The 72,089-nt window shown below is 36.7% G+C and overlaps 1 non-coding gene across 1 annotated transcript; it reads left to right on the top strand.

Moving 5' to 3' along the window:
• The first annotated feature begins 39,148 nt into the window (after nt 1-39,148).
• LOC135277264 (U5 spliceosomal RNA) lies at nt 39,149-39,265 on the top strand. The gene has a single exon (XR_010344882.1). It is a non-coding gene; the product is annotated as a U5 spliceosomal RNA (small nuclear RNA).
• Nucleotides 39,266-72,089: the final 32,824 nt, after the last annotated feature.

The raw sequence follows: 72,089 nt of genomic DNA, 5'->3' as shown, positions 1-72,089 counted from the left end.
CAACAGGAATCACTTTTTGTATATCATTACACTTGAAAATGACAAGGGAAGTAGAAAGAAGAGGGTTAAGAAGAATTAAGACAGAAAATGAGATCAAACGATGATAAGGGATCACTCTTATAGGCAAGACACAGGACAGTATAGAATATAAGAAGGGAATTTGAGCAAGAAGAACTGGGTGCAACTCCCTGTGTTAATACCTATTAGTTGTGTCTCATTGAACCTATTAGTTCACCTCTCAATATCAGTTCTAACCTCAGAAAGAGGGAATGAAAATATTGAAGAATTGTTAGAATTGAACAAAATTTCCCTCATCCTCTGTGGGGAAAGTTGACATTTTTCACCAACATTCATTATCCTTTTCTTCCATAGCAACTTAGTTGTAACTGGAGTGTAGCTATCCAGCTAAAAATTACATTTCTAATCCTCCTACCTCTTACGGTGTGGTATGGCCATGTTATTGAGTTCTTACCAGTGGAATGTGAATGAAAATGGTATGTGCTTCTTCCCAGCTTGATCAATTGAAACTTGCACACATATTCTCTATACTGTTTCATTCTTTCTGCTGGCTGGAATGGCCATACCCAAAGTAACCCTAAGGACAATAAAGTTGCATTAGCCTATATCCCAGAAATATGGCCTAGTGATGAGAGCTGCTGCTGAACTGTAACACCTTCCCAAGGCTATTTGGAGGCCAAAAAAGTGTATATTCTTGAAGGTGTTAAATTATCATTGAGTTTGTTTTTATAGTAGTTTAGACTACCTGGGCAATTTAAGGATTCCAATTAGTACCATATAAAGCATAACTCCTACATTTAGGAGCTTGCAATCTAGTTGAAGATTTGAGGTGAACACACAGGAAATTGTACCCCAAGGCAGTATGTGGACAAGGGTGAGTTAATAGCATTGGAAAAGATCATTATATGTGTTCAACATATAATTTTATTTTCCTTTTGGTCACCAAAGAATTCTACATTTCCTTTTTCTCTTTGTATCTGCATGGGCCAATATGTCTAATGATGACCAATAGGATGTGGAAGAAAGTAAAATATGTCAGTTCTAAGCCTGGCTCTTCAAATGCCCAGTGAAATCTTCACACTGTCACTTCTTGTTCTATTGACTACAGAGTCTCCATCAGAGGCCTCTGAGTGGGCCTACGGGATGCCAAGGTAGAAGGATCCAAGTTCCTCATTGAGAAAAGCAGCCAACAGAGCCACCAGGCCAAGAATATTGGCTCTGAAACTTGCCTAAAAAAGAAATCATCTTTATAATGTGATAAGCCACTGAGACGAGTTGCTTGTTATAGCCATCAACCTAGCTTGTCCAATGTAATGATGTTTCCATCAGTGATCAGAAAAAGAAGCAAGAAAAATTCTTATGTGTTGGAATGATCACAGGTGGTCTCTTCAGGGGTTAGTATTTGAGCTCATTTAGTTAGAAATGACAGAGAAGGACAGATGGTGAATGTCATTACTAGTTTCAGATTTTATTGTGGTAATTTCTCCATCTTCTTCAGACCAAATATTTACTGGATAAATCATTTTCCACTTAACTTCTCAGATGTTGTTAAGCCAAGAATTCCTCCTTTTCAAAGGAAATCTCATATGAAATCCTGTTATTTAAACAGATACTAGTTTAGTTACTCGTATTGAAGTAAAAAGAGGGGTAGTTCTGATGTCTTGGCCACTTTCTTACTAATCACATCCCCCTAGATCACTCCTGTGAAACTCTCAAAAGCTGAGAAATAGAACTTGAGCACCAATGCTTCAGAATACACTCAGATGTAATATGATAGGCTTGCTCTATCTCTTCAAGGGGGATCCACAACATGCAATGGATTACAGAAGACACAGCAGCAAACTGTGGGGTGAGCAGGAAGCCAGTCTAATTACCCAGGAGAAACCACCCTTAAATGGTCTCATCAACAGAAGCAATTTGCCCAATATGTCTGTTTCTCTACTATATACATTCACTTTTTAAAGCTAAAGTTCTGCATGTTTCTTTCCTGTAAGAATGATCATTTAAAAATGAAGCTAAGATTTTCCCAAAAGTAGCCACTCTGGAGAGGATTCTGGGACAATGGTGGAATAGGAAACACCAGGAATCTGTCTCCCCACATAGACAACAATTGCACTGGCAGAATCTGTTAATGTAATTATTTTGGAATTATGGAGTCTTGCAACTTTTAGGGGAAAGCTTGGGTAATCAGCTGCTTAATTACCGATTAATTCAGCTTTTAGCACAGCACCTCTCCACTCTCACCACCAGCCCTGTAACAGGCAACTGTGCATATGATCCTGGAACAACTTGCATACATCTTAAGGAAGCTCGGGTGGGCAAAAAATTCTATCCTTCAACTAGTAAGGATTTGTGCTCTCATTGCTGACTACTGCTTTTGATCACAGAAGTACAGATGAAGGGGAGGGAGTCTACATTGTTTTACCACCCCCACAATCTCTTATTGCAAGTCCCACTCTTTTTGGCTGAAGTGACTCCAAAGAATTTAAAGGATAACTGCCCCTCTTTTGTTTCCCTGCTTCATTTTTCTTTTTCTCATTTGGAAGCCAGACACTGAATTGTAGGACATTCAAAAGCAACTGCATATATGGGGAAAATTAGAAAATGAACATGCATGACTAGGGAAAGGCACAGGATCAGAAAGAGCTGACAAAACCTTAGGTTTATACTTTAGACTAATCTTTGCCACAGAGGCAGACGACAACAATAAAAATAAAACCAATAAAAAAATCAAACTCTGGGTAAGGAGAAGCTGATTTGGAGTGTTACTATATTATTAGATTCTAATGTCTAGTTCTCAAAAAAAACAATTAGAAGCACACAAATAGGCAAGTACAGCTCATTCAAAGGGACAAAAAAATAAATAAACAGGAACTGTCCATAAAAAAGACCTGTAGTAGTTCTGCTAGATTAAAGGTGCTCAAAAAACTATAGGAAAATATGTAGGATATCAAGAAAATGACGTATGAACAAAATAGAAATAGCAATAAAGATAAAACCTAAAAAGAAACCAAAAAGAAGTTCTGGAGGTAAAAAGCACCATAACTGAAATGAAAGACTTAATAGATAAATTCAAAGGCAGATTAGAGTAAGCAAAAGAAAGAATCAACAAATCAATAAGATAAGACAACAGAAATTATCAGGTGTGAGGAACAGAAAGAAAAAGATTGACGTGAACAGAACCTTAAGAGCCTGTGGGACACGATGAAGTAAACTAACATATGCATTGTGGGAGTCCCAGAAAGAAATGAGAAAGAGAAAAGAGAATATTTTCAGAAATGATGACTGAAAATGTCTCAAATTTGATAAAAGACATCAATATAAACATCCAACAAGCTCAACAATCTCCAAGATGAACTCAAAGATATTCACACTAAGACACAATATAATTAAGTTTTCAAAATCCAAAGACAAAGAGAGCATCTTAAAAGTGACAAGAGAGAAAGAACTCTTCACATACAAGGGACCCTCAATAAGATTATTATCAAATTTCTTATCTGAAATTTTTGAGATCAGAAGGCAGTAAGCCATATATTTAAAGTCCTAAAAGCAAAACAAAACAAACAACAACAACAACAACAATCAACCAAGAATTCAGCAACATCCAACAAAACTGTTTTTAAATGTGAGGAGAAAATTAAGGCATTCCTAGATACACAAAGCTAAGGGAGTTCATTACCATTAAACCTGCCCTGCAAGAAATACTCAAAGAAGTTCTGTAGAGTAAAATGTAAAAAATCAAGATGTGATTCAAAGCCATGTGAAGAAATAAGATATCAATAAAAATCAATACAAGGACAATTATAAAAGCTAATATTACCTTAACCTGACTTAAAACTTCACTTTTTTATATGATTTAAGAGGCTAATATGTTAAAAAAAATTATTAGTCTAAGAGCAAGTAGTATTATAACCTTTTGTTGTAACTGGACATTTTGTTTTACACATAGTTGAAGAGATTAGTACATTTAAAATTATTATTAGTTTATGTTTTGTGGTACATGATGTATGCACATATAATTTTGTGATTACATGTATGCACATATAATTTTGTGCAAACAACTAAAATGGCTGAATGGAGCTATTAAAGAATCATCATATGTTATTGAGGTTAAGCTGGTATAAAATCAAATTAAAGTGCTATAGCTTTAGGATGTTAAATGTAATCTCCAAGGTAACCACAAACAACAATACCAATAAAATATCCACAAAAGGAATAAAAAAGGAATTTAAACATTTTACTATCAAAAAATTAACTAAACACAAAAGAAGACATTAATGTGAGACGTGACAGACAAAAGGCTATAAGGCATATAGAAAGCAAACAACAAAATGAAAGAGGTCCCTTTTTACCAGATATTAATTGACGTGTAAATAGATTTAACTCTCCAATAAAAAGGCAGATTGGCAGAATGAATAAAAACATATTATCCAACTATATGCTATCCAAAAGAAAATCAATTAAGATCTAAAGGCATACATAGATTGAAAGTGAAAGGATGGAAAAATATACTGTATAGAGAAAGGAACTAAGAGATAGGAGTAGTGGCTATGCTCATATCAGACAAAATAGACTTTAAATCAAAAAGTTTATGAGACAAAAAAATATTAAAAGTTTCAATAAGCAAAAAGATACCATAAACATTTACCCTTCTAGTAACAAAAAAGATGAAGCAAAATCTGACAGAACTACAGGGAGAAATAGATGCTTCTAACTATAATACTTTAAAATTTTAAAATTTCAATACCCTTCTCTCAATAACAAATAAACAATCAGACAGAAGAAGGAATAGAGTATTTAAAGAACACAATAAATCAACTAGATCTAAAATTATGTGCAGAATGCTCTACTCAAAAACAACATTCTTCTCAAGTGCACATAGTATATTTGCCTGTATAAATCATATATTAGGCCAGAAATTGTCTCAATAAATTTAAAAAGATGAATATACAATTATCTTCTCTGACTCCAGCAGTATAAAGTTGGAAATCATAACAGAAAAAAAATTAGAAATTTCAAAAACTTGTGAAAATTAAATGATACAGTCTGAAACAACCAATGAATCAAAGAAGAAATCATGAGGAAAGTTACAAAATACTTAGAGACAAATGGAACTGAAAGCACACAAACCAAAACTTATGAGACGCAGTGAAGGATACACTAAGGAGGAAATGTATAGCTACAAATGCTTACATTAAAAAACAAGAAGATTCCTAGGTATTTTATTCTCTTTGTAGCAATTGTGAATGGCAGTTCGTTCTTGATTTGGCTCTCTTTAAGTCTGTTATTGGTGTATAGGAATGCTTGTGATTTTTGCACATTGATTTTGTATCCTGAGACTTTGCTGAACGTAAAGGACCTCTTCAAGGAGAACTACAAACCACTGCTCAACAAAATAAGAGAGGACACAAACAGATGGAGAAACATTCCATGTTCATGGTTAGGAAGAATCAATATCATGAAAATGGCCATACTGCCCAAAGTAATTTACAGATTCAACACTATCCCCATCAAGCTACCAATGACCTTCTTCACAGAACTGGAAAAAACCACCTTAAACTTCATATGGAACCAAAAGAGAGCCCGCATCGCCAAGCCAATTCTAAGCAAAAAAGAACAAAGCAGGAGGCATCACACTACCAGACATCAAACTATACTACAAGGCTACAGTAATCAAAACAGCATGGTACTGGTACCAAAACAGAGATATAGATCAATGGAACAGAACAGAGGCCTCAGAGGCAACACAACATATCTACAACCACCTGATCTTTGACAAACCTGATAAAAACAAGCAATGGGGAAAGGATTCCCTATTTAATAAATGGTGTTGGGAAAACTGGCTAGCCATATGCAGAAAGCAGAAACTCGACCCCTTCCTGACACCTTACACTAAAATTAACTCCAGATGGATTAAAGACTTAAACATAAGACCTAACACCATAAAAACACTAGAAGAAAACCTAGGCAAAACCATTCAAGACATAGGCATAGGCAAGGACTTCATGACCAAAACACCAAAAGCATTGGCAACAAAAGCCAAAATAGACAAATGGGACCTAATCAAACTCCACAGCTTCTGCACAGCAAAAGAAACAGTCATTAGAGTGAATCAGCAACCAACAGAATGGGAAAAAATTTTTGCAGCTTACCCATCTGACAAAGGGCTGATATCCAGAATTTACAACAAACTAAAACAGAGTTACAAGAAAAAAACAAACAAGCCCATTCAAAAGTGGGCGAAGGATATGAACAGATACTATACAAAAGAAGACATACATGAGGCCAACAAACATATGAAAAAATGCTCATCATCACTGGTCATTAGAGAAATGCAAATCAAAACTACATTGAGATACCATCTCATGCCAGTTAGAACGGCGATCATTAAAAAATCTGGAGACAACAGATGCTGTAGAGGATGTGGAGAAATAGGAACACTTTTACACTGTTGGTGGGAGTGTAAATTAGTTCAACCATTGTGGAAGACAGTGTGGCAATTCCTCAAGGACCTAGTAATAGAAATTCCATTTGACCCAGTGATCCCATTACTGGGTATATATCCAAAGGATTATAAATTTTTCTACTATAAGGACACATGCACACGAATGTTCATTGCAGCACAGTTTACAATAGCAAAGACCTGGAACCAACCCAAATGCCCATCGATGATAGACTGGACAGGGAAAATGTGGCACATATACACCATGGAATATTATGCAGCCATCAAAAACGATGAGTTCGCGTCCTTTGTAGGGACATGGATGAACCTGGAAACCATCATTCTCAGCAAACTGACACAAGAACACAAAATCAAACATCGCATGTTCTCACTCATAGACGGGTGTTGAACAATGGGAACACATGGACACAGGGAGGGGAGCACTATACACTGGGGTCTGTTGGGGGGCAGTAGGGGGGACAGTGGGTGGTGGGGAGTTGGGGAGAGGTAGCATGGGGAGAAATGCCACATATAAGTGAAGGGGAGGAAGGCAGCAAATCACACTGCCACGTATGCACCTATGCAACAATCTTGCATGTTTTTCACATGTACCCCAAAACCTAAAATGCAATAAAAAAAAAAAGAATAAAAAAAAACCAAGAAGATTTTAAATCAACTTTATAACTTATGGAAGTAAAAAAAGAACAAACTAAACCTAAAGGTAGAAGGAAGGAGATAATAAGGATCACTGCAGGGATCAGTGAAATGTATAATAGAAAAATAATGTATAATCAATAAAATCAAATGTTGGTTCTTTGAAAAGATCAACAAAATTAAAAAACGTTTAGCTAGATGGACTAAGAAAAAAAGAGAAAATGTTTTAACTCCTAAGATCTGAGGCAAAATGAAGACATTACTAGTGATTCTATAGTAATAAAAAGGACTGTTAAACAGTATTATGAACAACTGCGTGCCTATAAATTAGATAACTTAGATAAAATGGACAGTTTCCTAGAAACACAAAACCTACCAGGACTAAATCACAAGAAATAAAAAATCTGAATAGTCTTATAACTATAACTAGGAAGGAGATAGAATTAGTAACCAAAAATCTCCAGTAAGTAAAGCCCTGGACCTGATGGCTTTACTGGTTAATTCTACCAAATATTTAAAGATGAATGAACACAAGCTATTCTCAAAATATTTCAATAAAAATGAAGAGGGTGGAACACTTCTTGACCCATTTTATGAGGCCAGCATTACCCTGATACCAAAGCAAAAAACACTACAAAAAAAGAAAAATACTAATATCTTTTATGAATATTAATGCAAAAGTCTTTACCAAAACACTGGTAGACCAAATTTAGCAACATATTAAAAAGATTATACACCATGTCCAAGTGGGATTTATGCCTGAAATGCAAAAATGGTTCAGCATATGAAAATCAAGTCATCTACTACATTAACAGAATAAGGGAGAAAAAAACATATGATCATCTGAATAGATGCAGAAAAAGCACTTGACAAAATTCAACACCATTTCATGATTGAAAAAAAACAATCAACAAACTAGAAATAGAAAGAACTACCTCAACATAATAAAAGCCATATATGGAGAATTCATAGGGAATGTCATACTCAGAACACTGTTTCTCTAAGATCAGGAACAAGACAAAGATACACACATTTGCCTTTTCTATTCAACATAGTACTGGAAATTTTAGCCACAGCAACTAGATAAGAAAAAGAAGTAAAAGATATTCAATTTGGAAAGATAGGAGTAAAATTACCTCTATTTGCTGATGATGTGATCTTATATAGAAACCCTCAAAATTTCACACACAAAAGAACTGTCAGAACTATTAAACAAATTCAGTAAAGTAGCAGAATCCGAAGTCAATACTCACAAATTAGTTGCTTTTCTATACACCAACAATTAACGATTTGAAAAGGAAATAATTTTTTTAAATTCCATTTACAATAGCATCAAGAAATACTTAGGAAATTACTTAGCCAAGGAAATGAAAGACTAGTACAATGAAAACCACAAGATACTGTTGAAAGAAATTAAAGAAGATACAAATAAATGGAAACATAGCCTATGTTCATGAATTAGAAGACTCAATATGTTAAGATGTCAATACTACCCGAAGCAATGTGCAGATTCAATGCAATCCCCATTAAAATCTCAATGATGTATTTTGCAGAAATAGAAAAATCCATCTTAAATTTCATATAGAATCTCAAAGAACCCCAAATAGCCACAATAATCCTGAAAAGCTAGAACAAAGCTGGAAAACATGCACTGATTTCAAAATTTATTATGAAACTACAGTAATCAAAACAGTGTGGCATTAGCATAAAGACAGATGTATAAACCATTGAAATAGAATATATGGTCAAGTGATTTTGACAAGAGTGTTAAGACCATTAATGGAGAAATAACAGTCTTTTCAACAAATGGTACTGGGAAAACTGGATATTCACATGCAAAAGAATGAAGTTGGACCCTTAGCTAACACCATAAATAAAAACTAACTCAAATGGATTAAAAATCTAAACATAAAACCTAAAACTATAAAACTTTTAGAAGGAAATATGGAGTCAAAGCTTCACAACATTAAATTTGGCAATAATTTATTGGATATGATACCAACAGCACAGGAAACCAAAGAAAAAAATAGACAAATTGAACTTTATAAAGATTTTTAAAATTTGTACATTAAAAAGCAATATTGAGAGTAAAAAGACAATCTGAAGAATCAGAGAAAATATTTGGAAATTATATATCTCATAAAAGAAATTAATATCCAGAATATATATAGAACTCCTAAAATAACACGGAAACAACTTGATTCAAAATAGACCAAAGATCTGAACAGATATTTCTCCAAAGAATAAATACAAATGGCAACGGCATATAAAATGATGCTCAGCATCACTAATCATTAGGGAATTGAAAAAAACAAAACCACAGTGAGGACTGGGTGAAGTGGTTCATGCCTATAATTACAGCATTTTGGGAGCTGAGGCAGGAGGATCACTTAAGCCCAAGAGTTTGAGACCAGCCTGGGCAAGATGGCAAGACCTGTTTCTACAAAAATAAATAATAATTTATTTATTTACATTTTTAATAAAACTACAGTGAGATTCTACCTTACCTCTATTAGACAACTAAAAATTAAAAGCTTAGCATTTCAGGAGGAAAGCTTCTATTCCTTGAAATTCACTTACATGAATCACTTTATTGCCTAACATCATATAAATAAATTATATTAATTCTGTATTACTAATGATAATAGTTACCATTTATTAGTTGCCTACTACTCATGAAGCTAGACATTAACCTCTAAGCCTTATAGGAACCCCAGAATTAAGCACTAACAACCCTAATTTACAGGTAGAGAAATTGAGGCTCAAGCAATAAAGTTGATATTCAAACCAAGCCTTCTCATTTCAAAGGTTGTCTACCTTCCATTGAACCACAGTTGCCATATTTCTTTCCACTTAGAAATATATTTTGTGGGTGCTCACAAAGCTCATTTTCAAAACACATAGTAGCATTTTCTATAAGACAAGTCTGACATAGACCTGTGCTATATCTGTGAAAATTGTCTGAATGAAGTACAGCTTCTGTCATCTGTCAATGTCAGAGGGATGACCAGAGGCCCAAATATGACAGCTGAAAAATATAAAGTTTATTTCCATTGCCATTTGCTGATGTGCTATTGCCATAAGTTTCCCCATCCCAACCTAATAGCTTTTAATACCCTCAAGTTTCTTACTAGTGTATTACATTTTTAAAGGAAGAGTTCTTGGCTGTGTCTCCAGAAGAGACTGCACAGAGTCACTGACCCACAAATGTCCTTCTTAAGTTGATACTGGTTGTTTGTCTCATCAATCCAAAAGACACATTTGGTTTGTTCTAGTTCCAACATTTCCTTCTCACCAAAATTTGGTTTATTTTAAACTCCACCCCATATTACATCTAATTCATACCAAAACCTCTCAGTGCAAGCTGGGATGTAACAATTAGCTATGAGCCATATTTCAAAAATATGTAAGTTGATAGAATAATACAGTAGCCTCCCAGACCTGAAATTTAAATCTGAGCAGTTGAACTAGACAATCATTGACTGGAGTCTTTTGAATGTCGATGGAATTAGGGGACTCTACTTGTACATGCCCTCAAATGAATGGTTTATAAATTCAAAGGTGACAATTTAAAGGTTGTTGGGTCCCTTAAGAATAGGATATAAACTGGCTAGGCATGGTGGATCATGCCTATAATTCCAGCACTTTGGGAGACCGAGGTGGGTGGATCACCTGAGGTCAGGAATTGGAGACCAGCCTGGTCAACATGGCAAAACCCTGTCTCTACCAAAAATACAAAAATTAACTAGGTGTGGTGACACATGCCTGTGATCCCAGCTACTCAAGAGGCTGAGGTAGGAGAATCGCTCAAACCTGGGAGGTGGAGGTTGCAGTGAGAAGAGATCACATCACTGCACTCTAGCCTGGGAGATAGGGCAAGACTCCATCATAAAAGAAAAAAAGAAAGAAAAGAAAAGCTATGATTTATTTCCCCAGAAAATTTGCATATGCACCCAAATTTTTGGCAATAATTTCATGCAACTCATAGAACCGCTGAAGTTTCTAATCCCCGGTTAAGATCCCCTGCTTAAAAGAGAAACTAAGACAAAACAATTTGTTCCTATTTTTTTTCTTATGATGACATCGAGTCAGGAGATTCCAATTTTTAGTGGCATATAAAATGAGAATTCTATGAGAATGACTCTGCTATTGTTCTGTCGCAACAGCCACATTGAAGACTTGGGTATATACTCGTCTACACTAGAAGCTATACAGACCAATGCAGAGGACAATGGTCTCTAGTTGGCAAGAAGTTACCTAGCATACCTGGTAGAATATTTATTCATTCATTCATTTCACAGATCAACTGATACTTACTGAGCATCTTAAGCACCTGGTCTTTGACAATATATTGAGCATTCAAAAATGAATAAGACAAGCCCTGAATAAACTCTGCTGTCACTCCTTCCTCTCCTCCACATTTTTGCCCTGTCTTCTTGCCCTCTCCTACAAATTTCAAAACAAGAAATTTGTCAAATTTATGTCAGATGAAACAACAAAATCTTGAAGGTAAAAAGAAAAAATCTCAGGTGTGGATAAAAGCAAGGAAGAGTTCTTATTCATTTTCATATAGCCCCTTGCATTTAGCAAAGTACCATGAAGAGAGCTGAAAAGTTTGATTGAGCTGGACTTGTGGAGTGAGAAGTATATAAGGAACTCAGGAAGGATAATAGCTCCTATAAGCCTTGATATTTCAATGAGGAGGAGGCAAATAATCTGACTTGTCACTCCTAGATGAAGATCTGATTATATGAGGGTAACTTATTCTTCTTCAATAACAGCAGAAACAACTGTTCTAAATTTCATGGGACACTGTGTGGATGACACCGTGCTAAGTAAATGCTTTATATGAATTATCTAATTTGTTGTTTATAATGCTAAGTAGACATGACTTTTTAAAAGTTTTTTCTGAATTTACAGAAAAGAAACTGAGGCTTAGAGAATTTAAATTGGTTTTGCCAAAGTACAATACAAATATTAGAATAGGGGTCAAAGTAGTGAAACCCAAAGCAGTCTAACTCAAAGTGAATGCTCTTAACTTCATCAATACAATAGTTTCCTACCCTTAGTCAAGCCCAGAGAGAACATCAAACAGATAAATTTTTAAACTAGGAATTAAGCATGGAGGAAGAAACTTTAGTCATATAAAGGTTACCTATACAGTGCATGCATACATACGTTTGTCTGTGTGTGTACACACTGGCATATGTGTAAGTAGGAGGGAGGGGAAGTTTATGGTGATCTGAACACAAGTACTACCAACATCTAGTAACATAGGAAATGAATAGAGCCAGAGAGAAGTGAGAAAAAGCAGCACAGGAATACTACCTACACAAACACACACTTCATCATTTTCACACCTGTGCCGAATGCTACCCCTTCAAGAGAATTAAAGCTGTAGCCAGACTAACATCCATGAGAAACATCATTTGAGACTCCCCTGAAGTTTATGGTCAACTGTAAGATCAAGGCTGGCCAAGTGGCATGGCTCACACCTGTAATCTCAACACTTTGGGGTGTTGAGGCAAGAGGATAGTTCGAGGCCAGGAGTTCAGGACAAGCCTGGGAGCACAGTGAGACTCTACCCCTACAATTTTTTTCATTAGTTGGGTGTGATGGCACATGCCTGTAGTCCTTGCTACTCAGAAGGCTGAGGCAGGAGGATCACTTAAGCCCAGGAGATCAATGTTACAGTGAATTATTATTGCACCACTGTACTCCAGCCCAGGCCACAGAGCAAGATCTTGTATCTTCAAAAAAAATAAAAATCAAGGCCATCCTATCCATATCATCAAAGTATAGCATAAATATTGCACAGATCTACATCTTAAAAGACACAACTTCTAAATGAAATTGTTTCTCCAAATGTCCTCTAGAACACAAAAATACACATAAGCTCACGTACAGTTTATCTTCACTATTGGATATAAGCCAACTCTTTTATAGTCTTCAGAAAAACAAAATCAGTAAACAATATTTAAGAACAAGATACAGAGGCTTGTTTTAGGAAATGATCCAGAAATCGCATAATTTTGGAGGACAGTGTTAACAACTGGATTTGAGAGGACAAAGGAAACATTTTGCTTGAGGACACAAATTGTTGTACACCTTGAAAAATACTTATCAATAGTAGGTTCTAATGCACCAAAATATACTGAAAGCTGTCTTCAGACACCAAAAGCAATTGCAACAAAAGCAACAATTTACAAATGGGGCCTAATTAAACTAAAGATCTTCTCCACTGCAAAAGAATCAATAGAGTAAACAGGTAATCTACAGAATGGGAGAAAACAGTTGCAAACTATGCATCCAACAAAGGTCTAATATCCAGAATCTATAAGAAATTTAAAATATGTACAAGCAAAAGCAAACAACCCCATCAAAAAGTAGACAAAAGACATGAACAGATACTTTTCTAAAGAAGACATATATGCAGCCAGCAACCATATAAAAAAATGCCCAACATCACTAATCACCAGAGAAATGCAAATCAAACCACAATGAGATACCATCTCACACCAGTCAGAATAGCTCTAAGTACAAAGTAAAAATAACAGATGCTGGTGAGGTTGCAGAGAAAAGGGAACATTTATACACTGCTGGCAGGGCTGTAAATTAGATCACCCATTGTGGAAAGCAGTGTAGTGATTCCTCAAAGAACTTGAAATGAAATTACCATTTGACTCAGCAATCCCATTATTGGGTACATACCGAAAAGAAAGTAAATCATTCTACCATAAAGACACATGCATACATTTGTTTACGGCAGCACTATTCACAATCACATAAACATAAATGCCTATCAATGGTAGAGTAAATAAAGAAAATGCAGTGCATATACACCATGCAATACTATGCAGCTATAAAGAAGAATGAGATCATGTCCTTTATAGCAACATGGTTGGAGCCGGAGGTCATTATCCTGAGCAAGCTAACACAGGAACAGAAAAATAAATACTACATGTTCTCACTTATAAGTGGGAGCTAAACAATGAGAATACACGGACACGAAGAGGCGGGCAAGAGACCCAGGTCCTACTTGAGGGTGGAGGGTATGAGGAAGACTGAATCAGAAAAAAATACCTCTTGGGGACTATGCTTATTACCTGGGTGATGAAATAATCTGTACACCAAACCCCCATGACACAGTTTAGCTATATAACAATCCTGCATATTTACCCCTGAACCTAAAATAAAGGTTATAATAGTATTAAAAAAAAAAAAAAAAAAACTGTCTTCAGCATATTCTGTCCTTCCTTGCTCCAATTCCCATCTCTGGGATCCCCTAAGCCCTGGAAAAGGGCTTAATTCTATCCACACTATTCTAACTTCATAACATATTCCTAATTTCCATAGCCTAAAACTGAGGTCATAAATGACTGATTGTGCCTCTTTAAGCCTCACCCCCCCCTTCCCAGTACCACGGAGCATATCACATTACTGTGGAAACTAAGGAGCCATAGAGAAGTTAGGGGAAAATATCCATTTTAATGCCAGAATCAAAACAAAGCTACTAATTCCCGGTAAACCCCCTTGGGGTAACAATGGTAATGAAATTATTTCTTAGGGAATTCCTTAGGAAAGAGCAAGTGACTAAAATTCAAATGGCAGTCTTTAGTCCTCTCTGTGGAAATTGAGTGGCCACTGTCAGTATGTAAGGATCCTCATTTGTCAGAAAGTTGGCAGAAGGTGCCAATCAAAGACCTTGGTTTTTTACTTCTATTTTCTAAAATAAAATACAATTGGTAACACTTAATTAACATTCTTTGTCTATGTCCTTCCTCAATCCTAAGGGTAAAGCTATAAACTTCTCAACTCCCCTAAGCACTCTTAAGGCAACATGTACCAAGTTGGAAAGTAACCCTTTGTTTGGATGTAATAAATAAGTTATCGCACGTTAAATAATGATCAAAATGTTTATTAAAGCCTACATAAGAAACAGCAAGTAATATCAATTGCATAGGTCTTAACCTTCAGTAATTATGTCATTTGTAATCAATTGCCTTTTTCATTAGTCATATTATTATATTTTGTAGCTGGTTTCTATTACATAATTGTTTATCTTCAATAAATATGTTTTAATAAGCAGTTGTATTTATACTCCATGAAATAACAATCTTAATTAATCTATGTTGAATACTCATTTGGGAACTTAAATTCAAAGACCTGCCAAACATTCTAAAAGCATGATTCATATCAAGATGAATAACAAAAGTTATACAATGTGCTAAAAAAATACATATTGCAGTGACTCCATTTTACAGGAAGGCTGTGTAGAAGCGATTTTTTAAAAAATCTTGTGAAATTTTAGAGAAGAAAGATACATTTCCTAAGACTTTATGACAACATCCTTGAAGGTTTCCTATATGCTACTTAGCAGGGCTGTGTCACTAAAACAAGAGCCCTTTTGTTTATTATTTTTGGTTTTTCTACAACCAAACTAGACAAAGATACTTTATAATAGCACAAAAAGAGGATGACTTTTACCATATGATAGTTTTAGACAGCATCATTTTAACAGAGTTAGAGGTACAATATCAAATTTCATTTAACAGAGAAATGTTAACCAAAGGCAAAAGTACATGGTTCACTTTTCATTTCTCAAAATGATTAGACTGAATTGTCTTACTGGCAAAATAGATTAATAAAAAAAAACACTTTTTCTAGTAACTGGACTGACTTTTCTCAGACAATCCTTGAATAGTAAAAACTAACTCTAAAAGAATAAGAAACTTAAAAGAAACCAAAAATACAGTATCTAGTCTTCATTTTTGCATAGATAAATCTTTTTTGCTTCACTCTGAAGAAGTTCAGGACATCATGAGATCAGGAATGTTCTAGAATTACTGAACCAAAAAATAAATGTCAGAGATATTCCCATGGGGAACATACTTTAAGTTCATTTGATACATATCATGCATACATTGACTTAGACCAATTACATGCAGTTGATGGCAAAATTAGCCTATAGAAGACATTGAAAAAAGTGGGTGCAAGTCATCAAGGAGCATGACATGACTAGAAAAAGGTGTGTCCAGGTGTGAAAACAGGCTATGTCCCAGGTACACTGCGGTCTAGGCAGAGCAGAAGTCCTTAGGTAGATCTTTCAGCCTTTGGAAACTCCTTCTTAAAACATGGCATTTCTGAAATCTCTGAGTTCATAGGACCATTGCCTTTCAATACGTATTTTTAAATTCTCTCTAGAACCATCAAATAACTTTCAGTGATTTCTGTGAGGTCATGTTAAGGTTAGCATAGAAAGAGGACCACCCACATAGCAAAACTGGCATGTCTTTTTTCAATTTTCATTGTCAAAAGGACAAAGGAACTGTTTTAATGAACTGTTTTTCAGTTGTCTTTTGTTTCATATTTTACACAGGAAAAAGGAAAATGTTTCTTCAGTTCAGGGCATCTGAATCATATTTCCAAGGGGACAGGCATTTTCAGGACAGTAAGTACTAAATTATAAATAACTTTCAATAAATTAAACTGTAGTCTGGCTTTTTTTTCTTCCTTGGAAACATTTAGCCTTCAGAAGACTTAATTGTTCTTCAAGATAAAATGACAGTTGCTTCTAAAGTATATAAGGCAATTGGGCATATGTCAGTTATAAAGCAGTGATGAGATAATGTGGCACAACATACTTCAGCAAGAAACTCCACCGAACCAATGAATGCAAATGTATTCTAGCTTTCTGCCTCATGTCAACTGATCCAACTCGCAAAACTGGGTAAGCTCTCTATTAGTGGTTTGAAGACCATAACAATCTTTGTTATAATTCAATGCCATCTCCTCACATGTACAGTGAAAGGAACAAATAAGGCAGCTATCCTGATAATCAGAAGCCAGAAAATAAACTGTATCTCATTCATGTAGATATTTCTGGTGAACATGTTTAGGCTCCGTATTCTTTAGTTAAATGTTTCTTTTTCTGTTTACTTTTCATCACAGACATGGTCCAGAGTTCCACAAAAAGAAGTAAAATGAATCCAACAGTCTGTACTTTCCTACTTATACAAAGTCTAATGAATGGAGTTAGATGATATTTACAAAAAAAACAAAACTCTGATTTGCCCATCTTTCCCAATTCTACAAAAAAGTGATTTTAAGAGACAGTTTTCTCAAGAGTTGATGATTTCTCATATAATCCTGCATTTGAAAAAAATAATAGGACCGAAGAGGGCAGTAATTGAGACAAACAAATCACTTATCTGAAGATTTCTGGAATCAAAGAAGGAAATGTTTTTGGCCTAGGGCCTCTCTCTCACTCTTAAAATCCTCTCAAAACAAATAGCAGCCCCTCCATAAAATGAGTCATGATTAGATGCTTTTGGAAATAGAGAACAGTGGGGGAAAATGAATTTGTTCTTCCCATCTATAACCCAACCAAAATTTACTTCTATGTTATTTCAGAATATGTTTCCAACCAGTTTTTCCCAACTCTGCCATCATTCCCCTTTCATGCCTATAACTCGACCTAATAAGAGAGGAATCTTTATATACATATACTCAAATTTTAAAATGCTTTTATATATAGGCTAAGCTGCTTACTTGTGAAAAAAAGCTGGAAGCGTGAAGTAGCATATGAAATCAAAGAGGTGGGCCAACTGAGAAAAACACACCAAAACAGAAGAAACAGGGGAAAGCCAGCCTCTCCAGCATTTCAGCAAGACTCCACTCCCTGTATTCTGGATTATAACTCTTCCCGAGTATTGCTGGCCTTTCTTAATAAGGGTGATCAGAACAAGGAACCTTGCTGTATTCATCTTCTTCCCCTTACAGCAGCATTTAAGTTCCAAGACTAGAAACTTAATGAATGTTTGATAAATGAATGAACAAAGGAGTGAATAGAATGGCAAATAACATGAAAGAAAATAGCAGGAGAGTTAGAGCAGGAGAGGAAAAAAAGACGACGACAAAAGTTTCCATTGTTTCCACCAAGAGCAAGACAACCTTGCCTGAAAGCCCAAGCAAGTTTTCTTGACACCTGGCCGTCATGCAGAGTTTTTACAGACAAAAGATCAGCACTGCTTCCCTCTTTTTTCTTCCTCTCCTCTCTCCCCTTCTTTTCAAACTAGGGGAGTTTGTGTAAGTATGTTACTGCACAGACCACTGGGCAAATGGCCAACTGTCCTCTGGGGAAAAGCCAAACCTGATTCTCATTTTAAAGGGATACTGATTTTTATGGCCTGAGGTTACTGTAATCAGAGAATATACATTGAACTTGAACTCTCTCAGACATGTCCAGATCTTTATACTATAGAATGTAGATCTTTCCAGTCTGAAATTTTCAAGTCAGTAGAATTATATGAACCCTGTTGTCAAAATATAAGAATAAAGAGATGTTCATCACAGGACCTTCATCTGCAAAGTCTTCTTTGACTTCCCTTAACTAGATTAGAATCCCTTCAACTGAAGTCCGGTAGCACTTTGTCTGCATTCTCTTATAGCTTGCCACTTTCTACTTGGTATTATTGTTATGCAGATGCATGTCTAATCAACTCAACTCAGTCATGCTACTTGAGGGCAATGGCCCCTGCAAAAGCTTGAGTGCTTTACTTCTTGTCTATAAAGGCCCTCAATTTTTGTTTGTTTATATATAAGTAAGTCTATTCTGATTGTAGTTCAGTTAAACTGTTGATCAAAAGAACCTCTACCAATATCTTATATCCTAAGATGTTTTGAGTTAACCATCATAGTTAACTCTCCTTGAGGGCTCATTTTATGCCCTGTAATGTACTAAGCGCTTCTTTATTTGCATTTCTCCATTTTAACCCTCACTGGAACTCTCTTAGGTAGTCTTATCCCCTTTACAATTAAGGCAGCTGAAGCTTAAAGAATGAAGTAACTTTGCCAAGCTCCCTGCTAGGGAGTTGGCAAAACTGGGATTGAACCCAGGACATTTGTGTCCAAATTCCACATTCATGGCATTGTACAATCCTACTTCCCGGTCAGCTGAGAAAGGGCTTCTGGGTCCTTATTCCAAAAATCACTTCTTAGAAGAAAACCATGCTCAGCTTATACAACAGGCAGCCAGATGCAATTTTCAGAAAAAGCAAGATATTTCCTCACAAAAAGAAACACATTCTTCCAAGACTTTAAGTGCTGTTTCTCACCAGAAGTACCAGGACCCTTGAAGGGAGAGTGACAGTAAGTCAGGCTTAAACCCAGGGTGACCTGGAAGCCCAGATAGATTGCAAGCTCCTGTGATACCCGAAAGGCTATTGTGTTGGCAATTTATCATCTAGGAAGCCGAGTTTTTGTTTTTGCACAGGAAAAGCACTTCAAAGCTCCTGCTCCTACTGAAATACATCTTTCATAACTTAATTTACTCAGATTTATTTTTCATGAGCTATGTACTTTTTTCCAGGCAATTATTTTTCAACATTTCCTTATAAGTAATTTTCTTAAATATTCAAGGCCTTGAGCTATTGAGTAAAAAAAAAAAAAAAGTCATGCTTAAGAGAGGTTAGAGTCTACATTTAGGCTCACAGTTAACATTGAAACACAACAGGTATGAATTATTACCCAATCTTTCATGCTCTAACGTGTCTTCTTGCTTAATTGGAGCAATAAGTCCTAGGATTCACTGGGGATTTTTTCCTGATTGACGTCACCCATCATTCTTGAAGCAAGATACTTACAAAGAGATCCTCAAAACAATGGAATATTCATTCATGTGCACTAACATATCCCCAGGTGTTAGGAAATCTGCAGCCCTGGGAATGAATCTTCTTTGTCCCGAAAAATGCCCTGTGGGCTGTGTTACTTTCTTGCTTTTTATTCAAAGCTTTGGATGAATGAAATGTTGGTGAAGTTTTGAGGAGGCTCAGATTTGTTTTGGTACAGTGGGATATGGCTTTATTTTTTAAAAAAACAAACACCTTTTTTCTCTCTTTCTTTTTACCTTTGCTCTCACTTCCAAGGAACACCTGAGACTCTCTGACCTTATCAGTGTCAAAAATTACTTTTTTAAAATGTCTTTTTTGGACTCAAACCAGACTTGCCTCTTAAGCATTTGAAGAGTGAGAGGTTTTGTGTCCTGTTAAAGGCCTTTTGAGCATTGCTGAGCACATGGAGTGAGGCTTTGGGGTTTGGCGTTTCTTGGTAGAACCTCCAAAAGAACATTACCCAGGGAGCAACACAGTCAGCCTGGGTATGAGACAAGAACAGGAACAGCACAGACATCATCAAAGAAAAACATTTTTGTATAATACATTGAATAATAAGATAATTTTGAATATTTACTATGTGTTGGTCACTGTTCCAGAGGCCTTATTTGTGTTACCATGTTCAATCCCAGTAATAACGCCCTGAGAGGAGGACTGTTATTCTCATTTTACAAATAGTTTAAGTAATCACTCAAGGTTACACAAGTAGCAACTGCTGGAGCCAGGATTACAAAACAAAAATAAAGCAGATGCTGTGTGAGATGTATTATCTGTTTGATCCCTTTCATTCACTGTTAAATTGACTCACTGAAGAAAGAAGAAAATATGTGAAGTGTAACATGAAGCTTTCTCAGTTACTTATGTCCCTGTATTTTTCTTCTCTTTAAAATTTAAAAATAGACTCTCTTGCCTGCCCCTCACCAAGCCCCACTTAAGCCTAGAATGTCTTGGATAAGTTTTATTGAGGTGATTTACATTTTGTTTTTAGGAAGATTAGAAATTGTCCAACTGCCAAGAAATATGAGAGGTTGTATTTGCCTAGGATCTTCCTTGATGAGGTGCAGAGGTAATTGTCAGATAACACTAACTGGCTTTTCATAACATCAGTGTAAGAAGTGCTGCACTATGGTGTTCCATTCCTTTTGCTATGAAGGAAGATGAAAACTTGAAGCCTAGAAGGGTACTTTTTTTGGAAGATTAGCCAACTACTCGCTCACTTCTTTCAAAAACAAATAATCCATTAGCAAGTACAGTAGTCCCCCTCATCCATGATTTCAACTGCCTGTGTCCAACTGCAGTCCAAAAATAGGTGAGTACAGTGCATATTTTGAGAGAGACCATATTCATATAACCTTTATTAAAGCATATTGTTATAATTATTCCATTTCATTAATATTGTTGTGAATTTCTTATGGTGCCTAATGTATAAATTAAATGTTATCATAGGTATGTATATTTAGGAAAAATACATAGTCTGTATATAGTTAGGTATTATGCACAATTTCAGACATCTACTGGGAGGGTCTTGGAACATATCCCCTGCTGATAAGGGGGAACTACTGTATTCTTGGAATCCTTGTAACTCCAAAGTCCAGTGCTAGATTTTAGGAAAGAAAGAGGAGGAAAAAATCAAAAAAGGCAGAAAGGAAGAAAGAATGGAGCAGGGAGAGAGAGAGAGAGAGAAAAGAAGGAAGGAAGGAAGGAAGGAATGAGGGAAGGGAGAGAAAGGGAGGGAGGGGAGGGGAGGGAACAGAAGGGAAAGAAGGAGAAAGGAAGAAAGAAAGAGGGCAGAGTGCAGAGAAGGGAGCAGAGAAAAGAAAAACTCTTTAGAAACATCTATAAGCATTTGAAATACCTTTTCAGCTCATTACTGCTCCCCTCCTTGGAAGTAATTCTAAAGAAAAATGTCATTAGACCTATAAATTCTCTTGTGATTGGATAGATTTTGCATATTTGTTTGGCCTGTTATCAATGAATGTAGATAGAAAACAGAAGACAAAAGATGCAGTCAGCATTTAATCTTTAAAAATCACTTTATGTTCTCTGGAACCTTGTGCATTCGTTAAATAATCCCAGGCTGCCTCAAAAATCCTGTTTAGTAAAATTATTATATAAAGTCTTTCAATATGTTTCTTAGTCATCTTGTTAACATGCAATGGCTCTTTCCTTTGGTGGGCATTTTCAGAATTGACCCAAATTGCATCTCAGGGAATGCATCTGAGGAGTAAAGGACAAGTTCTTCCTATACAAGGAGATAGAGTGCAATTAGAAAATCAAAAATTATCTTGTGTTCTTTTGCCTTGTGTCAAAAAGTCAGTATTTTTAAATTTATATTTCCTTTCTGGAAAATTTTAAGGTTCACTTTTTAAATAATACTTTTATCTGTCAGAGGAGGTCTAAAAAATGACACTGGTTGAGAAACCTCATATAGATCGTCAGTAGCATAAAACTTGGATTATATCAAGAGGGATTTTACCAATATATTCCTATTTTCCCAAGACAGTCACAGTTTACCTCTATGATCCTGGCATAATTATTTATGTCATCTCCTTTCACCCCCTAAAATGTCCCAACTTGGATGATGAATTTCATGGTTACCTGAATTTTATATTGGAATATATACACACAGCAAACATATCGCAGTAGAAAATATGAGTGCCTTGGACTTGGTAGTAGTTATACTGTCTTACACAAGTTATTACCACTTTGGGCCTCAGTGTTCACGTTATAAACTGGGAAATATAATTATCCCTTAAAGGGCTGAATGAGGATCCAAAAAGACAAGGTCTATGAAAGTGCTTTATAGACTGTAAAGCTCTCACAACTATTGGTAATCATTATTGTTCTAATTCAGTTTTCAATAAATTATGTGGAAGAAAGGACCAGGAAACTACAAAAACTGCACATCTGGGGAAATATGACTTTATAAGAAAGCTGAATTTGTCTTCAGACTGGACAAGAACTAAAACCTTTACGTTCAACTTCTAGGTCACCAATCTGGCCATTCAGAGATTAACAACCATTAATAAATGTATAAAATTGTGTTGAATGTTGTGCAGGCTATCTTTATTTACAGTATCTTTATTCTTAAGAGTGCAAAGCCTTAATTTTACAGATTAGAAATGGGTGCTGAGTAGTCAAGAGACTTTTCCAAGGTCACATCTCTGAAAGAAGTAGTTGTACCTTGATCCTCTCCTAAATGAATATCTGAAATGAGCTCATTCATCCAAACCATGTTTCTATGATGTGCTAACATGTAATTTCCTGATTTCCCGTGATTAGAGACCTAAATTATGGGCACATTTTGATTAATCTGAAAGGATAAAGTGAAAGAGTTCTCATAACTACCTTCTTAGGTATCTGAACTAGGTCACATTTTGATAATAGGTTTAATCAATGGTGCTGTTTGGGGTACTTCACAGAAGCTTATAATAACAGATTTCTATTGCTTCTCAGGTGCCGCAAAGATTTAACAGTATGTGACGTTTTTTCTACTGACCCTAGGAGTTGATTTTACTACAGTTCACGACATAAGCCCATCGACTTAATTTAGCATTAAGAAAACAGTGTGTTAGTGTTTCTTCACCAGTTCAAACAGGTTAACAAATATGTGGCTTGTCAGTTTTCTGAGAGTTGCATATTTTTTACAATCCAGCACCACAAGTCATTGTGATCCTCTTTTTAACGAATCGATGTTTTTAGAGAACCTCTCAGCAACAAGTAAACCAAAATAATAAGGATCTAACTTGCTTTATTTTGGTCAGTAGGCCAAACTTAAGCCAACTATCAAACTTGTTTTAAAAATAAAAAGCAAACAAACAAAACAAAACAAAAATATTAAGATCATGAAAAGAGTCTCCTTTCCATACTTCTAAAATTATTTATTTTGAAACCTAAAGGGTTTTTTTTTTTTTTTTGTTATTTTATTTTGACTATAAATTCTTTCTGCTCAAGAACAGAGCAGTAAATTTAGCTCACTGTCCTAGAAAAGAGGAGAATTTCTGGCAGGGAATCATTATAACAACACAATTTTTCCAGCTCATGCCTACCCATTCTCTAGATTAGAGTGACATTTGTTTTTAAAGCAAATCTAGGCTCCTTTTAGTGAGAGATGGTAATACTGAGTGATAAATAATCAACTTAAGGATTAACCTTCCAAGCAAGTAGCTTATGGTGAGTAAACTGCCAGCCTAGAAATAGATTAGAATCTTAAAATTTATATTTAGTGAGTTTTTCTATCATTATTTGTGTTGACAGGAGTTATGAAGTGGAAAAGACACGCAAACATAGATTCTGGAGACCTGAACCATTTGTGCTACTGGGAATAAACCTAGACTCCTTCTGTAAGGCTAGATCTTTCAAAATCTGACCCCCATCTACATGTGAAAGTCTTCTGAGCACACCTTCACTGACACAGATTTGTCATTCTTCCTTGAGCACAACCTGCTTTTTCACATCTTGGTTCCTTTATACATTAATTCTTCACTACCTTGAATTATTTTTCCTCCTAGGATATTCCTACAGCTCTTTTAGGCTAAGTGTAGGTATCATCCTCTCTACAAACCCTTCTCTGATTTCTCTACTTCCAGAGGTAATTAAGCACTTCATCTTCTGTGATATTAAACTTATGGTAGCCCTTATCACTTTGTAAAAAATATGGAATCGATCTATAAGTTTATCTTCTTTTCTAGACTATGGGATCTTTGAAGCCAAAGATATCATTTTAATAATCTGCATTTCCAGAGCACAGCAAACATTTTGGCACATGGCTAGAAAACAACAAATAATTGCCAAATTAGGAAAGTCATGATCTGTATCATATGGTAGCATAGTACATACAGCACTGGACATGAGATCAGAAGACTTGGGTTGCTTTACTCTTTGCCACTTACAAGTTTATGAACACAAGAAAACAACTTTATGCCAATAAATTTGACAACTTAGATAAAATTTAAAAATTTTTCTAAGAATTACAATATTCCAGAACTGATCCAAGAAGAAGTAGGGGGGAATTACATATTTATATATTCATATATATGAAAAGACATCTCTAAGGAAATTGAATTAAATTTTTAATCCCACAAAGGAAATTCTAAGTCATAATTGTTTTTCCAGTGAATTGTATCAAACATTTGAGGAAAAAATACCAATCTTACACAAACTCTTTCAGAAAATAAAGTTGTTTAGAACACCTCCTAACTCATTTTATTTCCCCTAATATCATCCTGATACCAAAACCTAACTAAAACATTATAAGAAGAAAATACTAAAGACCAAGGGATATACACAGAATTCTTTGACAAAATATTAGGACACCAAACCCAAAAATATGTAAAAGGATAACACATTATTCCCAAGTGGAGTTTGTCCCAGGAATGCAAGGTTAGTTTAACCCAAAAAAATCAGCTGATGCACAGTATTAATAAACCAAAGGGAGAAACTATACAATCACTCAATAGATACACAAAAAGCATTTGGCAGAATTCAACAGTCATTCAAGACTTTTTTAAAAACTCTCAGAAGACGAAATAGAAAACAATTTTCTCAATCTGAAAAGAGCATTTAGAAAAATCTACAGCTAATATAACTAATGATACAATATTTAAAAAAAAATTTTTCTAAGATTGAGAAAAAGGCTAAAAAGTCTCCAGCTACTTCCACTCAACATTGTACTTGGTGTGGTGACAAGTGTAATGAGGCAAGGAAAAGAATTAAAAGGCAAAGCTTGGAAAGAAGTAAAACTTTCTACTCCAGTGTGAGCCTTAGTTTCTACAATTCTAAACTAAGATTTTGGGGTCTTAGATAGTTAACATTCCGATATATTTTATACACTAATAAATTATAATCAGTTCAGTTGCTGAAATCAGGGAGAAATCATCAAACATGACATCTTAAAACAATCATTTTTCAAGAATCTCTCTGGAAAACTGTCTTCCTTGAAAACCTGCTACTTATTTCTATTCTAAGCATTAAACAGGATAAAGAAGAAAATGAAGGACTTTTCTGCTTGAACTTAGAGTCTAAGTATTGATGCAAAACTTACAACCAGTTTACAAGTATATGTAACTATGTATTTGTGCATTTAAATATCTACATTTCCATCTGCTTCTAAAAAGTATATTGGGTCAATAGCATATTACACATTTCTTTGCATTACTCTAACCACTGTTTTTTTAATTCATATTTTTGTCTTTGCTCATATTTATTAGGTTATTTCCTCCTCTCCCCTTAGGCTTTATAAACATTTAGAATGATGCAGAATATATTTTTGTTAGAATTTAAATGAGCAGGACAACAAGAGTTGGAGTAATTAAATTTTAGAGGAACTAATATGTCTTGAACAAACCATGAGTGGGTCAGAGAACTAAAATTGTTTGAGCTCCTACTATGTGCTGGAAATCTTTACATACATTATCTCATTTATGCCTCATAGCAACACTACAAGGAAGAAATATATGTCTGTCTGTATTATTAACATCATCATCATCATTACCATTTTACAGTAGAGGAAATAGAGATTCAGAAACATTTCTGAAAACTTCCCCACAGTCACACAGCTTTATAATAAATGACAAGGTCAGAATTTCATCACAAAATTCTATTTGAAGAATATAGAGGTGAAATAATGTGATGTCTCAATTTTCTTGTAAATGCTCCAGTGGAAGACTGGGGGAAGACTGTTAGTAAAGACAAATAGATGAATCAATATCTGAAAAATATTTATAAATGCTAAAGCTGGGTGACCATTGTTGATGGCCACTCATTGCTATTCACCCTCCTTTTGTGTATGAATGAAATTTTTCATAATTAAAAATCCCATTATGGTCAGGGATACCATGTTAGAACCATGGAGATGTCAGTTATTTGAGTCAAGCAGAAGTTGAGCCCCCTTCCCTAATCTTCCGTCTAAAGTAGTTTTTGGTCATCCTTTAGGCCTATGTGGGGATAAGTTTCAAATTAGAGCTTTAAAGTTGTCTGGCTTTGAAGAGCACTTAAGCTTATAAAAGAAATAAACTCGTACATTGCAGTGTCAAGCTAAATAGATGATTTATTGACACTTTTTCAGAACTACTCTAGGTTATTTTTTGTGGCATATATCCAAATGGAACAGCACCAAGGTATTTATGTAGGCTCCAATTTCTACACTTTTCCAATATCTGGCATGAAGTGTTTTTATGGCATATAACCTTTTCCCCTGAACTAGCTTTTGCTCATCCTTTAAGCTGAAAATTGATCAGTGTCTGAATATTTGAGGAGGCATACTACCACTAAGCAATTTACATGCTGGAGACAAACAGCCTGGCAATTCCTTTGCATTGTACCACTTTGAGCAAATTTAGGAGACTGGAGAGCCAACCTGTGTATAGGTGGGTGTAAAGCAAGAATCTGGCTGTATTACAGGTCTCCAGAAAAATGGAACCAATAGGACATGTAAATGCTTTCCAGCTTATGCCTACCCTAAAGCTATATAAGGAGATATTTATTGTAAAGGACTAGCTCACACAATTATGGAGGCTGAGAAGTCTCATGACCTGCCATCTGCAAGCTGGGGGCCCAGGAAAGCTGGTGACGTAGTTTCAGTCCAAACTTGAAAGTCTGAGAATAAAGCATACTGATGTCCAAGGGCAGGAGAAGATTGATGTTGTGGCTCAGGAAGAGAAAACTAATTTACCCTTCCTCTGCCTTTTTGTTCTATTCAGGCTTTCAACAGATTGAATGTTGCCCACTCGTGTTGGTGAGGGTGAACTTTATTCAGTCTACAGATCCAAATGTTAGTCTCTTCTGGAAACACCCTCATAGACATACCCAGAAATAATGTTTTACCAGCTATCTGAGCATCCCTTAGCCCATTCAAGTTGGCACACAAAGCTGATCATCACACTTGCTAAGCTGTATGTGTGCTTAAGGTCCTTCCAACAAAAACGTCCTTATTACTCCATCCAGGGAGACCACAACCTTCAGTGCAGGTTCTTCCCACACAATGGTGCCAGACCAGACGGGAAGATGACAGCGAAATCTACAGCACCTTCTTCTTGCCAAGACATGTGTCTAAGATGCTGCATATTCCCAAATAAGTCAATTTCTCCAAATTTTCACAGAGGTGTCATACAAATGACTGTAGCCCAGATTCCCTTCATTCATTCCTTCATTCATTCATGCAATCAATTAATGTTGTCTCAGTACCCATTGAATAAAACACATTATTCTAGCTATTGTAGGAGATTAAAAACAAAACAATGCAGCCTAGGGAGATGCAGCATGCACATGAATATGAATTTTAAAGGGGTAAAGGAAGCATAAAAGAAATACTAGGAGTGACTTCAGATTGCGGGTCTCATCTCTGAATTTCCTGGTAGGCCTCTTTATTCTCATCATGTCTTGATCTCATTTCCTTTCCTGCATTGAACATAATACAAGTCTCTTCTCCTAACTTTGATCACCATCCTCTCTTCTCTTTCTCACAACTATTATCAGGGATTAAGAACGTGGTCTCCACTTGCCTTTTCTTGTCCCTGACCAGCACACTTACAGCCTGTTTATCATAACTTTATCCCACAGCAGAGGCTTTCCACTGTCCTGTGACCTAGACCAGTAATCTGCAACTTTTTCTGCAAAGGGCCAGATGGTAAGTATTTTGGGCTTTATGAACCATATAGTCTCTGTTGCAGCTGCTTCTCTTTTTAGATATAGGTAGAAGCAAGCAAAAATTTGAATTTCGTATAATCTTTAAGATGTCATCAAAAATCTTTTTCAATTTTTTCCAAACATTTTAAAATGTAGAAGCCATTCTTTTTAAAAAATAAACTTAAGGAGTACAAGTGCAGTTTTGTCACATAGATATATTGCATACCGGTAAAGTCTAAGCTTTAAGTGTAACTATCACTTGAATAGTGCCCATTGTACCCACTAAGTAATTTCTCATCCCTCACCCTGCTCCCACCCTTCCAAGTCTCCAGTGTCTATTATTCAACACCCTATGTCTATGTGTACATGTTATTTAGCTCCCATTTATAGATGAGAATGTGATATTTGACTGTGTCCAAGTTGATTCATCTAAAAGATAATGGCTTCCAGTTCCATTTATGTTGCTGCAAAAGACATGATTTCATTTTTTTATAACTTAACAGTATTCCATTGTGTGTGTATGATATGTGTGTACATTAGACACATCTTCCTTATCCAATCATTTGTTGATGGACACTTAGGTTGATTCCATGACTTTACTATTGTGAATGATGCTGTGATAAACATACAAGTGCAGGTATCTTTCTGACATAGTGATTTCCTTTTGGTGGCATTGCTGATATGTTGATTTCCCAGTAGTGGCATTGCTGGCTTGTGTGTGGTAGTTCTATTTTTCATTCTTTGAGAATTCGCCATACTGTTTTCCATAGAGATTGTACTAATTTACATTCCCATTAGCGGTGTATAAAATAATGTAGGAACCGTTCTTAGCTCCTGGGTCACACAAAAAGGCTCATAGTTTGCTGGCTCCTAGCCTAGAATGTATGTAAATTAGAGAGTGGCCCCAAGCCATAAGGATGCAGGGCAAGATGAGGAGAGGAAGAGGGATAGCAAGAGCATAGATAGAAAGGTGTAATACTTAAAGCTGCTAGGAAGTGAAATCTTATAACAAATGCTCTGGCCCAGAGTTCGTAAAATTTTCATACATGCATAACTATTACGGTTAACAGGTAAATGCTCTGTGAGCACTGGTAACTGTTTCCATAAAACCATTTCTAAATGTGTGTAGTAGACAATGCTACCTGTTTACAAAACTCTGTTTCCTTTTCTCCTTGGTCAGGCAAGTAGGCTACTTTTCCCAGCCTACCTTGCAGTTAGCTGTGGTCATGTAACTAGCTGTCACAATGAAATGCTAACCCAAGTGAGATCAATCACTTTTAAGAAGAGGGTAGGCCTCCTTCAGCCTCTCTTCCCGCTTTCACCAGCTGAATGTTATGGAAGATGGGGCTCCAGTAGATAGTGGAGTCATAAGAATGAGGGAGCCTTGGTCCCTCAAAAACCACATATAAAACAGTCGCTCACTGACCAGGAGCATCTAGCTAAGACAATTACGAGAGCAAATATACTTTTCATGCTTATTCAGCTCAATAGAGCAGTTAACCTTATTTACGCTAAGGTGTAAATCACTAAAAAATGTTTATTGCATGACCATTACTTATAGAAAACAAAATACATATTCATAGTTTTTAAAAGTTATGAATTAATATGAAAAAAAAACACAGAACTTTTCACATCAATTGTGTTCAAAGAGCTATTCCGGGACACAAAATATAAAGTACTGCCTCCCACCCAAATAGAATAGGAGCAATCGCAGGAAGAAGGAAAGACCTATTTGCCTAACATATCCACAGAACACAGGACTTACTATCAGATTTTTACTGTCTTTAAGCCTTACGGTTCTGAAATCTGTACTCTAATCCTAACTCTTTCATTCTTCATTTTCAGACATGAAATTTTAGATTTTGAAAGGATTTGGATGGCAACATGTCTAACCTCTCACCTTTAGAAAAAATGTGCTGTCAATATCAATAATATAATCCTTGAATTAGATCAAGAATTATATCCCTCAGTCTCCTCTTTACCAGGCTAAGAATCCCCCATTCCTATGAGATTTTTTTTTGCAAATATATTTTAATCCATTAATCTTTTTCATTCTTCCTTCAGTTGTTCACTCTTTCTCAGGTTACAAAGTTCAAAAAGGGACATGACATTCTAAATAAAGACATAACCAACAAGGCCAGCCAGGCCTATGTATAGACAGAGTTGAAAGCTGCCAGCCTGGTTTGATTTGAGATGCAGAAAAGCTCCTGGTTCTCCTCTTCTCCAGCCCCAATCACCCAGACAAAAATAGCCCCCCTATCTTGCTTGCCAAGGACAATTTTCCCATCATTGGAGGGCCTTTGGGAAAAGGGGCAGAGGAAAGGCAACTATCTCTCTTTAAAAATATGTGCTTGCCTGTAAGCTAGATACATTATATACATTATTTCACTCAAACTCTACAAATATCTTAAGAAGTTACTAGTGCATATATCATAAAGGGAGCAATTAGTAAAAGATAAGAACATAAGCTCCGCAGTCAGGCAGACCTAAGTTTGAATTCCAGCTCCAACATTTACTGGCTGTGAGACCTTAGCTAATGTGTTTATCCTCTCAAAGCTTCAGGTTCCTGACCAACCTACGGTGTGGGATGATGTGATGAACATGCAACATAATCTGTGCGCCTGGCCCACTGCCTGCCTCCTGACAAATACTCAGTATGTGTAAGCCAGTTATTATTATTATCCCCATTTTACAGATAAAGTTGAGTCAGAGAAGTTAGGTGATTTGCCTTAGGGCACAGAGCTAAGAAGCGGCAGACAACATCTGAACCTACCTCTGCCCCCAAAGCTTGTGTTTTTTCCACTGCCGTTTCCAAAAGACTTCTCATGAATTCATACGAATTGCCCAGGAGAAGCAGCACAAAAGTTCCACCATCGTAATTTTAGAGTATCCAACTTAGGAACTAAGTATGTAGCCCTGATATGTAAGTAAGTAGGTAAGTATTTAGAGTTGGAAAGAATGAGTCAGAAGACAAGTTTCCAAGAAAATGTGGCTCAATTGGAAGGAAGGAGCAAAAAGGCCTCAAGGGAGCTATACTGTTCATGGCCACTGGTTATGGACACTGGGAACATTTGAGAACTGTGGACCAAAAGCTGGGTGAGGTAGTGTTGAGAGCCCGCTTTACCTAAGTTGCAAGAGCTATAACAGGAACTTAAGAGTTACACAGCAGTTCACACTCTGATCTGAATCTTTGGGGAAAAAAAAATCGCAATTTTATAAATTGGTACAGGAGAAATATATCAAAGAAAGCCAGATATATAGTCAAAGAAAAAGAAGGCAAAGGGAAGCCTGAAGGTGAGCTTGCTTTGTTCACTTTAATAGTTTTAGCAGTCAAGCTAGAGCCTGCATATGCTACATTTGCTATTTGCTTTATGCCTTGTAGTACACATTGTATAGTCACTCAAAATTTAGTGACAAAGTTCTTATCTCTAAAGCGGGACACGAAGGATTCCAATCATGGTTCCTTCACTTTGTGGCAAGTTACCGCATTCTCTGTGCTTCAGTTTCCTCATGCTTACAATGAGGATAATAAGAGTACCTGCCTCATAGGGGTGAGTAGGGAGTTAGTGAGTTAAAACATATAGCAGAAGGTGCTCAACAGATTTTTTTTTTTTTTGAGATGGAGTTTCACTTTTGTCATCTTGGCTGGAGTGCAATGGCATGATCTCAGCTCACTGCAACCTCCACCTCCCAGATTCAAGTGATTCTCCTGTCTCAGCCTCCAGAGTAGCTGGGATTACAGGCATGTGCCACCAAGCCTGGCTAATTTTTGCATTTTTAGTAGAGATGGTGTTTCACCATGTTGGCCAGGCTGGTCTCGAACTCCTGACCTCAGGTGATCTGCCCGTCTCAACCTCCCAAGTTTCTGGTATTACAGGCATGAGCCACCATGCCCTGCCCACTCAACAGATATTAACTGTTGTTATTCCCTCATTTAATCCTCACAATCAGTCAAGAAACTGAGACTGAAGTGTCTCAGTGACTTGCCCAAATCTTCCCCACATAGTAATCAGAAGGATCAGAACCTAAAGCCAGAATATACGTCTCCCAGATCATCTTCTTCCTCCTTGCTGTGCTGCTTCTGTGATGTGTATTCTGCGATGTGTAAGAAAAAGCTCAGTTACCTATCAAACAATGCTTTCCAAATAATCTGAAATTTCCTTTATTGCTTTGCAGTCATGACTGGGACTTGGGGATCTGTCTTTACTGAATAGCTGAATGGGCATCTGCATGTGGCCAAATGTCATTAGTAAGAAAAAGTCAATACATCAACCTCATAGTACAGAAAAGAACAATTAAAGTAAGCAGGAAATACATGTGCGTTTTTCTTCCTAAAATACCCTGGACAAACTACTTGTTGAGCTGTAACCACTAACAGCCATTACTCAAATTTAATTAAAGAAGGCATCACCATACTCTTTTGTCATCATCTCCACTAAGAAGAAACTGAAGTAGTAGATGGGCCCTGCCTAAGATAATGAAGGGTCCTCTCTTTAGACATATCAATTTCAAATCTTTGGACAGGTCATTGAAAGCAGGGAGGCGAATGAACAGAACCAGCACAGCTCTCCATAAAAAGTTAGTTACAAGCTTATTTGCGAAAGAATCTACCATTCAAATTATAGGCAGTAAAAAAAACATGTTTCTCTTGCTCTCTATTGCTAAATGAATTAACATTTGCCCTCAAAATGTATGTGGGTGCATGTGTGGGTTTGCATGTGCACCTACAGCTGTTGGCTGGACATGAATAAACAAACAAGCATGTCTGCAAGCTATTTCCACTCACACTGGTAAAGCTGGAAAAGATGCACGCTTGGGGAGGCCACATCACCTCAACCCCTCGGGAGGACCTAGAGTGCCAATCCTTTGTAAAGTTTGTAAAAAAAAAAAAAAAAAAAAACACATTTTCATCTCTGTTCATATAAAATCTGGAACACTACTCTGGACAGTGTTCAGGAAGTTTTTAAACTTTAAGCACATGAAAATTTCCATTTTCATAGGTCAAAACATATTGAAGACCAGCCGTTTATAGGGTTTTGTTGCATAACATTGCTAGAATAGTGCAGAAAAATACTGGGGCAGATCAATCCACTGAATAGAAGGGAGGGTTTCTCAAGTGATAGATGCTAGTAATTAGAAAAAAATAGTAGTTATATTGTAGAGAAGCACAGACCTGTGCATATAAGATCTAGATTAGCAACTGGGGTGTTCTTATGAAAGACCTTTCATGAAAGGGTTTCATAATCAGATGGTCTCTTACCACAGAAAAATTCATGCTCAGTATAATTTTTAATATCTTCTGATATGTTGAAATTTTCTTTATTTTCCCCAAAACAATCATCAGCCTTTATATATCTCAAAGTATATATTTTTTTGTCAACAGTGAAGGATGTTAATAGAATTAGCTCAATTTCAATACACAATCCCTGATTCTCCCAAACATTCTAAGCTTATAATTTCTAATGGCGAGAAGAAATAAAATCAGATGAATTAAAGCATATCTCTACTGAACAAAATAAGTGGTCAAATATTGTCTGTCTTCACTTTTATCTGGAACTTCAGTGTTTTTATAGGATCAGACCATTCATTGAAGCTGCCATCCCTCATTCACCTGTATTTGGCACTGGATTTTATTAAAAAGGGAGAACAGACGACCTACTGGGCTTGAGGTATGGTCAGAGTTTTCTTAAGGGGTCTTCTTCACACAAGAAAAATCAGATCCAATCTGATCATTCTTATCAGACACCAAAGTGAAGTGAAAATATGTTGTCAAAATTCAACTTCTTAGATGAAGGAGCCAGCAAACATGGTTCTGCCTCCATGCAATTAGGTGGCTCAATTTTTAAAAGCCCCATCATAATGGCTCAGAGGAATCCCCATTTTGGTTGATGCTGCTTTTCTCTGAAACAAAAAAGGTTAACCCCACCCATGGGTCAGCACATCTCCCAAGTCTCAGCCACTTCTAGAAGTCTCTCAATGACAACTTCTTGCTTACAGTGAAAACCAGGTGTAGGAAGAACAAGGATGGCAGGTGCAGGGGAAAATGATCACCCTAACTACATGGCGGCAAGAACATGAGAGCTACGGACTTCATGGTGGAGGAACGCAGGCATTTCTAGATACCGAAACAGCATCTGCAATGACAGACGATTATGTCTGTGATCATCTGAAACCCTGAAACTAAGGCTAACCAAGTCAGGGTTGCCTAAGGGCCACAGACACAGAACTCCAGCCAGTGTCAACATAAGGCTGGTAACTGTGATGACCACAGGCATGAGCAGGAATAAGAACACCCACTGTCTAACACGCACCCAATACCACAGACCTAATGCCCAAACCCCCACGTCTGCCTGACTTTCACTAAGCCCTGAAATAATAAATTTAAAAGATCATAAATCATCTTTCTCAGTCTGGGGGTTGCATAAGGAAATTCTTAGATGAACCTATTAGCTGAGAACAATCTCAAACCTCTCACCAAAATATGTGGACAGAAATATGTGATCCCAAGAAAACTTGTGTATCTTATTTTTGGTGCATTGTATTGCATTGTATTTATACATGCTTAACTTTTCCATTTGTCAAAGAGATTCTTAAGAACAATAACAATGTCTTGAATATCTTTATATCACCACACCTGTATAGAGCCTGACACATAGTAGAAACCCAATATCTCTTTAATGAATAGGTGGATGAATGAAGAATGAACTTTATTGTAGTGCTAATGTTTCATCTTGATATTAAATACGCATTACTTTCTTTTTCCTTCAAAGATACAGAGAGATCTAACTCCAAAATAAGAGACATGATTTGTACTTATGATATTTTAGCCTAAGATCTACCATATGGCACCAAGTATATTGAGAGTGAGGAAAAAACAAAAAGAAAAAGAATCACTACCTGCCAAAATAAACCATCTATGAATAGAGAATATCATCCCATCTCACCACAGTAAATATTTCAGCCTCTCTTACCTGTTTTCCTAGATGGCTTTCCACTTGCAGAAGACTATAATAAATGATAGGAAGTTAAATGAGGTCCCCAAAGAATCTAAACTAGCTCTTTGCAATACATGCCTCAATAAGGTCTTGAGGAGCTTTCTAAGAGAGAAACAGTAGATTCTCTCCAAACAACTTTCCAAACAACTCAATTTCACAGAGTCAGAACTTTCTGAATACAATGAACACTGATACCAAAGGAAACATAAAATGTGACAAGAACATTATGGAATAAGCCATAAGGGACACTAAGGTTATGAACCCAAAGAAAATTATACAATAGGAAGGTTGTATTGCGTTCAGTTCAGAGCAGGTAAAGTAGGTTCAGGGTAAAACAAAAAACCAACTTTAAATCAAAGAACCCAGTAAAATGAATCACCTCTTTGGAGATTCAGATTTTACAGTTAAGAAAGACCAGGAATATTAGCCAAGTAAAGATAAGAGACCGCCAAGGAAAAGTAATATCCAGTAAAAGCACAGAGGATAAAACAGTATTTTACTTTTCCTTCCCATACTGAAATTTTTATAGAACTTTAAAAAGCATGTTGGAGGAAATTTACTTTTTTTTTCTTTAATTATATGATTCTGGAAAGACACAGTCACTGTCAGCAGTATCTGGAAGTATTACATTAGAAAAGTCTATACTAGAAATTTTGAAAGTTAGTTTTAAAATGTCTGGAGAGTTTGGCTGTGGATACAGAAAGAAAAGATCATTTTCACTCTACTGCTGAATTATTTATCAAACTATCATGATATCAACTGTGTATATGACAGATAATATGAACCAAACATGTTAAATGACATGTTCACATTTCTATGCTCATTGACCTCTGGAGTATTTGGAAAAAATAGTGTAAGGATAATTCTTGATTGCTCTAATTCTCCCATTAATATTCAATAGCATCAACCAAATAGTTCATGGTCCTGTCTTCCCACGCATGTAATTATCTATTTCTATGTGGACACGAATTAGTAGAGATTGATTGCTTTATTGTTCACATCAACAATGTTAACCAAACATGTTTGAAATGCTGGCCCTAAACTAAACACAAATTTCAACACAGTTACACTAATCAAGCCTGACTACATGAATTATGCAAAATATAAAACTGAAACATGCTTTTACATTAAATAACTGAAGTTCACACTGTCTATAACCTACAGTATCAACAGAGTAAACCTAAAAATAATCATAAATATTTTGTGTGGTTTTAATCTTGGGAGAAAGCAAGAGAAGTTTCCACATGGCTATTATAAAAATAAATGTCAGCGGCATATAAGCAAATGAGACCAGACTCAGTATATGTGTCATTCTCTTTGTTGTTTACAAAGATTAACCTAGGTTAGATCTCTTGGGTTAGTGATAATAACAAGATGGTAAAAGCAGCAACACAAAATAGGAATAGAAAAGAAGAATAAAAATGGGAACAAATCAATAAAATTCCTACGGAGTGATTTAGAAGGCTAACATTTTCTCAATAGCAAATTAGGTTATAATCTTGACAAACTTTTGGTTGTGTTTTTTAGTATCTTTTATTAGAACATCAAAATTTTATAAATAATTTTATTCACTAATGTTATAAAAATATTGAATATTGTCATCTCTCTTTCATAATAGAAAAAAAACTTATATGTGGAGATTTCTCTGAGCATCTACTTTAGACCTGGGTCTAAATAAAGGAGAAGAAAGCCAAAAAAGGAAAAAAAAAAAAATCTGGGTCTTGAGATGATTGTTTTTTATTAAATGATCATATAAACACATCTGACTTACCTTTTTTTATTGGTAGCATCAGGCAAATTCCCTGTACATCTTTTTCTTCAAAATCCTTTGATCTAAGAACAAATTTAGATATTATTTGAAACTAGTATTATTACAGATACAAGGCATTTTTCCTTGGTTTCTGTGATTCTTTTTAGTATTGCTGAATGAACATTAGTAATGTCTATGTCTTGAGAAGGCTGAATTTGAATAGAAAATTACTAGCTTTATTATAATCACTTACAGATTTTTAAATTATGTTGTCAATATTTTCAATAATATATTTCACTCTTGTTTTAAATGTTTGGTTAGATAATCACCTCCTTTCTCCTCTTGCTCCAGCTACTGTTAATTCAATATTCGATAGAGTATCATGCTTCTCCCAAAACAAGCAAGAATAAAAGTCACAATCCATAGACTAAGTCTCATTATTACTGGCTTGTTGGAATTAATCACATTTAAGGCAGCAATGTAACCTGATAACCCTCAACCTAATTGTCTCAATCATTCTGCTCTCTTCATACCATAGCTACTTTCCCAAAAACTGCTACAAATCTGAACTGATGACCCAAGTCCTGTCTGTAGGCTGACACCCACTGATATTTTTATGCAGAGAGAACACCACAGGGTCATTTTGCTACATTTACACTTAGTCGGTTCCAAGAGAAAAGTTTCCCCTCAATACAACTTCACCAGCAAAATATACTGACATAGATTAGTACTGATACAATTGTCAATGAAATTAAGTATCTTTACATTTGTAAGTAAAAGCTATATTTTTCCAATTTGATTTCACCATTTATATCTTTAAAAATGAAAAACTCTGGACTGTCCCTTGAACTGCACATTTGAGGTGTCTTGTATTAAATACTATTAATAGAAGAATAACTAATATAAGAATTCTTAAGAATTAAATTTACATATTTTGGCAAAAAAGATCTGGACTTCATGTCTAAAGCCTTAAGGTTGAGCTCTTTTCACAAAGAGACCCATGCTGGGCCTCAATTTCTACATTTTTTAAGTGAGTAGGTTGAACCAGATGTCTCTGAAATTCCCTCCAACATTCTAAGTTCATTTAAGACTTTTGATGTGAAGTAATGATTTTTTTTGAGGTGGATGATCATAAACTCCTCCCTTGAACCCCTCTTTTGGAGAGCTTTCTTTATATAGTTAAGTCCCATCATTTGTTGAGACAGTGAAATGCAGTGTACATAGAACAATTGATAACCAAACATTTTGATAACCAAACAATTGATAACCAAAACATTTTGATTCTGATGAAAGGGAATTGGAGACTTAACTCTCACGTAAAGATACAGGTTGTAAAACAAAGTATCTCACAGTCTTTATAGAACTCTTATGAACTGTTCTTCCTCTCTTGGACTGCACAATTGATGACAATCTGAGATCTAGCAAAGTTCTGGGGCATGTTACTGAAACACCAAGGGTTTGGTCTAGGTCCTGCTGCTCAACCACACAGAAAGCCAACCACTGAGATGACATGTATTGCCAAGAAAAGATTTTAATTGGGTGCTGCAGCCAAGGAGAGAGCTCAGTCTCAAATCCATCTCCCTGACTGACTAAAACTAGGGGTTCATATAACAGGGAAGACATGGTTTAAAAGCAGTCATAGACTCCTCCACATGCAATTTGATTAACTGACACAGATACCACACACATTAAAGATGCAATAAAAACAGGCACCAGAACCAAACACATCCTCAAAATGGAATGGGTGCATTCATTTTTCACTGTTATTGTTAATTTCATATGAGTTTCTGTATTCAGAATACTTGTTAAATTAAAAAAGAGAAAGGCCCTCAGACCAGGATTAGCGGTCAATGGAGTGTAATGGCAATGAGATAATATGGAAGTTGAAATTTGAAATTCTGCTGCCAAATAGTCCTGGAAAGTATTCAAGCAATTATCCAGCTAAACCAAAAAGAAAAATAATTTCTACCATACAATTAAAAATAAAGCCAATATGCTCTGGTTTCTCTTCATAACGAACAAATCTTTCACCTTTTACTAAAGATTTCTGTAGAGAGGAACAATTATAAGTTTATAGCCAAATTTTTTGATGTCCTGCTTAGACAGGGCTAAGAATCAATGAATGAATGAATGAATGAATGAATGAAGTCAATGTTGAGGTAAATGATCCAGATTGCCTTTCATATTGATTAAATTGCCTTCATGAGTATGAAACTCTGCTGTTTGTCCATAGCCAAAGACTAGTAAAATCATAGGATGTCAGAAGAGAAGGAACTATATAGATCTTCTTATTCCACCAGACCATTCTATAGGTAAGAAAGCTGAGAATGGAGCATTTAAATGATTTAAGATGTAGAAGAGAGTCCAACTAGAACCTATGTCTTTGAACCTTCTAGCTAGTTTATTCCAATTTACATGAGTTAACTAATAGCTCATAAGGAAGAAATGTTAACGTTGAGGGAAATAAAGTTTTGTTGAAAAACAAAAGAAAAATGTATGGTTGCTTTGTTTATATCGTTTGTTGCCTCTTTGAAACCATTGTGTTAAATACACTTAATGCAAAGTTTTAGAAAGTATAATGCCACAAAGAAGAAATGCTATAATGCTGAATGTGTTCTAAAAATGCTAATCTCTAAATGCAGACTTTTTGAGGATTTGTTTTTCCATGTTCATTGATATTTTATATCCATTCTTTAAAACTCAACTGGCAAGAAACATAAAATCTGTAATGTCTGGAATTCTGATTTTTACATTTTAGTAACATTTATTATAAATATTCAATTAAAATGAATTATCTTTATTTAAAAACCACATCTTTAGAACAGCTGTAAACAAGTAGACAAACCAAGGCACCTATTTTTAACTCACCCTAAATTTCCCAATCTCCCTAAGGCATTCAAACAGAGTATGGAGAAAGTGAGCAAATAAGTGTCATTGTGTATGTGACCTCTAAACTCTGCACAATGCAGCCTCAGATTTTTGATAGTGCCTGTTACAGTCCTAACTGCACTTAAAAAGGAATGATAAGACTGTCTGAAGAATAATTGTTATGCCCAACTATTGTTAAAAATTTTAAAGTTGATGTGGCCCAGGAGATATCAGAGAGATTAGAACCTTCCAGCTGGCTCACCCACCGTGTGGAACACCCAGGTGTTCTTATCACACTTGTCTGTGGATCTTCACCAAGGTGGGGAGGGGACTTGGGATCTTCCACTATCAAATCTGGAAAGCTCATCAACCTTATAATCACCCTTATTTTAGCAGGAAGAGAACATTCATAATTTCATAGCTAATGAGTCATAGCCCAATGGCTAAGATCGAGGCCTTCAGTCTCCCAGGACACATTCAGCCTTTTCTCAATAAATCTCATTCTCATACTTTTAAAATATAAAGTCTTAAAAGTTGGGCAATATTTTTCCAATAAAGACAAATTTTTTATATTTTTTATTTCATAGAAAATCTGAGAAAATCAGACACAAATTTTTTTTTGTAAAATACATTTTCATGCCATAGAAAAGTTTAACATAAAAATCTAATCTGATTAATGATACCTGGCTACGCTTATCATACTGTGGTTAAAGCCTTGGACTTTACGTAGAAAAGTTGTAAATGTGGATATTTAAAGGAAATGTCTGTTCACACTTTAAAATATTTTATTTTAACTAGAATTCAACCAAGGACTAGCTGGAGCAGTTAATGGAATATACTGTACTTTATTTCCAGCATTGAAGCTTTTTCCTTACCGAGGTTTCCATCTCTGTTCCTCTCCTTTGGTTCTGTTCCTTAGTTTATCCTACTCAATAACTCCCTCGCTCAGTTACAAGATTTTTTTCTCTATCATCCAACTTCCTATCTCTACCTCCTCATCTTCCCATTCTATTGTTGTAATCACACTTCCAAAGAACATTTTCATCTTCCAAGGGTCCTTCCAACAATCAAATCTTCCTCTTTTGTGAGAATGCTACCAAAACACTACCAATTCTTAACCCGTTGCTCATCCAGTTTCCTGCTTACTGCCACCTGTGATCCCTTCACAATTTCTTCCCTGGACACAAGCTACTACTTCCCGTGCAAACTGCCTTCAACCTGGACAAGCAACAACCAAATGAACAAACCGACCCAAACGTGTGTCTGTAGAGCTAAGACATCAGCCATGTCAGGAAGTGGAGTGAGTCAGAAAACAGCCTGGGTTATTGACTTACAGTAGGTGCTTGACAGGACTGTTTGTGAGTACCTAAAAGGTATCAAGTACACAGTCCTGACAACAATTCTATAAACAGAAATTTTCTCCATGTCACAGTTGAGGAAACTAAGGCCCAAAGGTCCTCAGAGTATAATTTTGGCCAGTCTCTTTATTTATTTTTGAGATGGAGTCTTGCTCCTGTCACCCAGGCTGGAGTACAGTGGCACGATCTTAGCTCACTATAACCTGTGCCTCCCAAGTTCAAGCGATTCTCTTGCCTCAGCCTCCTGAGTAGCTGGGATTACAGGCACCTGCCACCATGCCCAGCTAATTTTTGTATTTTTAATAGAGATGGGGTTTTGCCATGTTGTCCAGGCTGCTCTCAATCTCCTGAACTCAAGTGATCCACCTGCCTCAGCCTCCCAAAGTGCTAGGATTACAGGTGTGATCCACTGTACCCGGCCTGGCCAGTCTCTTCAAATGGAGCTAGCCCACCACTGAAAATTATAAGAGTTGTAAAGCATTTCACTTTAGAGATAATGTCTCCACAAGCAACGTTAGTCAGGACCACCTCCTGCCATCCACAAGGACACTCTGCCCCTCCTCCTCCTGTCTCTCCTCTCTGATTCTCTGATCTCTACTCCAGATATTCACCAAGGGCTCTCTTGTCTATTAACCTTTTCTGGCTGGACCACTTGAGACATTCTTTGATACAAAAGTGATGCTATTATTCATACCTCACCTCTTAAAGATAGGTTAACTGAGAAATTGTGAAACTGGCCTCCCTGTCAACTAATAAGTGTTGTAACTGGAATTAAAACCCAATGGGATGAATGGAACACACAACCTAACACTGAAATTTTGTATTCTCTCAACTACTCCATGCAACAGTTATTCACATCAATTTCTTTTTATATCACTCAGAAATTACCTTTTGAGGTTTTATTTAAAGAAATTAAGATCCGTAGCAATTGCTATATTAAGAATTAGAGTAATAATAAATAGCTAACATTTTATGTAATAAGTAACAAACGTGAGCTATGTGTCTTACAAATATCTCATTTAATCCTTATAAAAATTACAATGTAGGTAGTTCCATCATATGTCACTTAACAATGGGATATCTTCTGAGAAATGTGTCCTTACGTGTTTCATTGTGTGAACATCATAGAGTGTATCTACACAACCTAGATAGTATGCCCTCCAACACGCTTAGACTATGTAGTATAGCCTATTGGTCCTAGGCTACAAACCTCTACAGCCTGTTACTGTACTGAATGCTATAGGCAACTGTAATGATAGGTAAGTATGTGTGTATCCAAACATAGAAAAGTATAGAAAAAAATGCCATATTATAATCTTAAGAAACCACGGTCATATATTTGATCTGTCATTGACTGGAATGCCATTAATTGGTGTATGACTGTATTATTTTTATATTATGAATGACTATTTTGTGCCTTTATTTTCTTAATTTAAATATATAAGACTCACTATTAAAGAAATATAACTCTGATGAGATCTGTTTAAAGACAACATGCAGAATCTCAAAAGACATGTAGAATCTTCAAGAAATGTTGAAGATACAAAAATCTTCAAAAAATCTTCTACCATTTTACATGTCTTAGATTATAGACATAAAACAAAAGGTAACTGGAACTTAAAACACATTCATTCAATTTGGGGACAATTCTTTTGAATAATTATATTTAATACTTCTATTTTTTCCACTGTTATGAAAAATGACAACTACTTACCACAAATGTGCAGATAAACTGGCTGAAGGAGAAGGTTGCATCCTGCATTTATTACCAAATGAGTTCAAATTATTTCTATCCTCCCTAAAATCATGGTTATCAACTTTAAGTTTTAAAAATAGAACAGTTTTTAATTTTACCAGATGAGTTCAAATTATTTCTATCCTCCCTAAAATTATGGTAATCGACTTCAAGTTTTAAAAACAGAACAGGGACTTCATGAAAACAAAATATTTGAATGAGCATTAAAAACATTGTTCATATTTATACATCCACAACTCACACTGCCTTCAATATAGACTAGCTGACACTAAGGGCTCACCTTACAGCTGTTTCAACACAGGCTGAGTGAAATGTGTTATTCTGGGTAAAGGGAATGAATAGAGGTTTTAATATTGACAATCAAAATTGAGACTGAAATAGTCACCAAGTAAAGAATGTGCCATAATTTAGAATAAGTCAATGAATAATATATATTTTTTTAATTATTGAAAATATAATGAGCTATGAAGATACATGCTGGGTATGTTGCCAGTCTAAAAGCGTAACATGAAGTATTTGGCTGAACCACATAAAATTGCCATTTTAAATCAAAATGATCACTTCTCAGCTTTTTGGCTAAGATCAAGTGAAGAATGCAATGTATTGAATACTATGTTTACAAAAATAAATTAATACACAAATAAACACAGGCTGGAGAAGGAAAAACCTCTTCCTTACAATGCAATGCCAATCAACAAAGGCAAACAGAATGACGGGGTTAGAAAATCCCCAATGGATGAGTAAAAGTGTGATGAGGATTGGGATATTCACATGGTTTCAAAGTAACTCTCCACAAATTCCTTATTGCTTATAAAGGATAACTTTATAATAGAATTTTACAGTGGAGAAACTTGACAGAGACCACCTTAATCACTGATGAAAGTTAACACCGCCAACACTGGGACAAACTAATATATTTTACCTCTTGGTAGGATGATCTGAGAAGGACAAAACAGCACCCATCACTTCTGTGATATTTTTTATAAAAAGCATAGTCTGACTCTAATCATAAGGAAACATCAGGCAAACACAAGCTGAGAGTCATTCTGCAAAACAACTGGCCTGAACTCTTGAATAACAAGGTCAAGAGAGACAAAGATAGGCGGAGCAACCATTCTAATTTAACAGAGACTACAGAGACACAAATATAGAGCATGACCCTAGGGTGGATGCTGGGCCAGGAAAAAAAATTTATAAAGGATGTTGTTGAGACAATTGAAAACATATGAATTTGGACTATGAACTAAATAAAAGCATTGTATTAATGTCAGATATTCTTATTTTGTAATGGTTCTGTGGGTAGAAGAGAGAATATCTCTTCTTAGAAAATCTCTCCTAATTTCTTATCTTCTTAGGAAATACAGACTATAGCATTTAGAGGTAAGAGGGGACAATGTACACAACTTATATCAAATAATTCAGAAAATGTACAATACATGTAAATATATAAAGAAATTACAAAGTATATGGGGCAAAATGTAAACATTTCATGATTTATCAAAATAAGTAACAAAGAAGCTTACCTATAATATCATATGGCTCAATCTAACATCTACATGTTTATTGACATATATAATCAACTAAAAACCACTTAGGAATTAGAAATAACTTACTAATATAATCACAATTAAAAATACCTAGAACAAGTATGTGAACCTGGATGAAATTCAAATTAATATACAAATATGCTGAATACATTGTCAATAGTTGACATTCTCACAGCACACATTGCATTTTTGAAATTATATTCTTTCAGTATACTTTTGGCCCAAGACATAACACAGGAAATGATTTGAGCTGCTTGAGTGGGACATCTCCAAATGAGCAGTCACGTCATCACTGATATTGCATCTCACTTTTTACTTCAGTTTATTGCATGGAAAAGTAATTCATCTCTTTGAATATGTTTCATAAGAAAAACAGACTCTTCTAATTCTCTTCCAAGAAATCCTGGGGCAATAGTAAATTCTGCATCCAAAATTTGAAAGGAACTTTTTACAACTTGAAATCCCACTGTCAAATTGTAGCCTGGAAAATATTTTTATAAAACTAAAGGTAGAACAAATGATGTAAAGAAAAAAATTCCAAATACATTGCTATGCTAGTCAAGCAACAACAGATTATTCAGCATTGTACCTACTGGTCTTCCTAATAAACTGAATCATGACGCACTGCACCACATGGCACTAAAGATTCAGGATGGACACACTGCAACATCATAAAATATTTTCTAAAATGATTATTCATTTTGCAGATGGATTTAATACAAAATACATCCATGCCCCCGAAATGGAATTTTAATCTAATCAGTGATAATGCATTTTTCTCTAAAATCTTCAAAAACTAAACAAAATCAAGCCAAAAATGAAAATCATTCAAAATAAAAATCACCCATAATCATGGCATGTAAAGATAACATCATCACTGTTAAAACTTTGGTATATTTCATACCAGCATAAACCCATACATGGATCCAACCATTCATTTATTTTTATATACAAAGTAAGTGCTTTGAATACACAGTCTGTGCATTGTTGGTTTTCAACTCCAAACATTTTCGTATGGTTTTTACATATTTCTTTCATAACAATTCAAATGAAGGTGTTATGGAAAGTGAATCAGTATCTTCAGGACACAGAAAAGCAGCCAACCAATGGTGGAGGTGTTTAAGAATAGTCCCCAAGGTTTGTTCACCTTTGGGAAAGTCCTAAGTTGAACCTCAGTGTTAAGACTGCATAGGAATGAGAAGGTTCTTCCTCCTCCTTCTCCCAGTAAGATCATGTGGTAGACGGATCCTTACTGTTAGAGAATGCACCATAGCTGATTGTATTGGGACATTCACATTCTCTGCATGGTCTCTTTTGGCCCTAATCTCAATTACCTGGCGAGACTAAAGTGACAGTTTCTGATTATTTTTTTCTGTATAAAAAAACTAGTAGACCTATATGACTTTTCTCCTATTCCATTAGCCCCATTTCCATTAGCAGTTGTTACTAAATAAACTGCCCACACCACGATCTGGCCTTAGCTCCTTTCCAATATCACCTCCCTCTCAACACCAGTCACTCTGTTCTAGCCACTGCTGCCTGAACATGCCATTTCTTCTCCCTTCCCTGTATCTTTATTTACATCATTCCTTGCTCCAAAAATATCCTTTGATCACTTCTCTGTATATTGAAATTATACACACACACACACACACGCACTTTCGTATATCATGATCTTCGTTGCCTTTGCTCATCCTCCCAATGAGAGCTATAGTTCCTTCCTCTGTTCTCAAACATTTGTTGTATCTCTTTTTTTCTTTCTTTTTTTTTTTTGAGACGGAGTTTCGCTCTTGTTACCCAGGCTGGAGTGCAATGGCGCGATCTCGGCTCACCGCAACCTCTGCCTCCTGGGTTCAGACAATTCTCCTGCCTCAGCCTTCCCGAGTAGCTGGGACTACAGATGCATGCCACCATGCCCAGCTAATTTTTTGTATTTTTAGTAGAGACGGGGTTTCACCATTTTGACCAGGATGGTCTCGATCTCTTGACCTCGTGATCCACCCGCCTCGGCCTCCCAAAGTGCTGGGATTACAAGCGTGAGCCACCGCACCCGGCCCATTTGTTGTATCTCAATGCATTTTTTCTTTTAAGCTTGTGTCCAACTTTGTTTTCGTAATTTTTAATTATATCATTCCCCATAGAGAAATTTTCCTGAGGGCATGGCTGTGTTTTAGACTTTGCTATTTCATGCGATTTTAAAATAGTATCATGATCATATTAGATGTCTATCTAATATAGGAACTGATGAACTAAAATAGGAAAATATCAACAGCCTTTGGACAAGCTAACAAAGTAAACTATGGGAAATCTGGTGTTCTATGGGTCAGTTAATTATTCCCAGTACCAAAACATGGCTGAGACAATTGTACAACTTTGTGTTTTAAGGGGGAGACCAGCCTCAGCACATTTGTTTTATTCTAAATTTTAACTACTTCCACAAACAATATTAGCCCAGAAGACATCAACCTTTTCCAAGTTTTGTATTGGCTTCACCAGCCATTTATAGCTTTCACTTTCCAGTGCCTCTATACCAGAAGGGCTACATGATGTACAAGATGAAAATGTGGGGTATACATTTCAGGTTATTCAGGGCTTCAGGATGTTCACAGCAGAGCATTGAACTAAGCGCAGGACGCTTCTTTTTTTTTTTTTTTTTTTTTTTTTTCTTCTGAGACAGAGTCTCGCTCTGTCACCAGGCTGGAGTGCAGTGGCATGATCTCGGCTCACTGCAACCTCTTCCTCCTGGATCCAAGCGATTCTCCTGCCTCAGCCTCCTGAATAGCTGGGACTACAGGTGCACGCCACCACACCAAGCTAATTTTTGTATTTTTAGTAGAGACGGGGTTTCACCACGTTGGCCGGGATTCACCAACCTAGGCCCCTCAAAGTGCTGGGATTATAGGAGTAAGCCACCACACTCGGCCCCTTCTAAGCACAGGACTCCGTGCAACCACACATGTCATGTGCAGCCAGTGCTGTCTGTATACAACATCTGTCTGCAGTTTTCCATTCTTTTAACTGAGGTAAAAACCAAAGATTCTCACACAAAGTGAATACTCATTTTCTAAAACAATCCAACAAGAAATGAAACGGAAAGAAGGGCTCAGAATTTTCAAATTATTCTTAGACCAATTATCCAAGTTTCTTTCTTGACCTGTGCACAGATTTTTCTGGGTTGTATTTCCTTTATACACCTACTTTTAAATAGTATTTTTGTAGGTTTCGAGTCATGCAACAAAAATCCTTGCAAACCTTTTCCAAAAGGAGAGTGAGGGTGCATTATTACATTCCATTCTCTGTTGAATGTTTTACTTTTTTGGTTAAGGACCCTGTTCATCTAAGTTTCAGCGAATTTTTTTTAATGCACCTTCTCTGATCATCTCAGTCTTCGACACAAGATAATTTATTTTGCAAAAAAGTGAAATGTATAGAATTGACTCCAGCCCTATAAGACCCATTACTTTTAAAGGCATTTCATCTCCAAGTGCAGACTGCAACATGAGCCTTTCAATGGAGTGGGAACTAAGGAGGGAAGTGGTGGAGAGGGAGGATGAGAGAGATCACGGCCAGTGGGAGAGCCCACCAGAGGTATGCTGGGTTATAATTAATGGCATGAGGTTACAACCTGCAGCTGGCTCCAGTTACAGTAAAAGGTCAACCTTCTGCTGCAATTTGCATTTACTGATTTGGAGTTGTCTACAGTCTTCCCTTTCCTTCCCTCCCTCCCTCAGGGTTGGCTGTCTAGCTGTTCCCTGTTGTATGCCTTTCTTTATTTCAACAAAGATTCTTTTTCACCCTTTACACAAATATGCACCCAAACCCATAACCCCACCCTCACCCACACTCCCACAGAAGCACACAGACTCCAAGACTGGACACTTCCATGGCTTACATTGTATATCAGGGGATCTGAGGCTTTTGGATGCTTCTGCCAAAACCGACTACATTCTTCTGCCAAGTCCTCTCCCTTATCCAGTGACATTTGGAAGGACAAAGGGGACGAATTCAAATAGGCCTTATTTCCAAGTGGATAGGACATTCTCTGGTGAGCATAAAGCAATTTTGGTGTCAAAATCATTTCATCTGAAGTACTCAAGCCCTTGAGGAATCTCTCTGGTGGAACTGAAAATGGGGAAATGGTGTTGGGATGTAGGAGCGGGTAGGGAAATAGCCAGCTGAAAAAATCCTGGAGCTCTATGCTGCCAGGGCTGGTGCAGACATTCCCCAGGGAGCTGGGTATTTAGGATTGTGGAGGTCTCTCTCACCATACCAGGTGGCCTCACCATGCTTCGCTCTGAAACCACTGCTCCTCCACAAGAAGGGGACTGCTTGCAGACATCAGCCTCCTGTCAACTCCCTTGCAGGCTCTTATGCTAGCAGGTGTAGATACCCCTCTGCTTCTTTCCATCCCACCCACACCCTCCACTGAGTGCCTTGCCTTCTATAGCTCCCTGTAGCCTTTATTCAAATCACTGCATCTTCTATCCCAGAGATTCCCAAAGTCTAATCACTTATGTAGCATCTTTCATGACTTGACATTTTCAGTTATCACTTCCTGGTATTGTTATTAATATCTTTCTTTTAATGACTTACTTTCCTTAACTAAAATACATTTTTAATGTCAACTTTTCATCACTGATAAATGGAAACCAGTATCACTTGCAAGCAATAGAAGAGAATAATAAATGCTAGAACAATAAAAAGTCATTAATTTGGGGACCACTAAAAACCATCTTGCCTATATCTATGGTACCCATAACCCTCTTTGGGAAACACTGCTCTTACCAAGCCCTACTTGAGACAACTAGCTAATCATTTTATGTGAGGAGAGGTGTATCTATCAGTTGTATTTTGACTTAGTATTCTTTACAGATAAACAGACACATATTCCTGGATGCATTTATGGTTAATCCAGAAAGGGAAAAAAGTCAAAATTCTCAGAATTAAGCCATTGAGCCCCTTTGGGAACTCTTCATCTCCCTTCTCTAAGCTTCACTCAGAGAGAGGAAGGAAGGAAGGAAGGGAGGGAGGGAGGGAGAGAGGGAGGGAGGGAGGGATTGAAGACACCTATGTTGAGATACTGAACAGGGCCAGTGGAAGATACGTTTTGAATCTTATAGGTTTCTGTTTAATCCTCTTATAAGTAAGGACCCTTGCTATGCAAGCTGCCCATAAATATTGGGCTTTTCATTTATTTTACAAGTATTTACCAAGTTTAATTGAGGACTTAGACCTGGTGCTTAAGATCTCACTAGAGATTCAGAGTGAGAACTCACAGCTTAGCAAAAGAATTGGACTTAGGAAATCCAAACCCCTTTAGTTTTCTCAAATTTGATTACGTTCATAGGTGAAAAATAAGGAAGACCATTTCAAAGTTCAATTCATATGCAACCTTCAGATTTAAAATTCAAATCTCAAGTTCATCTCCAGGCTTCCTGGTACAATGGTTGTCAACATAGTGACACCAAGAACAGCTTGTTCTCACTTTCAGCATCCAGACCCTTTCAGGGACAGGGATAGCTGGCTGATGGATTGTTCACGGTCAGAAAAGGTGGCTGAACACATGGATGAGATACACAAGGTGGCTCGTAAAACTTATGAGCCATGTTCTGTGGTGTGACCTGGGTGAGAGATGGTTCAGCTTCAGTGGAGGGATAATTAAAAACAATTAAGTGCTGCTGGAGAGATGGCAGAATTCAGCTCAGACTTCAGGTCTGTGCAAACCCAGTCTGGGTGAGGGCCAGGAGCCCCAAACCCTCACCTTATTTACTTAATGAAAAAACCAACAGATTATTGAGCCATGAGTGCCATCAATAGGACATCATTTAATAGGGTCTGAAAAATATTTTTGCGCATCTTTGCATCCCGAGGTGCTGCACTGTCTGTGTATCAGAGGCACACCCTGGGGTTCCTTCACTGTGTTCTCATACAATGCCAATGCAAAAAAAGAGTCATTCATATGCCAATGCATTCTTTTCTCTGATTTCCTGGCCATCACCTTAAAGAGAAGAGCCTCAGGGAATGGGAGGACGGAAGAAAGTGGTCTGGAGAAGAAAGTAGGAAACACAATATTTAAGGACAGACAGTTCTGCATAGAAACATAGAGGTGGGATTATGGGGTATAGGGTAGGAGAGAGCCAGGAGAATCCCACAAAACCAAGGGGTGGGTGCTGCCTTAGCATCAGGGCCAACAGAAAGCTAATGGAGTGCCTTGATTTCCTAGGCAACTGGGAATAATAGTCCTCAGAAGGTGGTTACAGGCACCTGGTAAGTGCTAGCCTCTCTAATAGTCATCTATAATTACCATTTTGTTACTCTTAATATTGTAACCTACTTGATATGTTCTTAGCTCCTCTTATAACTATCTTCTTTTTCTTTGGGGGGAAATAACAATTGTTACCATGTCAACCCTCCACAATGAAATAAGGAAATGGAAGTCCTGGATTAAGATTAAATATGCTCAAATGTATAATATGTAGAAAGCAAAAACACTAGGAATTCTGAATAACTGGGCTCTTCACTGCTTGTATCCCCCAAGGAAAACAAAAGCAAAGATTTTACACACAGAGTGTTAGTTATTATCCTTCTCCACCTGCTTAATGAAGGGGTGGGTTTTTCCCCCACCTTTTCAACATTAAGCAGGTGGAGATGGATAATAACTAACATCCTGTGTGTGCATCGCAACGATGAGAATACATTGTTATATTCCTCCTAAGAAAGGAAAAAGTAAGAATTTATCTAGTGCTACCTACCCCAGGCACCTCAAAGAACTTCAAAAGCTTTCAAGAAGTGTCAACAGAGAAGAGAGCCTTTGTCTTATAAGCATAAATTAATTTCCTCCTGAAATGAATAGGAGCAGTCTTACATGAGAAGGCTATTTACAATATGAATTTTATATGGATCTATGGGAGGATGTAAAGGGTCATATATGAAGCTAAGGGAAGCCTGTGAGAGTAGATAGGTCTGTGTCTACAAATTGAAGGAAAAATAAAGAAATAAAGTCACTTTTGAATGCTTCCTATTGTCTTGAAGAAAAATAAAAAAGGAAAGGCACAATACAATTCAATCAGGACTCTGTCAAGCCCCAAGTCCTCCTTAACTGTGCCTACTACATGTTTCTCCAATTCATCCAGTTCTCTTTCTTTCACTACTAACATTCTACAAAATGCTACAATTAGTTCTTTCATGAGTTAGTAAATGCTTCCTAACTCACGTCTTCAGTTACTCTTATTTTACTTACAATTTTCCCCATGCCTGTTGGAGAGATACATTAAAAACTTAAATCCATTCATATCATTCCCTTGATTTAAACCCTTTCTGTACATCTAAAAATTTCTTAAAGGCCAAGACTCTCCAGAAGGCGCAGCATGACCCAGACCCTGTCTACCTCATCAGCTTCCCGTACACCCTTTGCTGACCACTTGCTGAGCTCCAGCCTCCCGGACCTGGCTCCCTCTCTCTCCCATTCCCTATTCCCCTTCACCTAAACTCACCTCCTCAGGGAAAACTTCTTGACCTTCCATCTCTGGTCAGGTCTTCCTAAAAGCAGCTTGTACTTCTCCATCCATTGCATGTATCACAATTTACAGTAATGAATTGTAAGATTAATTACTGAATATCTATTTTTCCCTGATAAAAGACCTATGAGATCTAGGATGGTATTTTTCATGTTCTCATTTCCCCAAAGCTTAGAGAAGTGCCAGGCACCTAGTAATAGTCACTACTTACTGAGTGCTTACTACATGACAGGAACTGTTTTAAGAACTTACATGCATTAACTAATATAACCCGCATCACAGGCCTATAGATTAGGTGCTATTATCTTCATTTAGACACAGGGAGAAGATCCTGTAGCTTTGAAGAGTGGAGCTGGAACTGAAATCCAGACAGACTGATTTTAAGATATCTCTTAATTACAATTCCACATTACCACATAGTTGGCATTTAGTAAGTATTTGTTTGACGAAAGATATTTTCCAAGTAGCTATGACCAGACACTATACATGATATGGGAGACTAAGAAGCAAGAAACCAGAGAGTCCAACCCTCATTAGGTATGTACTTTAATTCTTAGCTCTCTGTGTTAAATGCCATTTTTTCATCCTTGTCAATTCTTATTTTTCCAGCACTTTTAATTGTTACTGCTGTGCAGTATTCATTAACTATTTCCCAGATCTCTCCCAGAAATTTTGTCTTTGGAGAGTTTTGTAATTGAATGCCATATTTATAATAGTTCTGAGCTTTTTTGAACCTTGTACATAAAAAAAGGGGTGAGGAGTGGGGAGGAGACAGAAAATTATAGAGTGCTCATTGTCTGACAAAAAGCAGCATAATGGTCCATCGGACACTTCTTTTTTTAATGTCCTAAAACTCTGATAAGTGATATTGAACAACACTGTGAACAAACTTGAACAGCTGTTTGCAGAAGATGCAAAAACAATTTAGTTTTACACTCAGCAGAAGCTCAGAAAATTCAATTCAATTATAATTTTATGATAGCATTTTTATGTCTGGAGTTCTGTCCCAGCACTCTACCCAGAGAAGGGCATGGCCACGATAAAGAAGTAGTCTTTTATTTTCATAGTTTGAAACATTTTTGAAAAGCTGAAAAATTATGAACCCTCTTTACCAAAAAAAAAAAAAAAAAAAAGGATCTATAGGTTAAAATACAAATATACATAGTCACACCTCCACACAGATTCAATTTTGCATTTACTTGCAGTGAGTTGATAAACCTGAGGCCAATTTGTGGACTCTGGACCCCAAATTAAGAATTCCTGATCTAGAAGAACACATGATTACAATGCTGTTTAAAGTTTAATAGGCAACAAGAGGAGTTTTTTAAATGTAGATTCTGATTTAGTAAGTCTGAATTGGGGTCTGAGATTTGGCATTTCTGACAAGCTCTCAGATTATGTCACTGCTGCCCGTCCATAGATCATACATTGCAAAGTAAAGCCTGAGATAATCTCTCAAATGTCAGTGATCTCAGTTGGGCTTTTAATAAGACTGGGGAGTCACAGATTTGAAATTGAGTTTCCTGGTCAGTACCTACAGTCCAAATGTTTAGCAGCATTCGTTAAGAATTCATTTGCTTTAGACATGAAACTTGCTAGAAACACTGAAAACATGACATGATTTCTGACTCTGTTCAAATGCCTCAGCACTTGTGCATAGGAGTGGCCTTCACGAAAATCTGCATATAAGGCTAACATTTTCTACATGAAGAATTTGGATTTGCTCAAATACTTGAGTACTTGATAGAGGCACAAGTGTTTTCTGCCATAAGACAGGGTATTCTTTGGCAGATATAGCCAAAGGTTTTGGTATAAATACCAAAAAATTAATATATTAAATCATTGGTAGACACCAAATCAATAAAGTAAATTGAAAAATAAAATTGCTTTACTTGTTGGTGCGGGAACGTGGAAAGGGAGAGCCAGAGATTTCTGGAAACTCCCCAGCTATATTGGTACCTCAAGGGTGCCTCTTGAAAATCTTATGTAAACTCATTGCAAGCACACCTTGAAAACCACTGCAGAATGACCTGGAATGAATGGTTTGGATCTATGTTACTAGCAGGTCACCTCAAGAGTGTGAGTATCCATTTCTGAAAGTTTGCTTAATATGTTTACTTCAGGGACTAAAGCGTTATAGAAATCTGGATTCGAACCATCCTTTTCCCACCCAGATCTACGACTCTAAAAGTCTGTGATTCCATTCTTTTTTAACTTAATTAGGACCTGAAATTTAAATACAGTGTCTAACATTTTGATATTTGTCCATCCTTCCATCTCCCAGGGTGAAGAGGCTGTTTGTCATGGGCCAGAAGTCACTGGTAATGAGTTAGATAATTATATTCCGCTGCTGAGAACCTAGAGCTACTCATTCTTTCCCTCACTTTCAATTCCAGAGTGTGTGTGTGTGTGTGTGTGTGTGTGTGTGTGTGTGTTTGAAACAATATTAACTTTTCACTTAACTGCTGGAAATTGCAGAGAGCAGACAACTGCAGCTCAAAGTGGTTAAACAAAGAAAAGGAGGAAAAAAGAGGAGGGAAAGCTTTGCCGCCGAGTTTTTTTTCTTCAGGGAGGAAGAAAAAGATTTCGTATTTCATAACGGAGAGCATTAAAATGATGTAGCCCCACACAATGAAAACCTTGTGTTTTATTAAAGTGAAAAGGCTTGCTCAAGGCCTCCATTACTCATTTCCGGATGGAATGGCAAAACTTCAAGTTTGAAAAGACTCAAGTAGCTACAATCAAACTTTCCCTGGTAGCAGCTGATAACACAGCACTTTCCAGAAATCCATTTTGTAGACTGTGCAAATCAGCTATTTTCAGGACTCTCAGAGGCTGAACTCCGCCACAAAAGGGATAGTAGCACAGAAAACCTGGAGATACTTAGTGCTGTAAGAATGTTTTCCACTATTTTAGGGAGGGAATTGACGGGGAATTCAATGGATGGGTAAAGAGGTCACTACCATAATGCGAAAGCCAATGTTTCAGTGTCTCCATCCCACAACTCAAAAGGACCAAGGCAGAAGTACTCAAAAGGCTGTTACCCCACTCACCTTCCCCTTCCATCAGAAGGACAGCGTTCAGAGACTCAGGGATAGACGTCAGGTAGCAAACAGCAACTCTCATGCCAGTTCCTCATTTAAGCTGGAGAACAGGCACCTGGTCTTCATTAACATTGCTGCGGTAGTTAATGCGTTGCAGGTGTGAAAGTGTGTGGCTGAAATCTGACAAAACACCTGTCTTTTGTGGCACCATTAGATCTGCCTAGTGTGGGACACGACCCCCTCGGGTGTGCTTTCTCCTGCCTTGAAAGCCACAGTAAGCATTGTCCTGTAATTACAAAATCAGAGTCATCATTGCTGGGAAGAATTCCTTAACAAATTATACCTAATTAGTCTGAAATTACCTTTAATTCATGGTGAAACCATAGGCTTAACTGTGTTCTATAACACCTTCCTTTTTATCTTTATGCAAATATGATTATACACTATCAAACTGGCACCACCAGGCATAAAAAACAGCTGCAGCTAGTTCTTTGGTTACTAAATGGGAACTGGACGCATGCCATTGATTATGTTTTCTGAAATGCTGCATCAAAAAAATAATAATAATATCAGCCAGCTCCTTCCCTGCAAATTCTAGTTTTCTTCCCCGCCCACAGAATCCTAATTGAAAGCTGTGAGATTGATCTCCCTTGCCCAACCCCCCACCTCCTCACCACATTTTCTGCAGACACGTGTGTACATCTTGCTGCCGCCCAATCTTTTAGGATGTCATTAAGTGTCAAAACATACCTCATTTTATTTCTGATCACAGCCTCTTATGATATGGCTTATTCAGTTCTCATTCTCATCTCAAATCTTCATAAAATTTTGATTCAATGCAATTTGGTTCATGTGCTTTGGATTGAAAAGTTATGTAGCAGGCATTGATCTAAGAGCTTTACATATACTGTTATCTAATCCTGGCTGTAGTTGTATACAAAATGTACTGCTATTATTATCCCCATTTTGCAAATGAGGAAACCGAGGCATAGAGATGTCCTGTATCTTACATGAGGTCAGGAAGCTAGAAGAGACAAAGCAGGATTCTCACCCAAGCCATCTGTTTCTAGCATGCTCTTATCCCTTCCAATAGGCATTCCCAATGATGTCCAGGGTCTTTCTAATTGACACTGATTATTTCCAATTCCTCTATCACACTTCCAAGCATGGAAATTTTTTTCCAGTTAGTTGGCATGTAAAGGTGAAAAGTATCATTGTCACCAGAGAAAGAAATCATAGCTAACTCCTCCAGAGAATCCATACAATTTGTGTAGCAATTATATTTCCTCCTCTACTCCCATGAAGGCATTTTTAGAACCAAAGTCATGTTTTCTGTTTCTCTAAAAACAAAAACAAGCTGATTGTATCATAGGTATTTAAAAATATGCATCTCTTTTAATTGAATCACACTTGGGTAACTTTTGCTCTGATATGAGAAATGTTTGAGATGCTTTCTCAAATTAAACCAGAGTTTAATTATTCTGAAAGCAATTAAAATATTAAATGCTTTTAGAGTTTAAGGTCTGTTTCTTCTTTCTGCGTCCCCTGGATAAGTTCCCTGAAAATTAGCATTGGCTTTGCAACAGTCATTCCCATCCTACAAACAATGACAGACCATATTATTTCTAAGTACAATCCAATCCCGGGTTCTCCGAAGATTGTTCACTTTAAAAATGAATCCCAGACCACATCTAGGTTCCTTTCCAGCCAGGTTTTTGCAAGTATAAAAGCAATTAATTTTCTTGAACAATTTCAGGCTTGGTATGCAAAGTGAAACACATATCAGGTGCAGAGGTTGTACCAGGCACCTCAGTAGGATGTCTTGAAGTTCTCCTGGAATGTAGTGGTGAACTGGTTAAAAAAATAATTAAACTGGTTAAAATAATAAAAAATAAAGACTAGTGGTGAGGTTTTGGCTGAATCCTACTTTTGTTCAGTATCAATCAATTAAAAGCATTTTTTGATGGTTGTTCATAACAAATATCCAGGTCCATCTGTGGCTATTTTATTTATGGCATTGCTGTTTTTCACCAACAAGTTGGCTAAAAATCAGATTTTAGAATCTTAATTAGAATCAAAACATGATCTTCTCATTTAACGCCTCCATTCAAGTTCATGTTACTGCTGTGTAGAAAACGGAGTCTGCTTTCTGGAGGCAGATCCTGACTCCTGCACCATGGTAATCTACACAGCCGGCCCACAGCTGAGGGATGAGCTGTATTTCTTTACAGTATTTTTATTAGGCTGATTCCCACAAGTTTAAGAACACTGTAATCAGAGACACTGCAGGGTCACATTAAAATAAGAGGAGGAAACTGAACTCTCATTCAACCCGTTTCCATGAAGTTTAGAATTTTCAACTCATTTCAAAGCAGAGGATGTTCCTTTTTACATCTTTCAAGTTTTGCAAACACTGCAAGTGCTACTGGCTTTGTTTTCATCAGTAAGAGCCACCAGCTTAGGTTTATTATTCCTAATTATTAGGCCTTCTGCAAAAAGAACATTACTGTTGACAATTTATATTAATGATGATGCATCCCTATTGGTCAGAGGTGTGATTCCCTCCTTCTTTCCTCACTAGTAATGTTTATGATTATCTATAACCTCCACACTTTTGTGTGTCATGTATTTCCACCAAATAACTTTCTGTGACACCAGTTAACAATGCATAATTACTATAACCAAGACCGGGTCTATTTGATACCGAAGCATCCGGTTGGAAGGCAAAATTTAGTCAAACATCTGAATGTTTGAGCTGCATAAGGCCAAACATCTGGATGTTCCCAAATATTTTCTCAAATATTTGGAAACATCCACAAATTTCTCCTCATGTAGACAAAACATCCAGATGATTAACTGAATGCTTCTCTTTTCATCTGGATATTTGGCCACTGAATTTTCTTTGAGTCCTCTATGTAAGAATATCCATCCAGCTGTTTTACATAGCCATTGCTACACCAAAATAAGAAACACAGAGGGAAAAAACACATCCTATTGCTCCAAGACAAGTCTATCTAGTTTTCAGTAATTGTGACAAACACCGTACTGAAACATAAACTACCTCCAGAAGGAGAGAGCTTTCTGTAGTGTCCTCTTATCCATGGTTTTGATTTCTGTGGTTTCTGTTACCCACAGTCAACCACAGTCCAAAAATATTAAATGGAAAATTCCAGAAAAAAAGAACTCATAAGTTTTACATTGCTCACCATTCTGAGTAGCGTGATGAAATCTCACACCATCCCACTCCATCCCGCCTGGGTTGTGAATCATCCTTGGTTCAGTGTATCTGTGCTGTCTACACTACCCACTTGTGAGTCACTCAGTAGCAGTCTCGGTTATCAGATCCACTGTTGAAGTATCACAGTGCTAGTGCTCCAGTTACCCTTGTTTTACTTAATAGTGGCTCCAAAGTGCAAGAGTAGTGGTGCAGCATAGTGTTATAATTGTTCTGTTTTACTGTCATTTATTGTTGTTAATTTATTTTTTTGTACCTAATTTATACATTAAACTTTATCATAGGTATGTATGTATAGGAAAACACATAGTATATACAAGGTTCTGTATTATCCATGGTTTCAGGTATCCATTTGGAGTCTTAGAATGTAACCCCCCTGGATGAGAGGGAACCACTGTATATCCTAAAAGCTAGGAAGAAAAGAGTTTGAGTGTTAAGACTGAGAAACGGAAATTACTTATCCAGTTTTAACACCTTGCAGTCTATTTTTCTTGGCACTGATAGTCATTTCTGAAGCTCCAGTCTCTATATTCCTTCCCCAGCAATGCTCTTTTGGCTCCCTTGAATTGTCCTCCATCCAGAGATTGAAAAAGTTAGACTAGAAGTTATGAAAACATTCAACACGCTGGTTAGATGATACTAACTCAAAACTGTACAAATACATAACCTAAAAAAATTGCAATTTTTGTAAGCAATAGCCTCTCATCCTGAAGTTGGTAGCCACACTAAAATAGGTGAACTCTTGCAAAATAGTATATAAAGATTTATATAAATATGCATTTTGTGCAGAGGAGGGAGAGTGCCTAGAGATTTCCTTAGTCTCTCAAGGGCTGTTTTTCAATAAGTACTCTCTTTTTAGTGGGCATATTTTTAATACTTTCTAAAATTATTTGTGAGTTGGGAGAATGGATGCCATTTATTGTATGTGGTTGTTTATGGTGAATTCTGGCAATATTTCATTTCCTCTGTTGGACTGCTTTCAAAGATAACATGAAGAGTTCAAAGATATCAAAGACACTTTATACGTAGTCACCCCCAGCATATACTCCCTCTTAGCCAAGGATTGTTCAACTACAAGAAACTGTTATCTGCTCAAGCTTGTGAAGAACAAGGAGTTTAGCTTAAGGAGTCAGAGTAATCTCTTGGAAACAGATGGCAGGAAATAGAAATAGGCCTCGCAAGGGACTAGAACTAGGACCTGCGATGCCCAGAGGCACAAGGAAACCACTCTTCTGGTCTCTGCCTCTCTGAGACTACATGGTCCTCATCTCTGCCCTCTGCACTGTTCTCTAACTCATCTAATCTCTCTGTGTCTTGGTTTCCTCACATGTACAATGAGGATAATGATAGTATCTACCTCAAAAGTTAGATGTGCCCATCAATGAGTTAGTCCATACAGCATGCTTAGAAGACTGCCTGTCACATAATGAGCACACAATGAATGACATCCATTGTTGTTGTTACCATTGATTATTCTCTTGGCAGACCAAACTCTCCTGCCTGCTCAGCAGTACAAATGGCTTTTGAATAGCCACACTCAAATGACAGCCCCTGTTCCCCAGGTTTGTTTGTGTGATTCTCATTCTCACAGTTAACTGACTGCTGATTCTGAATCCCAATTTGAAATTCTCAGGACAGAGGATCTAATGAGCCCAGCTTGGGGCAGGTGTGTACCTCTGGCCCCATCAGCTGCTGCCATGCCCGGGGATGCCACGGAGCTCACTCACCCATTTATGAGCTGCTGGGCAAACTCCTAGGGAAAGGAGAGTGGATCAGGGAGGAAACAGAAGGCATTCTTAATGCAGATAGCAACATTTTAAACTTGCATTATATGTCTTTAAAGTTAGAACATATAGCTGAGCATAAAGGAAAAATCTGTAATCTCTCCACTTAGGGAAAATTTGATTTTTAATGTTTGAGTATGTATTTTTATTACATATTTTATACATATCATTACTTTTTAAAAAAGTGTAAAACGATACTCTGCATTTTTGTTTGCAGTTTTTTTTTCACTTTCTAACAAACTGAAATTTTCTGTTAACTATTTAATATTATTCTACAATAAGTTTCTTAATGACAGGATGTCATTTGATTAAATACATATAAAATAGGATATATTATAATAGCCTACCTTTGAACATTTAGATTATTTTCAATTATGTAACTTATAACTGGTGCCCTCACATAGCATTTTTTGTGTAAATTGTCATCCATATTGTTTTTTCTTCACTTTTAATTAAACAAGAAATAAACTCACGTATGGCACTTTATTTTCTATTTTTACTTTTATTGTATTTATCTATTTTAATTTGTTTTTATAAAAAAGCCACTTTTTGGATTTATTTTTCAGTCTATGAATCATTTAGGCAGGCTTCAAAGGTGAGCTTCTAAGTAAGTTAACAATAAAAGTCAAAGACATGACACGATTCAGGACACGAAGAGGGTATCTGTGGAATATATTACTCTCTTTTAAAATGAACCTAATGGTCTGTTCTGTTCACCTCACACTTTCTGAGACTGCGAGCCTACTTTGCAAGAGGAAAACCTCCACAGCTATGTCATCTACCTGCTTACAGGGTGTAAAATTCAATCTATAGCTAATGAATCAATATTGTCAATTATATTACTTGGATAGTCATTTGTTTGTGCATTTATTTAGCCTGCTTTGTGGGTCAAATCAGAGGAAAATCTCAATAAAGAGTCTTACTACTATTGGACTTGACTATTTCTCCTTGTTTCTCTGACATTTTCTTCATAATTTCTTTCATTGATATATTCAGAATCTATTATAGTATAAACTAATTGTAGATTGAAATTTTAAATACTTATACTGCCTTTATTTGTCCTATTTATTATTTGACGTAAATTCTATTCAGTCATATACTAATTTCACTGTTGCTTTTATATCTGAATTTGATCAAGATATCTTTGCCTAAACTTTTATTTTTGTACCTTTTGAGTTCCTTTTTTTTTTTTTGAGACAGAGTTTCGTTCTTGTTACCCAGGGGCTGGAGTGCAATGGCGCGATCTCGGCTCACCGCAACCTCCGCCTCCTGGGTTCAGGCAATTCTCCTGCCTCAGCCTCCTGAGTAGCTGGGATTACAGGCACGCACCACCATGCCCAACTAATTTTTTGTATTTTTAGTAGAGACGGGGTTTCACCATGTTGACCAGGATGGTCTCGATCTGTTGACCTCGTGATCCACCCGCCTCAGCCTCCCAAAGTGCTGGGATTACAGGCGTGAGCCACCACGCCCGGCCCTTGAGTTCCTTTAATACCGCAAAAAATTAAAACCATTATGTTGTTTTAATTCTGTCTGATATCTTTATTTTTCTTCTGCTCAGAGTTTAATTCATTTATACTCATCAGAACTGATCAGTTTTGCTAAAAGAAAAATTTTCCAAAAAGTTCAGTCCTGTCCAGGAAAAACACCTAATGTAGATGACAGGGTGATGGATGCAGCAAACCACCATGGCATGTGTATACCTATGTAACAAACCTGCACATTCTGCACATGTACCCCAGAACTTAAAGCATACTAATAAAAAAAAGAAATGAACACATACTAAATAATTGATTTAATACCCAAGCAAACCAGACAGATGCCCTAACCTGTTAGGAAAATATGTCTGTTCTTTAGATTCTCTTGTTCAAAAGATAATCTTGCTCAAAAGAGAATCTGAAGAACGGACACATTTTCCTGTCAGGAATACATATGCATGTACAAATTGGGAGCAAACTTGTTTCTTGAGGGAAAGTTGGAAGTAGGTCAATTGACCAGGTCAAGGCATAATTTGTGTGTTTATAGACAAAAATTACTTAGCATTGCTATTCGTTACCAACAATTTACAGTTGTGAACTAACTCAAAGACAGCTAGTGGGTAGAACTAGAAAACTTTCAGGGGTGTCCTGTATGGAGCCAAGCATAGTTTTTCATTAAAACTCACATTTCGCTGCAGTTTTCTTCTGTCATTCTGAATGCTTTCTGCTTTTTCAATTCTTCCCTATTTTATTTGTTTTCTATTTTATTCAAGTTACATTTTTCCTTCTCTTCCCTCAAGTTATTTATAGGAAATTAACCTCTCACTTATGGTTGCACTTTTCAACTGTGCATACTAATTTATTTTCCTCTAATTATCAACTTTAGATTACAACTTTTACTTCTTCCTACCAGTTTTTATGACATAGTCTAGAAATTGAGGTCTAGTTTCTTGCTTTCAAATAATCACTCTCACTTTAAAATATGCGTATTTTTGAATACTAACATTTTATTGTTTTCTTAATTTATAATTATTAAGATTTGTATTTTATGATGATAGGCCTCAACTTTCTGTATTTCATTACTTCCCTATTCTTGAGTGTGTGTATGCGGGTGTACTCATTTCTTAGTTAGAAAAGTTTTGCATATATTTATAAAAGAAATATATGTGTGATTCATGCATTGGCAGTTATTGTATATCCAATAAAGTGTTTCTGGTACCTTTGTATGTGAATAAAACCTAGATATATTGTAGAAATCTTTGGTGATAGTCTTTTTTTCTAATTTAAAACTCTGAGGAAATCACTTCATAGTCTTCTAGTGCTTCTCATTACACTGGAAAAATTGAAATCTGAAACCGGATGTGTTTTGTTCTTTCACGGATGACCAGTCTTGTCTGCCTAGATGCATGTCAGATGGGTTTTTCCCCTTGAACTTTAAGACTTTCATCAGCATACATCTATTTGTTGTTATTTTCATTAATATTTTTTGAGCTCATTCAGTTTACAAAACCAGACTTTATTCACTAGCCCAGCCAAATGTCATTTAATTTGTCTGATTATTTCTTTCTGTCTATTCTGACATCCCCATCAGTAACACTCACTCTCATGATCTCAGTAATATATCCTCCAAATGACTTACCTCAGCTTTGGTTGTCCTTATTTCTTTGTCATTTACTTCTTCATTCTGGAATATTTTTACCAAGCATATATTCAATACCCTTGATTTGACTTACTATGATGTTATTTCTACTCCTATTGCATTTTTAAACTCTGTTCTTAAATGTTTACTTTGAAAACATTTTTTCCTTTGGAACTCATTTTAAATTTCTGCCTCCCTCTGCAACCAGTTCCAATTTCAGATCTGTTTATTGTATTATCATCTCATCTTACAGGTTTTATTTTGTAGAACCCATGTTTTTCTAATATTCATAAGACCACAAAATGGTATATAAACCATATTTCTGTTTCTTTCGATAATTCTTTAAAATGTGCTTCTCTCCGTGAATAGTATCGTCCTGGTTGTGCATGTGCCTGTGTATGCCTATATATGTATCCAAAAAGCTGAACCCTAAGACTAGAGGAAAAGGACAAAATCAGCCAGTGAGATCATTTGTGTCACACAAGTCTGGGAAGCCATAAATTCATTAACTCATGTACTTCTAAAAAAAGAAGAGAGAGTCCCAAGTGAAGGCTAAAAACAAAAGAAATGGTTGAAAATCTTTTCAAGGATTTTCCAACACCCCGTATATTCAGCCAAGAACCTACCTTACCCTAGAAGACCCTCCTCGGGTAGATTTTCTCCCTGGAGAGACAAAACTAGTAGGATTCCAGAGTCAAGGTCCTTGGGCATAGTTGAGGATGAAGCCAAGGTATTACTCTGAAAATGGGGCTGGGGATCCAGGGTAGGAATACATATTGAGCTATAAGACTGACATTACCCATGCAAGAGACTGGAAGTTTTCTCTCAGAAAAAAATGGTTCCCCACCAAGACTTTCAGACCATGACAGGCCCTGCCCCTGCACAAGAAATTCTGATCATCATTATAAATATGAACATACAGCCAAGGCTCACGATACATTTGAGAGAAGCCTCTAACTTTGGAAAGACCAGCCAAAATAAACGAATAAGACACACTTGCCAGAAATAAAGACAACACAGTGAGCAAATAAAAGTTTAAAAATTTTTTAAATATAGTATTAATGGTCTCAAAGTAACCAGAAATGATTTTTTGCATCAAGAGATAATAACATGTTGCTATTTTTTAAAAGACTTTTCATAGAACAATTAAATAAAAATGCTATAAAAGAAGGGATGATAACTGAGGAAATCTTCAGAAAGTAAAGCAAACCCACAAGAAAGGATAAATAATAGGAGGGAAAAAGTTAAAATCCAAGAAGGGGTCCATGAGACCTAACATCTAATAAGAATGTTAGGAGGAAGAAAATATAAAAGTTGAAAACTAAGAAATTATCAAAGTACTACTAACATAAAATTTGCAACATCTAAAAGACATAAATGGGTTTCTGAATCATGAAGGCCCAAGTGCCCATCATGATGAATAGACCCACAACAAAGAATATCTTTGTGAAATTTCACAATACTATGGATAAAGAGAAGAGCCCAAAAGCCTCCGAGGAGAAATAGCAGGTCCCTGAGGAAGGATGACGAATGAGAAGAGCACTTGACATAGCAACATTGGAAGCTAAATGATAAAGGAGCAAGGCCTTCATTCTGTCAGCAATGGTTTCAAGCCAGAACCCTGACTCGAGCCAAATTTTAAACCAAATGTCAAAGTAGAATAAGGATAGTTTCAAGCAGTCAAAGTATCAAAAAATTTTCCTGTCATGTTCCCTTTTAAAGAAAGCCACATAGAAACATACTCCATTACAACAAAGGAGTAAATCACAAATGAAGATGTGGAAATCAGGAAACTGGAGGTCCCACACAGTTAGAGATTAAGGGAATTCTAGACAAAAAAAAAAAAAAAAAAAAAGTGGCAAAAGGAGAACCCAGGATGGCAGCTGTGCAGAAAGCCTAGAGGAAAATCAGTCCAGATGCAGGCCATGGAGGACTCCAGGAGCTACATGCCAGCACTGCTTGGTTGTAATGATATTTGCTTTCATTTGGAGAGTTTAGCCATAAATTAGTTACAGGTACACAGAAACTAAGCAAACACAGAAAGGATGCAATTCTTAGCTCTAGCCAAAACTAAATGTTCTACAAGAAAGGTTATGATATAATGTAGCTCAACTGTGAGCATTATTTATATAATGGTAATTATATAAACATTGATTATTCATAAAATTAAGTATGAATATGATTATACTGAGAGACGTGGGGTATATTAATTAGTTTAGGCCACTATAACAAACTACCATACACTGGTTGGCTTAAACAACACACGTTTATTTCTCATAGTTCTAAAGGCTGAGAAGTCCAAGATCAAGGTACCAGCAGATCCGGTGTCTGGTGAGGGCCCTCTTCCTGGTTTGCAGGCAGCCGGGTTCTTATATCCTCACATGGGGAAAAGCAGAGAGAGCTCTCCTATCTCTCCTTATAAGGCCACTAATCCCATTCATGAGGGTTCCGCCCTCATGACCTAATTATATCCGAAATCCCTCACCTTCTAACTTCATCACATTGGGAGTTAAGGTTTCAACATGCAAATTTTGGGAGGATGCAAACATTCTGTCCATAACACAAGAGAAGAAACTAATTCCTATAATAGAAAATAATATCTAAATTAAAAAATTAGCAGTAGAATGTGTTAGTTAAATATGGAAGCAGCTATAAGAGTAACAAGTGATTGCCTTAGAAGGATGAGGATGGGGATAAGGAAAATGAGACAAGCATTATAAGTCGTACAGTTGCTTTTTAAAACTAGAACTAAATATATTACTTTGATTAAAATAAAACTTTAAATTTAAATTTATAATAAAGGAACACAATCAAAATATATTTTCCTTCCAATTATTCAAACTATATGCTCATTTCTTTACGATTCAGAATTATTCACAAGATCTTTTTTCCCCCTAGTTTCTCAAACCAAAATAGTAAAAAGCCTATTAAGATGGGTATTTCCCTCAGAAACAGGGTGGAAGAGTCTTCTTGGCTTGCAGTTAGATGATATCTCTCAGATTTCAAGATGATGGGCTTGGGGCTATATCAATGACCCAGTAACTTGAAGGACATAGGAACAGAGATGGGGTCTGGAAATCCTGGAAAGTGGGGAGTAGAGGGTTTTAATATCAAGAATTTCTAGGAAAGCTGCTATTTCAGGGTTAAGCCAATTGTGGGGCAGCTTTCTTCCAGGAGTGGAAATGATCTCCCTGATTGTTCAAGAAAAGGTGTATCTACTGTCTTTGCTGGCCCTGTGCTTCCAGTGCCCTGAAGTCTCCAGGCCCATTCCTCATGAGCAGCTCCACACATCAGTAAAGCGATGTGCCCTCTTAGGAAGCTGCCTGTCTGTAACTACTGCCACTGCAAAAGCTGGCTTTTTGATATTGCTGCCCACATTCATGGATTTGCGGGTCAGATTTCTCTAGGCAGCTCCCTGCTGCATCAATTAAGACATCTCAGCCTCAGGAAATGACTTTTCCAGAGCCACTGCCACAGTGCCTCTGGAGACTTCAGCTCAGTTCCTCCAGCCAGCCACCCAAAACTCTGACCTTAATTCTGCCGACAGTCAGTGGCAAAGAGGATCTAAATTCTGCTTTCTCTGTCATCCTAAACTCTTGTCTTCAGCATGGGTCTCTCTGAGTCCTAAAGTTGTCCAAAAGCCCCAAGATTTCTTCTACTTGCTTGTCACAAAATCACAAAACTCTCTTATAGCATTCCACCTGCGGGGGGCGGGGGGGCTTCTTGCTTTTGACTGCCATTGAATCCACTGGGGATTCCTCAGGTTTTCTGACATTTGAATAGCTCTATTTCTTAGCTGTCAGGGCTAATGAAGAGGTTTTTTTTTTTCATGAATTTTTAAATTGTCTAGCCCTTTTCCACAGAGGAATAGCTAAATATTGTCAGCCTAAATCAGCATACAGCAAGCATCAGTTAAAATTAGGTTCACTCAGTTGCATGTTTTGAGTTTACAGAAACTTAAAACAAGGGTACTCAAATGACATTAAGGTTTACTCTCCCCTCACATGAAGAAGTAAGGAGTTAAGTAACCTGAGTGGTGATACCTTTTCTATCATTACTCTACCATCCCTAGGAAATGATATTTGTACTCATGATCCAAAATGACTGCCAGGACTCCATCCAACAAATCTGTTTTCCAGGCAGGAGAATGGAAGACGGAGCAAGAAACTGGCTCACATTTCCTTTAGAGGACACCTTCTAGGGTCACAGTCAATTCTACTTATCTCTCATTGGTCAGGGCTTAGTAATGTGACTTCATTGAGCTACAGAAGAAGTTGAACACTGGACTCATTAAAAATCCTTGGGTATAAAATGTAAAACAGTGATTCTAAGGAAGCTAAATGTATTTCATAAAAACTTTTTTTTAAGACAAAATAAAAGAAAAAAATAGACATAATAGAAAGTATATGACCCTTCTGGGATTTGTAGACTTCAATCTCTCTACCAAGAGATCAAACTACAGAATAAAATCAGACAATATAAAGAAAAGCGGAAAGAAAAGGGATGGAAAATGTATGGCTTTTACAAGAAATCTAACCTTCTATTCTTAGTGTCTCTTCATTCTATCTATTTTCATATATATTACATATTTCTGTTAAACCCAACTCTCAATATTAGAATAAATTTTTACAACTTAATGCCTCCCAGGTTTGAGCAAAAATCCTAGCACAAGGGAGAAACCTAGTAAGTTTCTATTAAATGGACAGTTGGATGTGGGAATATATGACTGTTGGCAGCATGAGTTTAACAAAACACATTGCCGTGCACTAGTTATCAAGTATTAACAAAGCTTCTACTGTATGCATGCTATAGTAATGGGCATGACAAAGAAAAGAGAATACATGGATTATGCCATCCTGTGGAGGAAGCAAATATAATCACCATTCTTATCTTCTACTACCAAATATCTGAGATGAGCCAACAGCCAGCCATGAATCCATATGATCTATGGATTATAATGAATACATTATATAATTCATGGAAATAGAGGAGGTGCCAGATAATGTAGTCTGTTTACCAACCTCTGGTTATTTTTTGACCAGATTGATAGATTCTAATAAACTTCAACCTCATAGCATGAGACATCGGTAATGACTTTCTTATGCTGTAGCCAGTTGTGGGGCGATTGCTGTGACCTTTGAGTATGCATTTAGAATCATAAGATGTTTACAATAATTCTTAAAGATAAAGTTTCAGACCATAAGCTAATTTTATCCCTAAAAATGATTCTCTTTCCTCTGATTTACCCTTTCTTGTACTCTTATTAAATTACCTCACTCTTCACTGGCCCCAACAACATCTTAGAAGATTCAGGGCTCAAGCTTCGTAGGTGAAAACCATCACCCCAACTTTGTGATGCACCTTATGAATTCACAAATCTCCTTTCTGCCAACTAATAGGAGCTAGGTGACTTCTGGAATTGAGACTTCTGAACAAGCTAGAAATGAAGCCTGAGTCATTGGTATTTTCACCTGTGGCCCTGATAAGTGGTACCTTCTTCCAACCCACATGACAACTCAACTGCAACATATGGGTCAACCACACTGTAGAAATGGTCTCTGCCTCTCCTGCAGCCTGATACTTTGATTGCATTGTGGTTCCTCTAAAAGCCCTAATACAGAGGTCTGTGGATTCTTCTCTTTACTATGCGGTTTGAAGCTGGGCAGAGGGGAGGAGACTTCGGAAAGAAAAATTGCCCAGTGCACCATAACAGCTGTATAATTAGGCAAGGCAGGCCAGTGCTTACAGCATTTGTCATTCAGCAATTGTTCACACTCCAGGTTCCATAGCCAGGTGCTTCCAACAATGAGGTGATGATAATGTCTTTATGTGACTTGAGCCCGAAGGACATTCAAGCTCACATAGACCAAGCAGGAACCCTGGCAGAATAAAATGAGCACTGCTTTACTTTCTTAGTGTTCACTGGTCTATTCGTCATCAAAATTAAAAACACTTTGTTACAAAATTTTAAACATTAGTAAAAACAAATTCAACCAAGGGAGGGCTGTAGGAAAGATTTGTAAATTTTTGCTCCCAATTTTTTCTCCAAAATTCAAGATTTGAGATTTGTGATTTGCGACGCCCTTTGTGAAAACAGGGATTTAATGCCAACTAATAGAAAGTGGACTGGAGGGACAGAATCTGCATAAGAAGTATTGAAACAGCGTGAGCCTCTTTGGTCTTCTTTTTGCCCTGAAAAAGAAGAATCTCTCCCATTTTTAAAAAACTTTAAATATCATAACTCTGGCTATTTTGTTAAACTATACAACTCCCCCATGAAGCATGATCTCCTAGCACCCTGGGTGCACAGAAGAAGTTCCCGGCTTTTCACAGTTAAAATTGAAATAATCACATCTGCAGCCCAGGTGGTTTTTTGCCCTAAACCGTGTTATCTCTTGGACTTATTCTCAATTTGTTTTCTTTAATGATCTTCCACCTTTCTATGGTCTACTAGTAACCAAGGTTACTTTTCCTCCATCTTGCCTTCTTTTACCTTCAGTCCAGTTGTATATCATGCAGTCATCCACTGAACTTTACTGGATTCCTTGTAGTAATGCCAGACTGCGCTAGAGAATCTGTGGATTACACTGCAATTGTTTTGGATTTTAATCTGCAATTGACTCCTGTTTTGAGAAGCAACCCAGCTCAGCCTCATCTCTTAAAACTGTCCTTCTCCACCCTCAATGGTAGGCCCACAACAACCTCTGTTTTTACTATGTGAACTCTGACCCTCATGCCTGATGGGCATCAAATCCAAGGGTACCAATCAGATTCTCTGAAAGGGAACCAAGGATGCTCAAATATCTGAAATGAGACTGGAACCGGCTTATGTGAATTTTGGAGCTACGAGGCAGCCATGCATGTAAATATGCCAGAATAGCCCATTTACTGAGAGAAATGATGAAGTGTAAATACAGAAGGCAATACAAGAGACGTGTGGTCCTAGAAAAGCAAGAAGACCAAAAGAACAGCTGAGTAGGCTCTGGACTGCATTCCGGTTGCTTGTTCCAGTCCTTCAGGGCCAACCACTCTTCCTACTCATGAATTCTGAGAGACTCCTCTCTGATCTAATAACAATGTCTAAGGTTTTATTAATTCTGCTTAAGTTGATTCGAGTAGAATACTGCTGCTTCTTGTGACAGGGAGGTGAAAGTTTTATTATTTGAAAATTTCCAGAGAGGAAATTTTCTTTGTTTTGAAAAATATCTTGATGAACTGCTTGGACTAGAAGGTTAGATCTGAGGACACAGCAGGTGTTAAAGCAACAAAGGAGAACACTTAACTCTTCTGCATAAACAGGATTTTTTTTTCTTCTGAAAGAGAAGGAATATAGAGAAGAAGCAGGCAGAGGAAAGAACAAAAATAACTAATAAATGGCTTGAGGCTGAATGCCCTCACAGGGTTCAGACAATGAAAATTCCCCGGTGGTGGAGTTGTTAGACCATTTTAAGGATGGTGACAAATAATGTTCAATTTGAAATTCTTTGTTGCTGCAGTGAAAACATTCCATTTGTCTACATCCCACCGCCTGTCCTCTGCACCAATGTCTGCTTTGTTTGCATATGAATTTTTGTAGAAATTGAGCAATGGGCTGCTTCATAAATGTTTATTTTGGTACAGAACGTGTATAGCAGATGAGAGACAGGGGCCCAGAGCTATAGGTAAGCATGATCTCTTGGTCTGATCTTTTAATATCTACATAGTGTGAAATAAAGATTAAAGACCATCTTACTAGGATGGAAGAGACTGATGGGATTCGGGACATGCCACCCCAAAGTATGGCACCTTGGCATTGGAGAAAACCACAGAAGCAGGAACAGCTCTCTGACCTTCTCCTGCCCTCTCACCTGAAGCAGACCATAGAATTAGAAAGAATTCTCTGACCTTTACCAGAGTAAGACCCTCACGTAAGAGAGGCCCACCCAGAAAAGAGGAATGTCCTTATCTCAGAAGACATAGGAACACAGTGAAGAATCTGAACAAACAGGCCTTGCTAAGTCCCCCCGAAACCCCAGTTTATTATCATTAAATCATACTACTTTTCTCCAGCCATACTTTCCACAGCTCTCCATTTCATCAAACTTAGCATAAAAATATACTGGCTTTCCCATTTCTGTGGGGTCCCATTTTCTTATGGCTCCCATGCCACATAAAATGTGTATTAAATAAATTTGTATATTTTTCTTTTGTGAATCTGCTTTTTGTTATAGAGGCCTCAATTGTGAAGTTAAGATGGGAAGAAAAGGTGTTCTTTCTCTCTTGGAGGACTGCAAGTCCCACATAACCCTGCGTTACATAGGCAACCCTAAGAATCTTGATTCAAATGTAGCTCCTCTTCCACTCATAAATTCATTTTCGATATGTAAATCTAAGTTAAATCTAAAAGCAACAATCCAAACACATGAGTTGCAAAGGCTTTTGAGGTTTTCAGGTGTATAGAGCGTAATCCGCTAGAGAGGTAGGTAAGATGAGCTCCGAAGTTGAAACAAATTTACTCAATGGCTCCATGAACTCGGAGCAAAGATATATTAGATTTGTGATTGGGATTTCATTTTTTAAAAAAGATTCTTTGTGCTTTCAAAAATTATCCAGACTAGCATTCTTTTAACTAGCAAACTCATCTAATGCATTTAAAATATGATTTAGTTTTGCAAAACGGATTTACAAGTAACTTTTCAGGAATCCATCTATTGACTAAAGAGAGGTAT

The sequence above is a fragment of the Aotus nancymaae genome, unplaced genomic scaffold, assembly GCF_030222135.1.
Source record: "Aotus nancymaae isolate 86718 unplaced genomic scaffold, 86718_ANA_hifiasm-v0.15.2.pri h1tg000003l, whole genome shotgun sequence".
In the NCBI taxonomy this organism is placed as follows: Eukaryota; Metazoa; Chordata; class Mammalia; order Primates; family Aotidae; genus Aotus; species Aotus nancymaae.
This window is presented reverse-complemented; position numbering and strand designations above follow the sequence as displayed.